The sequence below is a fragment of the Peromyscus eremicus genome, chromosome 23 (genome assembly GCF_949786415.1).
Source record: "Peromyscus eremicus chromosome 23, PerEre_H2_v1, whole genome shotgun sequence".
Classification (NCBI taxonomy): domain Eukaryota; kingdom Metazoa; phylum Chordata; class Mammalia; order Rodentia; family Cricetidae; genus Peromyscus; species Peromyscus eremicus.
In genome coordinates, this window is record NC_081438.1 from 19,276,794 (window position 1) to 19,347,470 (window position 70,677).

The window sequence follows — 70,677 nt, forward strand, 5'->3', positions numbered from 1 at the left end:
CCAGAATTTTTAGGAGACAGACCCTGGATTACAGGTGAACAGTATACATCTGGGGCCCCAGCTGTTGCCCACAATGCTAACCATAGGACATGAGCAGTGGCCACAGAATCCCCCCTCTGGAGGTGGCCTAAGGTGGAGCAGCACAGAGCGGCCTGTTAGCTAGCTGGTCATTGGGAAAAAGAGATCACTTTCTTTAACCTGAAACCAGCAGACAGGCTGGAAGGTGATGGGAGTTGGCAAAGGTTTCCAGTACAAGTTCACATTTATAAATCACATCCGGCCTTTATCATCCCACCAGCTATTGCAGCATGTAGAATTCATTCCTTAAGCAAGTGCTCTAACATTTGAAAATGCATCCTCACCTTTGGTGTATGTAAAGGGCATGGTCTAAAATTAATTCTTACAGCACAGGATCTCTCTTAACACAAGATTTCCTGCTTTGCCCTCAAATTAACCTTTGCGTTCAAAGGAGATGATGGGAGGTGGTGGTGGAGGGGCCGGTGTCTGCAGTGCGGGGGCAGCTATCCCCGTCTTGGGCATCAGGACCTTCTGCTGGAGCACTGTCATCCCAGAAGACAGGGAGAGGCCTCTCGGCCGAGCACTGCTCCAGGAGCAGCCACTGACTCTGCACAACTGCCAGCCACCGTGCTCTCCGCCCGCTGCCGCAGACCTGGGGCTGCTCCACTTGCCATCCAGCACCTTCTGTCCTTTGTCAGATGCTCTCCTCCACCCTTCCGTCTCAGCACATGGGTGGGGTCTGCTTTAGTCCAGTAGCCTGTGCTGATTCACTGATACTCGGATACGTCACCCAGATGGAGGGGCCTGCTGCTGCTCTCATACAGCACAATCTGAAGCAGTTTCCTCCAGACTGATTACCACCCGCTAATTAGGGTGGGGTTTTGTTAGTTTGTTTTATTTTTCAAAATTTCTCTGTGTAGCCCTGGAACTAGCTCTGTAGACTAGGCTGGCCTTGAACTCACAGATACCCGCTTGTCTCTGCCTCCCAAGTGCTGGGTAAAGGTGTGCACCACCCCACCCACTCACTAGGGGTTTCAACGTGTTACTGAGAGCACCCACACACATTCGGTCAGCAGCTCGCTTAGCTGCATGTCCTCTTATGTTTCCCTCTGTCTCTGTCCACTGCCCTTCCCATGGGTGTTAGAGTCCAGACCAGCGCTGCAGAAGGCCCACAGGCAGGATCATGGTGCTCATCCTTGGAAGGAACACCAAGTACTCTGGAGATGCATCCTTAGTGATGCTACACCTTGTCCCTCAGCTAGAGTTGCCTCTGCCTCCCTGAACAAACAAGTCACCTTCTAGGGGACCCTGGGAAAGCATGTGAACACTGTTCCAGCAGTCTTCTGCCATGTTAGTTGGTGATGGCAAGAATGGCTACTTTGTGGTCCTGTCTCTTCTTCTGTCATTAGCTGGCCCCTCCCTTGTTAGCACTGCTTTGGACATTGTTGACTGTACATTTTCCTATTACCTTATCCTGTCTGATTGTGACAGACTCCCAGAGCCTCCAAGCCAGTTGTCACATTGTTCTGACTCTGGCTGTGCTGTTCTTCAAACACAAGCCAGCTTCCCTGTACAAATGTCCAGGCTCTGCTGCCTGGCCTGCCCCAGCTCTGGGGCCCACCCTTTCTCTCTGTTACTCTTCCTTTCCATTTTATTTTTATTATTTGTGCATATGAGTGTTTTTATGCATGTATGTCTGTGCATCACGTGTGGTTGCCTGTGGAGGCCAGAAGAAAATTGAGGTTACAGACAGGTGTGAGCTGCCATGTGGGTGCTGCAAACGGAACCCAGGTCCTCTGGAAGAGCAGTCAGTGCTCTTAACCACTGACCCATCTCTCCAGCCCACCCCACTTCCTTTTAGTGAAGGTTTGGAAACCAGGATCTAAGCCTGCTGCACATTGTTAGTGAGATCCGGTAGACAGGGCTTGGCAATGCACACCTTTGGCCAGCCCTTCAGCACTCAGGTGGAGAAAGAAGAGTCAAGAGTTCAAGGTTATCCCCAGCTACATTAGTTCTTGAGACCCTCTCAAAAACAACACAACAAAATTGGCAAAGCATGAAAGCAAACAGCAGCATCAACACACGGCATGTGTGTGCATGGTGAATCGTGTTTCAGTAGAGTGCACAAGACGGCACCATAGTCACCAGGATGTCCTGCTTACTCTCCTGCACTAAGGAAGGAGTCAGTAGGAACGGCTTCTTGCCTTTGTGTTCCCTGTGTAGAGCACGGCATCTGGCCAAGCATCTGAAGTTAATGACTGAAGGTTCTCACCGTGTGTGAAGTGGTACTCATTCAAGGTGAACTTGGAAAATGTAGAGGATGTACGTTACAGTCCCCTCAACAACCAGGAAAACATAGCTGAAAAGCATGGGGGGGGGGGGGGGGGCTGGCAAGATCGCTCAGTGGGTAGAGGTTCCTGCTGCCAAGCCTGACATCCTGGGTTTATCTCTGAAACCCACATGGTGGAAAACAGAACTGACGCCCACAGTCTGTCCTCTGACCTCCACATGTGAGCCTTGGCACACATGCACACAAATGTGTGCACGTACACACAAAACAAGTAAATATAAATTTTTTTAATATTTATATGAGGTGAAGCCCAGGGGTCACTGGCAGACACCTCTAATTCCAGCACCCAGGAGGCAAAGGCAGCCTGGTCTCCATAGTTCTAGGACAGCCAGAGCTACATAATGAGACCCTGGCTCAAAAAAAAAAAAATATGTAAGTAAATGAACAAAAGCCAAGAGGCTATAAAACATTTAAAAACCCTTCATTCAAGAAAAAAAAGCTCAGGAAGAATAAGAAAACAAATGAGGGCAAGGGAAAGTTGATGGGTAAAATTTATGTGAAAAATTACTCTAAATGTAAGCGTGTCAGACAGATCTTGGACCTGTTTATAAAGTGGTTTGAGGGGACTTGGAGGCTTGGGCAGTGCTGGGGATGAACCCAAAGCCTCTCGAATGGCTAAACAAAGCACTCTACCATGGAGCTGTACCCCCCACCCTAAAGGAGACACTTTAGGGCCAGGGCTGTCTCTCTGAGGCAGGTGTTTTATCATCAGGATGTGATGTTCAAAATGTGTGCAAAATGGAACCATAACACTTCAGTCCTCGGAACAGAAACAGCAGCATAAAGTGCAGCAGACAGACAGACAGCAGAGACACAGCCACAGCTGGCAGCCCAAAGGCACACCTGCTTTTAAAATTGGCGCTCAACCCTGACCAGGACAGTCGTGCTCTGTGTCATAGCGTTATCCCTTACCACAGTACAGTGTGCCGCAGACCTGTATCAGTATGGGAAGCCCCAGGAAGTTGGTGGCATGCTTGCATGTCCCCTTGCTGAGAGAAGTTGTCATTGGAAGAGTCTGAAAGTGTGGCCTTTCTCCTGTGCAGGGGACCAGCTAGGAAGGAAGCCACTCTCCGTAATGTTCGCAGTATACTACAGAAGAGCAGATGTGTAGAAACAGGGTCCAGGTTATCTTAACAGTCTGGGGAAGAACAAATCAGAGGCAGTGCAGAAGCAGGAAGTGATCAAAGTGAGGTGAGGGGGACGTTTGCAAATAAACACAGCAGCCTAAGGAAGGAGACTGTGGAAAATGGTCAAAGAATTGGCCATTCTATGGTTAAATTAATCAGGCAGGAAAGGCCTGCAGACCTATAATGGATAATAAGGGAATTCTGACTCTCTGAGAGACGGACGGAGTCCCAGACTGACACAGGAGGACATCATTTGATCTGTTCCTTGTCTATTGGGAAAATCCAGTTTAGGAATTGGAATTTACAGTCTTAGGACCTGGCTTCCAGCTCCAGACCAGTTTTCCCTGTGAATCTAGAATGCAGGAATGATGAGGTAACCACTCAGGGACCTTCTCAGCAGGGAGAGGCAGCCACTTCCCACTCACCCCTAAGACCACGTGACTAATCCCTACGTCAGAAAGGATTCTGCACATTCGTGTTCACAGACCAGTACCCCGAGAAACATGAGCTGCACCTCAACCCTCTAGCAAACTGGACTGCCCATACCTGCTCTCCTCTGCAGTCTCTAGATCCAGCCCAACCCCAGCACACTTGCTAGGACTTCTGGGCAACTGGCAGACAAACTGAAACAATGGCAGTCAGAGAGGTAAGGTGGAAGAGTTTGACCTGGAGATACCCAGATCCTGGTAGACACCACAGTCAAGCTTTGCGGTAAAGCACTGAGCAGCATGCAGCATCCTTAAAGCCACACTGTGGCCTGACCTGTGGGTAGACCGCAGCACTGAGGCAGTCAACAGGAGCATCCTCTAGCGGAACCTGCTCAGCCCACTGGACCCTGGCATGAGAAAGAAGAACCTGCAGATGTTAGTTCTATTTCGGTCAGCTGTCGAAATGTAAGAGCCAGAACCAGAAAACAGAATGTGTGCCTGAGACTCCTTAAGATGTTTAAAAAACAAAACCAAAAAACCCTACTGTGTTGAGTAGACAGCCCTGTCAGTAAAGTACCTGCCACACAAACAGGAGAACCTGAGTTCCATCCCCTGGTGCCACACAGAAAAACAGATGTGTGGTACGTGCTTGTAATACCAGTATCAGGGAAACAGGCAGGCAGGCCTTGAACTCAGCAGGCAGAGTTCTACACAGTAAAAGACCCTGTCTCCAAAAAACCAAATGGATAGCAACTGAAGAAGGACGTCTGAGGTTGTCTTCCCACATGTGCGGACATACACACCCTCAAGAACACAAAAGAAGACCCTACCAATGGGAGGAAAGTGTAATAGTCAGTGTCATTAAAGTCAAAAGCCTGCTTCCAGAGGCAGTTACAAAACCAAGTGCTTGTTCTCCCAGTGAAAAAGACGCCCACAGTGCCTGTCTCTGAAGTCCATGTGAACATCGGAGGCCACCGACTTCACAGAGAACCACGTTAGCAGGGTTCACTCAGAAGGATGCTGAGCATTGGCAGTCAGGAGTAAGGGAGCCACAGCAGGTTTCCGCTGCCTGCTCACTGGCCTCACTTAGCATGGGCGGGCGAGGGTGCTCACCAGCCAGTCCTCCCAGCTGCAGGCCTGAGGCTGCCTCCTAAAAACAGCTTTAGTTTCTCACAAGGTTACAGTGCACCTGCTGGACTTCACAGCCGCTTTTCTCCCCAGAGTGCACTGGGGATGTTTAGGCCACAGAAGCAAGGAGGTGTGAGGTTAGCAGCTGCACGCAGGACAGTGCTACTGTTAGTGTAAGAGCATGTGGGACACACCCACGTTTACAGGTGACGTAGAAGCACTGCTGAGCCCCGCACAGTGGTGTGGGGCTTGGTTCCTCCAGAGCTGAGTGCGGAGGGTGAAATAGACTGAAGTACACCAAAGGGATGTTCCAGAACAACAGCCGCAGTGTTGTTTGGTCACTCAGCAACAGCACAGAGGACCCAGTTGCAAAGTGCACCTCAGCAGCTTCAGAAGAGAGCAAACTGCTTTCCTCCAGCAAAAGCTTGACTTCTTATGTGAGGTCAAACTGTTAAGATTAAATCAGGGCTTCTGAGATGGCTCAGCAAGGAAAGAGCTTTACTATGCAAGCCTGGCAGCCTGGATTTGATCGCCAGGACTTAGGAAAAGGTGGAAGAAGAGAGAACCATCTACAGAGTCATCCTCTGGCCTCCATACCTAGGCCTCTCTGGAGGGCAGAGGGCTGGGCCAGGTTGGGAAGGGCCTTTGTGTCTCTGTGAAAACCAGATGTCTTAGAGCTGGGTCCCTGGTGCCTGCACAAGAGAAGTGGGCGACGGTGACTTACCAGGGTTCCCATAAAATGGACACACTTAGAAAGATAGGGCCGAGCAGGGAGGCTGCCTGGTGGTGTCCTGCAGCCCAGAAGGGAGGAAAAAGCTCTAGGAGTCAATGGTAGATCTGCAGGGAGTAGATCTAAAAGAAGATACTGCATGTACCAAGTCTGTGTGTGTGTGTGTGTGTGTGTGTGTGTGTGTGTGTGTGTGTGTGTGCGCGCGCGCACACGCACACGCACCTGCCTACATCTGTACATGGTAGAAAGAGTAAGGCAATGCCAGAACCTTCAGAAGGAGTGGGACGGGGACTGGTGGCCTTGGCAGCCCTGTCCTGTGGTAGGAACAGGGCACTGGTCAGAGCTGAGCTCACTGTGTGCAGCAGACACATGCAGAGCAGGCCCAGGCTGCCTCCTCCTGAGTTATCATCAGATGAAGCGGGTATGTGCAGGATTTGGCTGATAATTTCCTATCTTTTGGCATGAATGAGAAAGCAGTATAGACTTTCCTACAGGGTGCCCTTGGTAGTTATCTTGGTATTTTCAATGCAAATAGATTGTTCATTGTACAGTAAATGCCAGACATTTCCCCAGGACTAAGCTTCCCCTATGGAGAGGCTTGCATCTGGATGGTTCTTTTAAAGCTCAGTACCCTGTGGATATACAGACTCTGTTGGCTGAAGGATTACAGCTGTCTAAGGCATGTACATGAGCTGGAAATATACTCAGTGGTAAAGTGCTTGCCTTGCACACACCAATCCTGGTGGTGCATCCTGTAATCCCAGAACTTGGAGATGCTACAGATGCTACAGAGCAAGTTCAAAGCCAGCCTGTACTATATGTCTCAAAAAGAACAAAAAAGCCCACGTGTGTGAAAGGGCCCTTGAAACAGACAAGTGCAGACTGCCCTCTTGTCACACTGCATGTGCCCTGACAAGAGCATTTCCCTTTCAGAAGTCCCCACGAGAAGAAGAAGAAGCGGCGATCACATTCTCGCACCAAGGCCAAGGCCCGGTCCCAGTCAACATCCCCGAGCAAGCAGGCAGCACAGCGTCCCTCAGCCCACTCGGTCCACTCGGCCAGCATCTCTCCTGTGGAGAGCCGAGGTTCTTCCCAGGAGCGTTCCAGGTAACCATGACCTCTGGGCGGCTCTCAGTGGGAAAAAAACAAGGCGGGGCAAGTGAGGCCTGGGCAGAACCCCCCACCATTGTTTCTCTGGGAATAGGGGACCACAAGTGACCTGAAGTGGGTGACCTCAGACAGGAACGTGTGGGAGCACCTCCTCCGAATCCATGCCTTCCCGGGCATTCAGATACCTTCTATGGGTAAAAGAGCTCCTGAGGCACCATGCAGAACTCAGTGGGTCTTGGTGACAAGCGGTCTCAGGAGGCTATCCCTGCTGGAAGTGCATCTAACAAACAATCAAGCCTTGAAGTCTGGGGAGTCGTGAGTCCAGAGCTGGCCATGCGGGGACAAAGTCTGCATTCTTTTTTTTTTTTTTTTTTTTTTTTTTTTAATTTTTTTTTTTTTTTTTTAAAGATTTATTTATTTATTATGTATACAGCATGTGTCCCTGTAGGCCAGAAGAGGGCACCAAATCTCATTACAGATGGTTGTGAGCCACCATGTGGTTGCTGGGAATTGAACTCAGGACCTCTGGAAGAGCAGTCAGTGCTCTTAACCTCTGAGCCATCTCTCCAGCCCCAAAGTCTGCATTCTTGATAGGAGCTTTTGTCAGCGTGAACAGGGCATACTCAGTTCCGACAGGTCCATGGCCACGCCGTGAGGGACACAGCTCACCTAAGAGCTCCACACCCTGAGGATGCCATCCCGAGTGAGTGTAGGAAGCCCCATCACTAGGACATGGGCAGCGTCCACATCTGCAGAAGGGCTGTAGTTCTGATCTTCCTGGCCTTCCTGATAGGTGCCTCCTTCATAGGCCTCGTCTTCCCAAGAGTTGCATAATGTCGATGTTAAAGTTCACTTTATAAAATGGGTATAAAAATGCACGTTCCTGGGATGGCAGGATGGCTCACTGGATAAAGTACGTATAGCACAAGCATGGGGACCTACAGTTGATCCTGCATCCATGTGAAGAGCAGGGCACAACATATGCACCTGCAGTTCCAGCAGGCTGAGGTGCAGACGGGAGGATCCAGTGCTGTCCAATCCATGAACAACAAGAGAATCCCTGCCTCAAAAAAGAGTGGAGAGCAGGAGAGGAAGACGCCCAACATCAACCTCTGCCCCACACGCACACACAACGCGTTTCTAAGCTTGTGGATATTTTAAAGTTAGGTCTGGAGTGTAGGGTGTGGGAACTAGCCTTCAGATTCGGGAGTGTGTCTGAACCTCCGCTTTTTCCTCTGCATTAGGGGGGTTTCTCAGGAAAAAGATGGCCAGATCTCCTCAGCAATCGTCTCCTCTGTGCAGAGCAAAATAACTCAGGTAAGATGGGAGTGCTCCTCTCCTCTTCATCTCTTACAATGGGGTCCCATTTTTGCTTTCTTTGTGCTAATTTTCCTTCTGCCCCTTGTTTCTCCAGTACTGACCCAGGTCAGAATCTTGGGCTGGTCACCTGTTGACTCAGGGGTTTGAGCCTTGCCACAACCAAGCAAAGCACTAAGTCAGAGCCCATGAGGCAGGGAAAGGGGAGGAATCACTTCCTGGGGAGCCTCGTCTTCCACAGGAAGTTCATGTCCTCCTGGGGTTACCATGCTGTGGACCCCGAGTCTTCCACAGGTGACTGACAGACACATCCTGGGCCCTGCATGTACCCGAAGGCCACCTGGGGTCCCAGCTGTGAGAGGTTTGTGACAAGACTAAGGGTTCCTATGGTCCCTGTGCAGCATGGATCGGGTCGACAGCGAGGCTGCTGGAGGCTGCTGGAGGCTGCCTCCTGTCCTCACCTTGTCTCCTTCCAAGACGGGTTAGCAGGAGGCTGAGATGTCCCTCTGTGTCTCCCCACAGGATCTCATGGCCAAAGTAAGAGCAATGCTCGCAGCTTCAAAAAACCTGCAAACCAGCGCGTCCTGAGATGGCAGCCGCGGAGCCCGCCCCAGGCAGAGCATCGTGCACGGCTGTGGCCACCGGTGCTGGGCTTCGGCTCAGAGAAACCACAGCCCAGGCAGAAGCTGAGCTTCAGGCTCTGTGCTGACTACGCACGCATGGCCGCCAGCTTCTCCAGCCCGACTCCCTGAGTCAGTCGGTGGCTTTTGTAAATTTTTGGTGACATTTTCCGTTTCAGATTTTTGACCAGCAGTCTCTTACCTGTATATTTGTAAATATATCATGTTTCTGTGAAAATGTATTATCAAATAAAACGGGAAGAAACACCTTTTCTAGCTAGCAGCTGGGGCGGCTTCTGCTTTTGATGTGTCTGCCACTTAATGTGGGGAAAATGGGACTTCCCTCCAGTGGTGGCTTCTCTCTCTCCAGCTGGGGAAGGGGAATGCTCTGAGGTAAACCACCTCTGTCCCCTGCGGGCCTCTGCCAGCACAGTCAGTCACGAGGTCGTCCGACGTTCTGGCTCTCAGCTGCCCCCAGGAAGATGCAGGTTTGTGCATCCCTCCCTTCAGGAGGCCTTTGCTCTCAAAGTACTCACATGCAAAGTACTCAGGGTCCCGACAGCGGAGATGAAGACCCTGCTGGCGGAGGCTGAGGTCAGAGCCCTGCTTCCTTCCTAACACCTGAATATCCCCGGGACTACTCTGTGTGGGTCGGACTTCCCTCGCAGGTCGTCCTGTGTGCCTGACAAGAAATGGGCTCCTTCCCTCCTTACAGTGGTCCTGGCTCTTCTGTCAGGACACTCACAGCCTCCAGAAGCTGGTGGCGTGGGCAGGGAAGGTGATGGGAGTTGGTGGCCCTAGAAAATGGGTGTCTGTGAGACATGGCCCCCAAGATGGCCCCGCAAGCGCTGCTGAGCAGGCAGGACCCCCACCTGCCTTCAAGGCACCTGCTGGGCTCCTCCATTCCATACCTGTGCCAAGTATGCCTTGTCGTCCTCACCGGGCTGGTGGCCATCTCTGTGCCTCCCTCGGGTAGGTGAGGTTATACCAGTGCCCGGACCCCTGTCTCCCTCCCCCCATGGCGTCAGCTACAAATAGTGACTTTTATAAACGTACGTGCTGAAGACATCCTTTGAGGGCTTTGTGACACTGAGCATGCCTGATCTGAGTCTCTGGTTCCCACGGGGCCACTCCTCCCTGGCCACAGCACAAACCCTGCCTGCCTGCCTGCCTGCCGGAACCACAAACCTCGCCTGCCTGCCTGCCTGCCTGCCGGAACCACAGAGTCCTGGGTAAGTCTGGAGAGTGAAAGGGCTGGCCGAGTGTGCCAGTCACTGCCACTGGTGATTCTAGACCCTTACAGTAAGTCAGGTGGATGCAAGGGGCTTGTTAGTTGTGCTTTGTGTGTGTGTTGGGAGTGGACAGGGTCTCACTACGTAGACAAGCTGGCCTTGAACTTTTTTAACTTTTTAAAGGATTTTATATGTGTGCAGAATTTTTCTTTATATTTACGTACTGTGTGTTTGGCCTCAAACTCACTATGTAGTCAAGGATGACTTTGAACTCCTCCTGATCCTCCTGCCCCCCACATTCCAAGCTGCCAGGTGTGCACCACCTTGCCAGGCTGAAAAGGGGCTCCTTTTCATTTCTTATGTTTTTAATGATCAATAAAATGAAGTGGCCAGCCTAGTCTACATAATTCCAGACCAGCCAGGGCTGCATAGTGAGAACCTGTCACAAAAAAAAAAAAGGGGGGTGGGGGTGGGGCTAGAGAGATGGTCCAATGGTTCAGAGCACTGGTAATTCTTCTGAAGGACCCAGGCTCGATTCCCAGCACCCACCTGGCAGCTCCCAGCTGTCTCTAATTCCAGTCTTAGGTCTTCTGGCCTCCACAGGCACCAGGCACACACATGGTACATATACATATACTTACACATATATGCAGACCAAACATTCAATGCACAAAAAGTAAAGTGATTTCTATGTTTTAAAAAACTGGAAGTGTTGGTGTCGCTCTCCCATGCACTACTTGCTGGCTGTTTCCTGCTCTGCAGTCTCTGTTGGTGTCAGGGTGGCGTCTCGGTGAGCAGGGCTGCTGCTCGGTGCCGGTCTGTGGTAGTCTGTGTCTTGTGCCTTGGTGTTCAAGTGCAGTCCCCTTTCACTGCTGTATCACTTTGCACTGCAGAAGTCCTGGGCTTGTGAATCGGGATTAATATGTCAGCAGGGAAGGTGTCATCTGGGAGTCCATGTCCAAAGGAGTGCGAATCTATCTCTCTAATGCACCTGTTCTGTCATGGGAGGGCACCGGTAGGTGGTGATGACTAGTGCTCTTCTTTTGGAACTCTGTGGGGGATTCTGTCAGCTCATAACGGAATGAGGAACTTCACAATATCTTTGTTTTGAGATACCCAAGAAGCCTAGGGTGATGCTTAGGTTCAAGCGCTCAGCGCTAAGGACCGTGTGGGTTGTGTTTGTAGAACTTGAGCAGGAGCCCAGTGGCCCCCTTTATAAACAGACTTCAAGCCAGGCAAAGCCCCTTGAGGACAAAGCTGTCCCCTGCCCACATCCCTCCTTTCTGTCCTTGTCTGTAAGGATCTGATCCAGGCTCTCGTGGCTGTAGGCTACCGACTATCCCCATGGTGAAGCCACCTCCCACTCCCCAAGAGAGTATACATATTGGTGGCCCTGCCAGACCCTGACAGCCAGTGATACCCGCCCTTTCAACTGATCAGGGTTCAAGTTCAGGGAACAGCTTTCCATGGGCGTAAACCAGCACCGCCATGTGTCCAGTGGGAATATTCAGCCTCAGAGGAAATGAGGTGTTGTTACCCAAGAAAATGCAAGGAGGCTAGGTACAGACACCCAGGGCTCACTGCACCCCAGAATAGGAGGTGCAGGGTCAAAGGGCCTGTGTCTCCAGCTCCCAACCCCGACACCCCCGTATCCACTGAGGTTTCAGTCATCTTAGACTGCAAAAGGTCTGCTGAAGGACAGCTTGCACCATTTCACTTCAGCAATATGAAAAGTTGCTTTAATTACAGGCTCATACGCTGTTCAGCGGGGGCAGTTTAGGGAAACATGAACATCAGAAAGCAGAAGATTTGAGAAAGCATTTGGAGGGCTCCCCACTCACCCACATCTCACACAGCCTGTGTCCTGCCCAGGACCGATCACATGGTGATGAGGCCCTCACCAACCTAGAAATGACCCCAGGTTCCTTCCCTTCTGTGTACAGCCGTCTTCCTAATTCAAAAATACATGCAAAACCAGAAACAAATGGAATAGCGGCTACGCTGTAAGCCACAGAACCCCTGGAGCCGTCCTCGGCTTCTGAGGATGCCTCCATTGTCTGCATGCAAATCTCCAGCTCCAAGAACACAACACCTGGCAGCCAAGGGCTCCGCATATCTAGAGGAGGCCCCACTGTACTGGCCATGGCCTCTGCTCAGTTTTAACACCACCAGCCAGGCACATCCTTCTCACAGAGATGCCTTAAGGGAGAGATGAAAAACACAGCAGCCTCGGATTTGTGCACGCCTCAGAGAACCCCAAGAGGCCAGTGGGAGGCCAGTGTCCAGTAAAGTCTATTGGCCGTCAAAGCATTCCAGAGGGATGTAGAGCAATGGGCAGGTCTCAGGAGTGAAGGGGCAGGGTAGGGGGTACGCACAAGTGACACGGGGCAGAGGTGAGGGAGGGAGAAAGCAGTGGTGGGGGTGAGGGGTAGTAGAACACCAGCTCTGAGCCCTCAGCGACATTAGCATCCAGTGCCCAGACTAGCCCCTGTGTCCATTTCCTAATGATGGGACTCCTTGAAGAACTGGCTAGCACCAGGGCTGGGCAGGTAGGGCATGGTGGAAGCCAGGCTCAGAAGTGCCCGGAGTGACTGACATCTCCGGTGGGTGGGGCTTACCAGAGGAGCCACCTGAAGAGCCCTCACAACCAGAACAACATAATTAACACCGCATTAGATTCCAGCGTGAGTCAATATCCGTGAATCCATGCTGGTGCCCATAAAAGACAGCAAAGTAAATGGGAAAGAGACAAACGGGGAGCACTCATCCTTCACGTGGACACCTACTGTCCTCAGGTCAGCTCACAGCCAGAGGGCAGCTGGCCCTCAAACCCAGTCGCATATCACTTAACAGCGGTGTGGGCTCAGTCATTTGTCACCATATGAACATTACTGAGCATGTTTAAGACAGCTACAGCATCACTAAGCAGCAGACTTGTGGGACCACTTGGGAACTGCTCTTGCACCCTCCCCCAGGCAGTGCCCTACCCCCCACCCACCCACCCATGGAGTATACAGCAACTCCTTCCTGAGGCATAGACCCAGATGAATAACATCACACTGCACAGACACAAACGCCCTGACCAGGTGATCAAGGCCACCGCCCTCCACGGTAAGTCACAAGACAGGGTTTCTCTGTGTAGCCCTGGCTGTCCTGGAACTCACTCTATAGACCAGGCTAGCCTCGAAATCAGAGATCCACCTGCCTCTGTCTTCCCAAATGCCTGGATTAAAGGGGTGTGCCACCACCGCCACCCTGCTACGTCACAGATTCTCGCCCAATGGAATATAGATTCTGCCATGATTCTTTTTCTGCAAACTCATAGACAGAAAAGCACAGAGTTGGTGGTGAGAATAATAGGAGCCAAGTCCCAGACAGTACCAGACTGTACCAGACTGTACCAGACAGTCCCCCAAAGTAAGTCACTAAACATCATGTCCTGCCTGGATGAAATCTTCGGACAGGTGACATTAGGGGAAACTTGGTTGCCGGAACCATTTGTTAAATCTTTTGATTTTCTTTGAGGCAAGGTCTCACATAGTTCAGGCTGATCTAAAATTTGCTATGTGGCTGAGGCTGGCCTCGAACTCCTGATCCACCTGCCTCTATTCCCCAAGTGCTGGGATTACAGGCATATACCACCATACCCACTATTGGTTAAATCTGATATAAGGGCCTTCAAGTGCCCATGAGCGGTGGCAGCGTAAGTGGCTGTGGTACAAGTTGGTGACAAAGCCTGGAACACGCTATTCTGTCTCCACAATATCTCTATGACTCTAAACACTCTAAATTTAGAATCTTATTGTAAAAAGCCAAAAAGCACACGAACACAAACTGCACATTCCAAGGCAGTTTCCAAGATGAGACGAGAGCACAGCCCCACACCTATCACCCACGTCATGGGCGTTCCAGAGTCACCCGACCTAGGCTACATGAGTGCATTGGGAAGGCTGGGGTCGTGGCTTGTCTGAGATACGTGGCCTCAGTTCCACGTGAATGAGGCAGCCGTGGCACTGTTGGCAATGTGCCTATTAGACATCGTTCTGCCTCAGGGCTCCCATGATTGGGCTTCAAAGCTGATTTCCAGAATGTCTTCTGATGGATATTTGGTTATTTCCTCTACAACAGATAGCTGTAGCTGGGGCGGGGGGAGGGGGAACACAGAACACTTGCAAAGGCAGTATTTATACGTTGACTTTAATAAAGTCGAGAGGGCAAGACACTTCCTTTCTCATTATTGTTTGGAATGAATAGGTCTAGAATAACATGTTAAGAGATGTACGAATGTGATGGCTACAGTTTTGGGTGGAGAGACCAGGTACCTGGGTGGTAGGGAAGGGAGGCAAGGCATTAGATTTAGCCAATGGGTTGGAAGGCCTGCAGCTTGCTTCTAACCAAGGGTGTCCAGGAAGCCTCTGAGAGATCAAGCTGAGGCCAGTGCTGGGACAGTGGGGACACACAGCAGCCAGGAGGATAGAGGAGGCAGAATGGGCCCCAGGACCAGAAACAAGGGGAGGACTTGCAGGATGCCCAAGGGTATAAGAAGCTGCCAAGGGGATAACGAAGAAAATGAAGGGGCATAATATGAACAGAAAGGGTAGATACAACCCATGTGTGCATCCTCAGCCATGTGGGTAAACGGGATATGGTCCATGTAGACAGTTGAAAACTATTCAGCCTTTTGTTTGGTTTGGTTTGGTTTTGCTTTGCTTTGTTTTTGTTTCTTGAGACAGCATTTTTCTGTGTGGCCCTGGCTGTCCTGGAACTTGCTCTGTAGATCAGGATAACCTCAAACTCAGAGCTCCACCTGCCTCTGCCTCCAATGTGCTGGGATTAAAGGCGTGCACCACCACCTGGCTTATTCAGTCTTAAAGAAAAAAAAAAAAAAAAGAGGAATCTTGACACTTGCCACAGTGTGGCTGGACCTTGACATACTCAGTGAGACAAGCCAGCCACAGAAGGACAGAACCTGTAGCATCTCAGTAACATGAGAACCCCAGAGCCAACAAGTCCATAGAGACAGGATGGCCGATGCCAGAAGCTGAGGAGTCGATTTTAAATCACTCAGTGAGGTGTTAAAAACCTTAGTTGGGAGACTGGAGAGATGGCTCAGTGGTTAAGAGCAGTTGCTTTTGCAGAGAACCTGGGTTTGATTCCCAGCACCCACAGGGTGACTCACAGCTATCCATAATTCTAATTCCAGGGGATTCTATGCTCTCTTCTGACCTCTTCAGGCACCAGGAACACAAATGATATGCAGACGTATGCAGGCAAAACACACATACACATAAAATATTTTTTTAAACCTTAGTTGGATGGGGGAATAGAGGAGTTTATGGCTAGGACTGATGCTGGGCCTCAGTGGGTTGACAGCATGGGCCAGGTTCAGTTCCCAGCACCCACACGTAACTCCAGAACCAAGGAGTCAGACGCCCTCTTGTGGCCTCCTCAGAGATCTGCATGCTGCTCCTGGCTCACATAATTTCATGCAGGATCTTACACATACACACATAAAATAAATATAAATCTTTTTTTAAAAAAAAGTGTCAGGCATGATGGCACACGCCTTTAATCTTCAGAGGCAGATCTCTGTGAGTTCAAGGTCAGCCTGGTCTAGAAAATCGAGTTCCAGGAAAGACAGCTGTTACATAGAGAAACCCTGTCTCAAGGAAAAAAAAAAAAATGTTGGGCCATCGAGAGCTCGGCAAGTGAAGGGACTTGCGCACAAGCCTGACAACCTGAGTTTAATTCCCCAGAACCCACACTTTGGAAGGAGAGAACTGACTCCCACAAGTTGTCTGCTTATTTACATACATGTGGGGCCCCAAAGAGTAGCCAGGGCAGAACCGCCAGGAAGCATGACTAGAAAGGCCAGGGAGAGTTCTGGGCTGCTGTGAAGCCTCCAGCGCCAAGGATTCCCAACACACAGGGCCTGAGCTCCGCAAAGTCAGCCACCAGGAAGCTGAAGTCTCAACCCCTTACTCACGAACCCTTGGAAACGGTGCCCGCTGCTCACTGCCGCTGGAAGCTGGTTACATCAGGTGCCAAGTGTCAAGACTGCTAGTGGTGAAAACCCAGAGCGATTAGCCTCCAAGCTGAGAAACTTGAGTCTCTGGCATCTAAAGCCTGGAGCAATAGGCCACCCGGCTCTCAGAAGCCGTAAGCCTCCCTCTGGGTCTGCCAGTCAAGAGCCTAAGCCTCGGGAACTCCAGGGCTCAGATCTGCCCGTACTGGGGCGGACTATCATGATTCCTGTCAGGGCAGAGGAGTGGCCAGCTGGGTGCTAACAATGGCATCACCAGGCTCCCACCTACATGTGCTGAGATGGGCAAAAGGGAACACTGGCTCCAGTGGGGTCCACTTGAAGGTAGAGGCTGCCTACTGAACCCATCCCCACTGTACCCAGAGCAGGACCTGGCGTTACCAAACTACTGAGCCCGATCGATATCTCTGCCCTCTGGGGCTGACGCCTCCGTGAGCCAGGCAGTGAACAGAGGAGGCCCAGACAGATGGCAGAGGGGGAGAGCTGTTGGGAGTGTGAATGAGGCAGCATTAAGTGAACGGGTGCCAGGGGCAAGGGATGCTTTTTAGAGATGAAGCAAGAATCATTTGCAGAGATCTGAGGCACAGAATCATAAGGGGAGACCACCCCACACAGAGAGCAGGCACAAAGGTCCTTCAGCAAAAATGCATCTGGAGAAGATCGGGCGGTGGTGGTGCACGCCTTTAATCCCAGCACTCAGGAGGCAGAGGCAGGTGGATCTCTGTGAGTTCGAGGCCAGCCTGGTCTCCAAAGTGAGTTCCAAGAAAGGTGCAAAGCGACACAGAGAAACCCTGTCTCCAAAAAAACAAATAAAAAATAAAGGTGTGTGCCAGCACCACTGCCTGGCTTTTAATACACTTTCAAAACTGTAGGCCAGGTTGGTCTGTTTACCATCCTCCTGCCTCTGCCTCCCCAAGGCCTGGGATTTCAAACCCCTGCTACCATGCCCAGCCTCCTCGGCTTTTATCAAAACACTCGACAGTGGATTGAGCTGGACAATCCCCGGTGAGCTCATCTCAAGGTCTTTAACTCAATTATACCTGCAAAGACCGCCCTATTCAAGGCATGCATGGGAGTGCACGCCTGAAATCCCAGCATTCAGGAGGCTGAGGCAGGACAGAGTCCTAAACAAAAAAGATTCCTGTCCAACTAAGAACATGTCGAGTGGACATTCGCCATACTGTAGGAGCCTTGGAAGAAACTCCCAGAGCGAGATAGGCAAAGGCACCAGATGGAGTTGGCAGCGTCCAGGACAGAGTCTGAAGCCAAGAGCCTCTAGAGCTACCCATGCCTGAAGCCATTTTCCCATTTGAGCTGCATTTCTCCGAGGTCATTCCCACACGGGGACATCATGTACATGCACGGGAGGGTCAGAGACCTCGATACAGACAAGAGACGAGGTTCGGAGCTTTGAAGCCGATCTCTCAAAGAGTAACTACAAATGTTACGTTCCCTCTTTTCTAGTCTACCAGGTGAGCACAAAGCTTCTCGAGAGGGACCGAGTTTTCTTCTAAAGCCATGTGATGTTAATGTCATGTGTTAATAATATTGTAAACTCGACAGGATCTAGAATCACCTTGGAAACAAGTCTCCCAGCACACCTGCGAGAGATTACCTAGATTAGGTTAGCCTCTGGGCTTGCCTTTAAGGGATTATCTCGATTAGGTTAATTGAGATAGGAAGACCCATTTTTAACTGTGGGCTGCACTGTTCCATGGGCTGAGAGGGAGTGGTATGGAGTCTGTCTGTTCCCCATAGCTTAGCACCCCAAGATGTTACTGTCTTGTTGCTGCATGGCTGGATGCCCTCTCTGGACCACCAGCCCTCCAGGGCTTTCTCACATCAAGGTCCTAAACCCTAACACACACACACAGAGACGCACACCACTCGAGCGCAAGTGTTTGTGCTGGAAAAGATGACCCATCTCCAGCTGTCACTACAGCTCTCCCAAAACCACCCAGATCCTGGGAGCAACAGGGACTGCATAGGCCACAGCTGGGACTTGGGGGCAGGAGCTTTCCCTGGAATGCAGGGAGCCACTCTCCCCTTGAGGGGCATCACCTGAGCCTCGGTTTCCCTGTGCAAACAACAAACTATAATCCTACCACCAACAGTTAAGAGAGACCGGTGAGAGAGAGGCTGGGGATCCAGGTGCACCTCAAGGTGATGAGAAGCTGAACTGAGGGTGGAGTGGGGGATTGAACTCTGTCCCCAACCCAGGCAGTTTCCAATCTGTCACTCTGCACATGGTCACTTGCTTAGGGGTTATTTTCTCTGGACCTCAGTTTCTTTGTGTACAAATTGAGAACTCTGGTTTCCACCTATTAAGAAAATTTTTTTTATGTAAAGTGCTGAGGGGGTGCCAGATCCCAGCTAATGGGAGCTATTCATAGCCTCCCATTCCGTCGCGGCTCAGGGAGATCTGAGAGCCGGTCCAGCTCTCCGGAAGCCTGGGGTTCACTCCCCGCAAATCAAAACACAAATTCTCCTTTCTCACACCTGAGACAGACACCCAGCAGCAGAGGCCAGGTGCTTCCCGGCGAACTAGGGAAACAAGATGCTCTGTGCTTAGTGCTCCGTGCAGGACTCAGGTGTGCTCCCGGCCTCAGCCCCTCCCATCCTACGCCCCCGCTCCCTCCTACGCTCGCTCGAATCACACTAACCCTTTCCCCCCCACCCCATCTCCGTTCCCTCCGCATCGGGGTGCTCACTCCCACTCGCCCCAGGACTCTGTGGCCCGCGGGCTCCCCCGTGCGCCCATCATGTGCGCTGCGGCGATCTCCAGGTCCTGAGTGACCTGGAACTGGACCGGGAGCTCTAGCAGGAGACCAGGGGGCGCTTCCAGAGGACAGCCGGGGATGTAGAACACTCGCACCCCAGTTCCTCCGCTCCCCCACCTGGAGCGGAGCCCCAGCCCTCCGAGAGGGCAAACCTTCAGTGCGGATTATCGGGTCCCGCCCGCGCGGGGGCCCCTTTAAGGGAGTGGGCGGGGTGGTGCCTTATTAGCATACATTAGCATGGCCCTGCCCCGGAGGCGGGCGGGCGCGCGGCTCAGTCCCGCGGAGCGGAGCGGGCGCGGAGCCGAGTGAGGCGCGGAGCCGGCTGCGGGCGGGCGCGGGGGGACCCTCGCCACCCCGCCTCGGAGAGCGGGATGGGACGCCGCCCGCGGGGACCCGGATCCCCCCGGGGACCTGGCCCTCCGAGCCCCGGGCCCAGGCTGCCGCCGCTGCTGCTTCTGCTCGCCTTGGCGGCCCACGGGGGCTGCGCAGCGCCCGCGCCCCGCGCAGAGGACCTCAGCCTCGGGGTGGTGAGTGTGCGACGCGGGCATGGGACTCCCGGAGCCGTGTCCCCCGGGCGCTCACGGGGTGCAGGGGAGAAGGGAGACTCTCCTTGGTTCCTCTAGGAGAGGTGCGCGAATCCTGGGCGCGGCGGATCCCTTTCCAAGGCAGGGAAACTGAGGTTGGGACTCGGTCTGAGCGGGGCGCACGCTTGCAGGTGGAGGAGGACACCGGTCCCTTTCCCGTTCCGTGCGATCTTGCGCCGCAGCCGCGGGCGCCCCGGGGAGGTGGTCGCCCAGCTGGAGCCGGGTCCCTGGTTCAAAGCAGCTCCACAGAGACCTCTGGCGGGGCGACAGTCGTCACAGCCGCCCGGAGCGGTGCGCCCCGCGAGCTTCGCGGCGGGAGTGGGAGGTCAGGGGCGCGCACCCCCAGCCGGGAACGCGCATGTGGGCGCCCGGAAAGCCTGGGGTTCCCGAGTTTGCTCCGCTGACGATGTTGGGAGAACCGCCTGCACGGCGTGCGTGGAGCGACCCCCCTCTCCATCCTCCTCCCCGGGAGCGGTCGGCCTTGTCCCGCTGGTGCGGGTGGCCACCTCTGTCGCGTCAAGCCCGCTGCTGTCCCCAGCCCGCCAACTCCCAAGACTGCTTGCTACCTTAAGCCCCGAGCTTAACGGGGCACCCTTGCTTGCGAGTCCCAGTGCCGGCTTCTTTGCACCCCTCGTCTGCTCTCCTGACCGAAGTCGGGTGAAAACCCGCAGGAGACCCGGAAGGTTTCGATCAGACTTTATGGCTCCGCAGGCCCGTGAAGCCTCTGCAAAGGCGCGCGCGGTGGATAAAGCCCGCTTTCGAGGAGGAGGAGGTGGAGGAGGAGGCCCCGGCCTGGGCGCCCTTGATCCTCTGAGATCCGGAGACCCAGTCAGGGGCGGCTTCCTGCCCAGCACAAGCTAGCAAATATCCTAATGGGGTCCTGGCAGAGTCCCCTCTCCACGGGTGCTTGGCAATGGGGACTCCTAAACCCTTAGGTCTAGGCAAGGTGCCGTGGAGATGTCATGCTGGAGGAGCGGGTGGGAGCAACCCCCTGTTTGGCAAGACTTGCCCCTGGATCTGAGTGAGAGGCTGACTCCACCACCCCCAGGCATCTGGGGTGGCAGCGGCCCCAAGCTTTCTCTGCCTACTTGCAGACAGACGCCTGAGGGTCCCCTAGGGGTGGCTTCCTCCCACCCCAGTGGCCTCTAAAATAGGGGTCCCTTGCACTCCTGTTCCTGGGTTTTCATAGCAGGCTCCCCCGCAGTCCCGAGCAGTCGGAAGTCTAGTCCCAGTTCTAGATGGGTGACAGAGCCCAGACCCCTCCTTGTTCCAGTTCTCAGGGACTAGTTAAGGGAGAGAGGACACCGAGGTGGAGTTGGGGGAGATGGAGCCCCTGGCCAGTCAAGTTCTTGATCAGGCCCAGTGCACTTAGGAAGTTTTGCAGCAGCCAGGCCTCAGAGGTTGGGGTGCAGCTGGCTCCTCCCTCTGGCACCTGTGGGCCTCATCCTACTTTTCCCCTCCCCTATTGAGTTCCCGAGCACCCCGGGGTCACCGGCCCACCCACACCCCGAAAGGTCTCACTGATCAGGGTGCGTGACTCCAGCCTTGTCAGAGGCAGCAGCACCCTGTCGTCCAGTTCTGGGTAAAGCGGGAGGGTGCAGCGTGCAGCCCCCCTGCCCAGGACAATACCCTCCCGGGTGTGGGAACCCGGTCCTTTGCCTGCTTCTTCTGTGGTGGTGGGGGGCGCCCTCTGGTGGCTCTTTAGGAGATGGCACCTGAGAGCTTGGGGCGCAGGGGCACCGAGCTGCAAAAGATGGGCGGGCTTTGGGTGGGAGCTTTCTGATGCCCCTCAGACCGCCCTCTGCGGGCTGTTGAACGTATTCAAGTCTGGATGCCTCTGAGGAGAAGGGCGCCTTTGTGTTTGTGATCAGCCGCTGCCAGACAGCGCTGCACCCACGGCTGGGCCGGGAGGGGCCAACGCCTGTGAATAAAGCCCAGAAGAGGCCCCAGGCCCCCTGGAAGGACACCGGGGATGTGCCTCCTCACGGCCTAGTGGGCCTTGTCTTGTTATTCCGCTTCTTGAATGGTTAATGCCCCGTAGCAAAGTGTGCAACCCCAGGGAAGGTTCTGGAGAGTGGCGGCGTCCTGATGGCCCTTTCAGTATCCAGCTGGGTAGCCATGGGGAAGTGGGCAATTTTCACACAGCCAGATCAGGCCCCCAGTTCTCACACCCTGCGGTTTTCACTCACCACGTGCCTCGGAGAATGTTGCATCCACTGCCGGGCTCTCACCCTCACGGTCCCCCCTCCACCCATATTTCATTCACAAATGTCGCAGCACTCAGCCAGGCCTGGCACCGTGGTGGATGCTGTGTGACCGTGTGTCTCGGCAGCACCAAGCAGTCGAGGGATCTGGTGGCCCATGGCTGCTTAGGGGTCTGCTTGAGAGCCCCCTTCATCCTGGCAGCTCAGCAAAGGATCCCGGGAAGTTTCTACTCCGCTTTTTCCTCTCGCAACAGTCTCTCCTGTTGCGCGCACCACACAGCAGGGCAGGTTGAGATTTTCATCGTAAATATGCCCACACCTGAAGGCTGGCGTGCTGGGACTGAGGGTGGCCATGGATAAGGAAAGACCTTGGGGGGCAGGGCCAATGGTGGCAGGTGAAAGCAGGGACATGGAGTGCAGGTTTTGCCTGTGTGTCCCCATCTTGGAGCCTAAACCTCCCCCTGTCCTGACCTTAGCTCTCATGGATACCTGCAATCTTTCTGGGCCCAGGAAGGAGTTATCCTTGTGCGCTGGGAACTATAGCCGTTCACTGTGGACCCAAACCAAGGTGGCCAGGCAACGGTTAAACATCGGCAGTGCCAGACCTGCTGTTACAGGCATTCTCCTGAGGCAGGAGAATGGTATTAAGGCCAGCATGGACTGTAGAGTGAGACTCTGTCTCCAAGTGCAAAGCTTAGTTGCTTGCCTAGCATCCACAGAGCACTGGCTTCCAGCCCCAGCGCCACCAAATAAACCAGGCATGTTGGCACATACCTGGGAAACACAGGGAAAAGGATACGGTGTTTAAGGTCATCTTTGGTTATATAGCAAGTTCAAGGCCAGCCTGAGCAACCTGAGAGTGTCTAAACCAAAACAAAAACACACACACAAAAAAAAGGGACCAGTGCTGGGCATTGTGTGCATCTTTAATTGTGTACTCTTAGCACTCAGGAGGCAGAGGCAGATCTTAGAGTTCAAGACCAGCCTGGTCTATATAGGGAGTTCCAGGCCATCCGGGGCTACCTAGTGAGACACTGTCTCAAGAAGATAAGAGGATGAACCTGGGTGTCAGTCTTGTACTGTCATCGTTACTTTTCTGTTTTTATGAGAAGTCCCCATGACCAAGGCCACTTAGAAATAGAAGTATTTAATTGGGCACAGTTCCAGAGGGGTAAGAGTTCATGACGGCAGGGGTGAAGCCGTGCTTGTAGGAAGAGCTGAGAGCTCACATCTCAGGTAGCAAAGAGCACACTGGGAATGGCAATTCTCTTGAAACCTCAAGCCAGGCCTCCAGTGACACACCTCCTAGTCGTCCCCACACATTTCCACCAACTGGGAACCAAGTGTTCACATATATGAGCTTGGGGGAGGGGGTCACTTTCATCCAAGCCACACTGCATGTAAGTCATTTGTCTAGCATGTGAAGGGCCCTGGGCAGCACGCATACACACACACACACACACACACACACACACACACACACACACACACGGAAACAAGTCCTAATGTCCACTACTTGGTGCTTTGTTTCTGTTTGAGACAGGGTCTATGTTGCCATGGCTGGCCTGGAACTCACAGAGATCTGCTTGCCTCTGCCTCCCGAATGCTGGGATCAAAGTTGTGCGCCACCACACCTGGCCACTCTGTGGATATCTAATGTGGGGAACTTTTCCCTGGATCTGGGCTGGGTCCCAAGCTCCTACTCACCTGCTCTGGGACCCAACAGATCATAGGGCCTCAGTTTTCTCTCTTGTCAAATGGGCCCATAGGGACAGGCTGTACTTCCGGGGAAGCTAGAGCACTTCAGAAGGCTTATGGGGCATTCTCCAGTGAGGACCCTGCCTGGGGACTTGCCAGGGTGTGTCAGCTACCTGTGGTGCTAAATACACTGTAAACATTAAGCTTCCGGTAACACTCGGCCTTGGATCTACGTACAGGCCAGGGCCGGCACATGAAGGATCAGACATACATGCTGGGCACCCGGCTCACAGCAAAGGTGGGATAGTCATGTGGTGGGCATACAGCCCAGCATCCCCTCTTAGCTCCAAGTCCCACTCTGTCCCTGTCCCCAGACCCATCACCCCTTGATGTCCATCTGCCTCCTAGGTGCTAATGCCTAGCCACTTCCTGCACCAAAGCCTTCACGCCTGCTCTTCTCACAATGAATACTCTCCCCAGGGCTCCTCACCGGGACAACCCCGTGTCTACCCAGAACAACTTCCGGGAGTGTCCATCTGACCATCCCCTCCTGTCACATCCCTCCCTTCCCTTGCAGCGGTTACAGGATAAACCCAGAAGCCTGACAGCTCCAGCCACAGCTCTGCACTCATGTGCTGTGTGACTAGGGCCGGTGTCCCGACCTCTCTGTGCTTCTCTTTCCTTATCTGTAAAATGGGGTCACAGCGGAACCCACTCTGTCCTGTTGACTGCAGAAGAAAAAAACCAGTGCCTACCATCCTCCCCACATCCTGGGGGCTGTGTGGAGTTTTGTAAGGATTTGCAAGTGTTCAGTGGCCCTTAGCTCAGGATCACTGGAACAGCCGCCATCAGGATGAAGGCGAATTGAGGCAATATGTGCATGGTCTCTGTTCATCATCCCCTCCATACTGTTCGCTTCTGTCCAGATCTGCCCTGGTCTACTTAGCACCCTTCACAGCCAGCCCCTTGGCACAGTCAGGAAAACGCGGGCATGGGATCCCTCCAGCTACCTGCTGGGATCTGTCTTTAAAAAAGGGCCATGCAGGGGCTGGAGAGAGGTTTACTTAAGTAAAATGCTTGCCATGCAAGCAGGAGGACCGGAGTTCAACCCCTAGAAGCCGCTAAAGAAAGCTGGTCATGGGGCTAGAGAGGTGGCCCAGCAGTTAAGAGCGTGTATGTAAGACCCGAGTTTGACTCCCAATACCTACATCAGGTGGTTCACAACTGCCCTGAACTCCAGCTCCAGGGGATCAGATGCCCTTGGCTTCCTTATGCTCCTGCACTCACAAGTACCCACCCACAGATATATATATTTAAAGCTTGGCTTGGAGGAGTGTACTTGGTTTTTTGGTTGGTTGGTTGGTTGGTTGGTTGATTGATTTCTCAAGACAGGGTTTCTCTGTGTAGCCCTGGCTGTCCTGGAACTCACTCTTTAGTCCAGGCTGGCCTCGAACTCAAAGATCCACCCACTTCTGCCCCCCAAGTGCTGGGATTAAAGGCATGCGCCACCACCACCCGCCTGTGGAACATATTCGTAATCCTGGCACTGGGGAGGCAGAAACAGGAGATTCTTGGAGATGCTGGCCAGACAGTCTTGCCTCTTTGGTGAACTTCAGGCCAGTGGGAGATGCTGTTGCACAGAAGCCGGACAGTGCTCCTCGAGGGTAACATGCAAACTTGACCTCTGACCTCCTCCACACGCATACATACTCATTAATAAATGAGTCATGTATCCCATGTGCTGTGTGAAACTGCACAGCTTCCTCAGCTCCTCTGGGGTCTCAGTTTCCTCTCCAGTCAGTCGGGGAAGAGGGGTCCCCACTGGTATTGCCCTTACCAGGGCCTGAGGGGTCTTATTTGGAAGGAAGATGGTAATCGCGAGGAGTGGCCAAATGTGGATTACAGCACCTACAGTTATCATATGTAATTATGAATGAGATATATTATTATCATAGATCAGGAGCGGGCCCTGCTCCTGACACTCGTTGGAAGGACAAGAGTCTGGATTCGGCTTCTGGGCCTTGGTTTCCCTGCCTGTGAGATGGGGCTGGCCGCTTCTGTTTGTCTCCCGCTGGTGGGTCCAGTTACAGAGGGGTGAGGGGTGGTCGGCAGCTTCATAATAGTCCAGGTGCCAGGCAAGCTTTGCAGGCTCCCGGGGCCACCGTGGCAGCTGACCAAGGCTGTGGGCAGAGCTGCCCAGGTTCCGTGACGACGGCTGGGTAAGTCAGCAACCGGGGTTGGGGCGGCGTCTGGACGCTCTATAAATCTGCCAAAAATCATCGAAAGGATTGTAACGCTGTACATATTACGCCTCGTTAAAGCTGTACAAGATACACATTGTGTCAAATGGTGATAAACGGGAAAGGGGAGGGGGCCAGCGCTAACGGACTGCGTGTTTACATCTGTGCAGGAATCCCCGACTGCCCAGCCAGCCTGACTACTGGTCTGCCGTAATGGTCCAGTTCCTGGACTGGGCTGGGAGGAAGAGGTGCCTGCCCTTGGGGGTGGGACTCCCTTTCTCCTGGCCCCACCCACCCCCCTCCCCAGCGGCCTTCTGGAAGGTTCACCCTGAGCCTCACAGCACCCGCCTGCTGCAGCCTCCGTTGCCCTGGAGACAGCGGTCTGTCTCCGTGGCGACAGTGGAAGGAGGACCAGGCAGGCGAGCAGGAAGCTGGCGGCCCAGGACAGGGTGTGTGGTCCCGGTTCTATAGGTATTAGGGGACAGGGGAGAGGAAGCGCGAAAGTCTTATCTCTGGCCACCCTGCGGCAGACATCCAGACATCGAGGTGGGGAGGGGCTTGTACACCTGCAGGGGTCAGAGCAGGTCAGGTGGGGTGACGAGGGCTGCCTCGGGGTTCGCTAGCTTGCAAGGTACCAGTCAAGGCTGCCTCTCCTGCAGAAATCTTGTCCTCTAGGTGGCTTTTGTCAGCCGAGGCAGCCTCCAAGTCCCCTAGGCTAAGTGCCATCTCGGTGGCCCGTTATCCTCATCTGACATTTATCAGCCACTAGTCCCAGACAATAAAGTGAAGCTCTTGAGTGTTTGGGGTTCACCCGCCTGGAGGTGGATGAGCTGGCTGCCTAAGGATTCCACACACGCATCCATACTCTGCTGACATATGGATTTGGTCAGTTGGCTGCCTCTTGTGTGTGTCCACCTGAGGCCAGCGCTGACAATCACCCACCTCGCCAAGCCAAAGCCCACGGTAGTCAGCGCTGGACTCAGCGCTGTGGAGAAGGGTCTTGGTTGGATACGGGGAGGGGGCTACCAGCATGCTGAGGCTTGAGCATTCTCTTGATGGGGGCAGGGCATCTGAGATTGCAGGTGCAATGCTGCCAACCCCAATTATGTCCTGCTCTAGACAGGCATAACTACCATCCCAGCTCAGGGGTCAGGGATGACCCCCACAGAGGACCTCAAACCTCCTGTTCCCCATTCATGTGCATACTCAGGAGTGGGACCCATTCTCCCTGAAGTGTTCCACGTATGGGCTGAGGAAGCTCCAGAGGACTTCCTGCAGGACAGAGAGGCAGCCATGGAGCCCTGTGTCTGAGCTATGAAAACTCTGTGTGTGTGTGTGTGTGTGTGTGTGTGTGTGTGTGTATGTGTGTGTGTGTGTTCTGACACTTGAAAACAATTAAAATGTTATAATAGGTTTTGAGAGGAGAGGTCAAAACAAGGTTTCACCAAGCTGGCCTCAAACAGAACCCCAAATGGGGCCTACACCAGGGGCATGACTCTCACTTCCCAGGATGCTTTGGGGATGTTGCCCTGTCCTTGAAGGTCTTGCTGTTCACTCTTAGAAGTGGGTCTCTGGCATCCCCATACACACTAACAGATTGCAGGGAGGTTTGGGGTGGGATGGATTTTGAAACAGAGAAACCCCAGCAAGGATACTGTTATCCAGAGAGGAGACCTAGCAGGCACACTGCCGATGTATGCAAATTACACCATCCAACCTGGACCTCTTAGCCTGGGTAGCTTACCCCTGATTGAGGCCCCAAGGAGTCCTGGGAGATGAAACCCAGTTCCAGCTACATCCACTGGGCTCCCGAGCAAACAGCCATCAGCAGCGGGAACTAGTCCAAGAGATGAGCCTGGGTGGCATCCTCGGGACCTGGAGGGCCAGGGAAGGACATGAATGGGGTGATGTTTTTTTTTAAGTGTCCATCAAAACGGAAGTAGGTTACTAGGCATGATGGCACACAACTGGGGAGGCAAAGAAAGGTGTATCTCTGTGAGTTCAGGGCCATCCTGGTCTACATAACAAATTCCAGAGCTACATGATGAAACACTGTCTCAAAAGGGGGCGTACAAGCTGATGGAATGATGGCTCAGTGGTTAAGAGCACTTGTTCCTATTGCAGAGGACCTGGGTTCAATTCCCAGTACCCACCTGGGGGGTTGCAACCACCCATAGCTCCAGTCCTGGGGATCTGATGCCATCTTCTGACCTCTGTGGGCAACAAGCATGCGTGTGGCTACATGTATACATTCAGGCGAAACACTGTCACACAAAATAAAATACACAATTCAAATTTAGAATAAATTCTCTAAAAAAAAAAAAAAAGAAAAGAAAGAGTCGTATTGTTCTGACAGAGGACCCTAGTTGGGCTCCCAGCACCCACACTGGGCAGCTCACAACTGTCTGTTAACTCCAGCTTCAAGGGGAATCTAGTGGTTCTGGTATCTGAGGTCACTGAATACATGTGCAGACACTCAAGCACATAGTTTAACTTTTTGGTTGTCTTTTTTTTTTTTTTTTTTTTTTTTTTTGGTCAGGGTCTCTCCATGTCACCCTGGCTGTCCTGGAACTCTGTGTAAACCAGGCTAGTCTCAGACTTTCAGAGATTTGTCTGCCTCTGCCTTCCAAGTGCTAGAATTAAAGGTGTGTGCCACCATAACTGGATCATTAAACATAAAAAAAAAAAAAAAGAAAAAATAGGTAGGGAGAGTGCTTGCCTATAATACACAAAGCCCTGGGCTCAATCCTTAGCACCACACAAAATAGGCATGGTAGTACCTGCCTGTAATCCCAGCCCTTGGGCAGTGGAAGCAGGAGGATCAGAAGTTCAAGGTCACCTTTGGCTGCAAGGTGAGTCTGAAGCCAGACTGAACTACATGAGACCCTGTCTTAAAAGAGAGGTGTAGCTGGGTGTGGTGGCAGGTGCATTTAACCCCAGCACTTGGAAGGCAGAAGCAGGTCGATCTCTGGGATTTTGAGACCAACCTGATCTACATAGCCAAGACTATACAGTAAGACCCTGTTTCAAAATTTGTGTGGTGTGTGTGTGTGTGTTGATGAAAGGGAAGGAAACTAGTCTGCAGGTTTGGACACCTTGTTTGAGCCCTTCTTGAAAAGGAGGGTGGTTTTGGCTCAGAGCATCCTGCCCTCTAGGACCTCTGAGTCAGCTGGAGCCAGCCAGGTGACCATGACCCTCAGGCAGGATCATGGTCACAATTGGCATGTGGACTGCAGCACCATCTAGCGGTTGCTGGTGGACATTGGTCCTGCACATGCTCACCCCCATCTCCGGCTTTACGTTTATTCACTGCTTATAGTTCGATTTAAGGACAAGGAATGGGAGGGGAGGGGAGCACTAAGAGGTGACCAGGGCTCAAGAGGCATTTCCCCTGCAACAGTCATGAGCTTGGCCAGCTCCTCCTCAGGTGGGCTCTAACCTAACAGCCTCTCACTCTACTCTGTGTCCCCAGGAGTGGCTGAGCAGGTTTGGCTACCTGCCTCCAGCAGACCCAGCAACAGGACAGCTGCAGACCCAGGAGGAACTGTCCAAGGCTATTACTGCCATGCAGCAGTTTGGCGGCCTGGAGACCACCGGCATCCTCGGTCAGTTTTCCGGGAGGTACCAGGAGGCTCCTTGGTTCCATCAGGGCTGTGCCAGCCTGGCCATACCCATCCTGGCTACTCAGGGCCCCACAATTAGCCACTGGGGACTCAGACTGGCCAGAGCCATGAACTTGAATGTTGCCTTAACCTGGTGGGGGATAGATGGGTGGGGCTTGAGCACACCTGGCCTGGAGGCCATTGGCCCTGAGGCGGGGTGGGGGTGGGGGAGTCTTGAGGTCTTCTCTGGGGAGGTGGAGACAGGTCTACCTGCTGATCTGTGTCTACCTTGCAGATGAGGCTACCCTGGCCCTGATGAAGACCCCTCGCTGCTCCCTTCCGGACCTGCCCCCTGGGGCCCAAGCAAGAAGGAAGCGACAGACTCCGCCACCAACCAAATGGAGCAAGAGGAACCTTTCTTGGAGGTGCGTGGCCAGGGTGGGGGCCTCCCCAGGATAGTGTCTCTCTGTCCTTCTGCCATCCCTGGGTCCAGACCAGTTCAGGGAGGATCCCACTAGGGTGTAGAGGGTGGAGCTGGAGCGAGCACTGAGATTCAGCCTGCCCATCTCACACACACACACACACACACACACACACACACACACACACACACGCAAAGCTGGCATTTGCGTATTACCCCTGGACTCATCTGCGGTCAGCTCCTGGGGACTAGGAAAAAGGCAGACAATAAGGGAACACACCTCACCCCAGAGGGAGGTCCAGGAAGGCCTCAGAAACAGCTGGCCTCCACTCTGACCCTAGGGTCCGGACATTCCCACGGGACTCACCCCTGGGCCGGGATACTGTGCGTGCGCTCATGTACTATGCCCTCAAAGTCTGGAGTGACATCACACCCTTGAACTTCCACGAGGTAGCGGGCAACACCGCTGACATCCAGATCGACTTCTCCAAGGCCGACCACAATGACGGCTACCCCTTCGATGGCCCCGGGGGCACAGTGGCCCATGCATTCTTCCCCGGTGACCACCACACGGCAGGGGACACCCACTTTGATGATGATGAGGCATGGACCTTCCGTTCCTCAGGTGGGTCGGGGGGGGGGGGGGGAGGGCGCTACAGACCCCATAACACCCTGAACCTATAAAAGATAGGTTACAGCTGTGGCCCCCAGAACAAGTCCGAGCATAGGCTTAAACAGTTCAGTCCTTCTGCACTCCTTAAGATAGCCACTGACTGAGACCTGTTGGCCATTCTTGTGGTACTGATCCACCAAGTGTCTGCAGCCAGCTTGGCAAACCAGCTAGTCCCCTGCCCAGCGCCCAGGAACCCAGACCTCTCGTGTAGGGTCTGGCGGTTGACAGCTACTAGTTAGTTGAACCTGGGAAATCCTGCCAATCCTGGGATGTCTCCACTCCGGTCTGGCACTCAAAGGGCTGACTTCCATCCCATGAAAGTGTAAGAGACCCCTGAGAAACCTCTTCCAGCCACACAGGGCCTCCATCGGAGCCCAGCATGGCCTCAGCAGACCTGCAGCACTCATGTGGCTAGTTGGGGCCCCGAACACAGCCAGGATGCAGGTACCCTCTGAGCACCGGCTCTCTATTCCAGCCCCATCATTAGTGAGGGGGTCCAGTCCTGTCCTGCTCATGAAGCTTCTGTGTCTTTAGATGCCCATGGGATGGACCTCTTTGCAGTGGCTGTCCATGAGTTCGGCCACGCCATCGGTCTGAGCCATGTTGCTGCCCCAAGCTCCATCATGCAGCCATACTACCAGGGCCCCGTGGGTGATCCGCTACGCTATGGGCTTCCCTATGAGGACAGGGTGCGTGTCTGGCAGTTATACGGTGAGTGTCCCCAAAGCCCAGTATGGACCACATGGAGGGTGGGGCTAGGAACAGATGCCCCAGGTAGTTGTAAGCTCTGCTCATGGCTGTGCCTTCTTAGTCTAGAGCCCCGTGGGCACCTGATGTCTGCTGGGAATGGAACAGTGGAGAGAGGAGAGGAGCCCAGGGCGTGGGACACAGGCCTCGGTCTTCTAGGCTGATCCTCCTGGTGCTTAGAGCTTAGACGTGGTGATTTCACATCTGTCCTTCAAAGGTTTGAAGAGTCTTGGCAGCAAGCAGTAAAGGTGGACCCAGGCCTACAAAGCACTGGGCATGTGCTAAATGAGTCATCTAATCATATGACTCTAAAGGAGAAACAGTAGTCCTGGAGTGGGACCAGGTCAGGCAGCTTGTCCTGGATAGCTCATAAGAATGAAGGAATAGCTGGGTGGTGGTGGCACATGCCTTTAATCCCAGCATTCGGGAGGCAGAGGCAGGCAGATCTCTGTGAGTTCGAGGCCAGCCTGGGCTACAGAGTAAGTTCCAAGAAAGGTGCAAAGCTACACAGAGAAACCATGTTCGGTATACAGAAACATTCTCCTCCCCCAGTAAAGCCAGCCTGCTCCCAGCCTCCAGCTTTCTACACTCCCCCAACCTGTTGCTCTGTGCCCCACCTCCCCACCCCATCTGTGTGGAGTTTGTGGTGGTGGTGATTTTATTTTTTCAGAATTTCCTTTTTGTATGTGTGCCTGGAGATATATATATATGCACCACATGCACACAGGTGCCCACAGAGGTCAGAAGGTGGCAAATAGATCCTCTGGAAACAGAGTTACAGGCAGTTTGTGAGCCCCTGTGTGGGTGCTGGGAACCAAACCCCTGTCCTCTGCAAGAGTAGCAAGCGCCCTTAACCACTGAGCTACCTCTCCAGCCCCGTGTGTTACTCCTTTTCATGTGTGAGAATTTCTTGCCTGCATGTATGTATGTGCACCACATGAGTGCCTGCTGCCCACGGATGACAGAAGAGGGCATTGGATCCCCTGGAACTAGAGTTAATGGACAGTCGTGAGATGCTGTGTGTGAGTGCTGGGAACCGAACCCAGGTCCTCTGCAAGTGCAGCTAGTTAGTGCTCCTAATGTCTGAGCCATCTGAGTGCTATTTCTAATGCAGTAAAATCCCTCATCTCCATGTTCACAACTCTCACTACCCTGAACTAACCCCCAAGGGGCTGTCTCTGAGGATTGCCTGAGGTGAGACACTTTGGAAGAAGGGGAGCCGTATAGAGTGAGGCCTTCTGGGGTTAGTGGGTCTTTCCCCAAGTACGGCGTCTTCAAGCTTTTTCCCTTACAGGAGTCAGGCCTGGTTCCTTTCCATGGCTGAATGACTCCAGCATTGAGCACTGGGTCACTTCCCTGTCAGCCTCTTGTGACCAGCACTGTGGATATTGGTGCAGAATTCTTATGGATCACCTGGCTTCCGTCTTTCGGGGGTGTCCACCCGGGAGCGTGGTTGTGAGGGGTATGCTGACGCACTTGACAAGCCCTTGGGGCATAGCATAGTTCACAGGCAAGCTGCAGTGGTCTGCCCCGCCTGGACACCCCTCAACTGAATGAGCGAAGTGGGGGTCCTCCAGCCTCATAGCCCAGGCTCCATGCCCAGGGCCCCAGGATAGGCTGGCATGACTGAAGTCCCGGTTGAACACAGTCTCTCTGTCTCCACAGGTGTGCGGGAGTCTGTGTCCCCTACTGCACAGCTCGATACTCCAGAGCCCGAGGAACCACCCCTCCTGCCGGAGCCCCCCAACAATCGATCTAGCACCCCGTAAGCCATGTCCCTTGTCACTAAACCTTGGCCAGCCTGTCCTAGTCCAAGGCTGTCTCTTCCAAGCATGCAGTGCTCAGTATAGCTCAGGATCCTGAGGAAGGTATTGCTGTATGTGCTGGCTGGGCCTGGGGGATACTTTCTTCTCTTAAACATCCCAGTAAGAAATAGAAAGAGGAAAGGACCCGTTACCCCACGGAGCTACAGTGAATCTCAAATATTTCCTCTCCTATAGCCTGGTTTGTGAAGCCCAGGACCTTGGGGACTAAGAGATCTTGTAAACAGCTGGCTTGTTTGGGGTATGGAGGACTCGGCATCTTATTTTTGTGTCAGTCTCTCTGCAGAGCTGAGAGCTGAGTTTACCCAGACAGTTCCCAGGGCTTGGGCTTTCAGTACCACAGCGGGTACTTAATAAAGGGACTGTGTTGAGAGTTACCACAGTGCACAAGCTTTGGTTACTCAGCCCGCCTCTTCTCCTGCCTGACACCCTTGCTGTGCCCACGTACATCTGGGTTTTTGGTTTTTGTCTCTGTGGTGGATGGTTCTACTCCTGGCTTAGCTGTATACTACGAACTGCTGTTGCAATCAAAATATTGCAAGGCTCGTTCTGGGTTTTTGTTTTGTTCGTTTTGTGGGTGGGGACAAGGTCTTTGTCTGTAGCCTTGAACTGTAATTTTTCTGACTCAGCCTCCAAGTGCTAGGATTATAGGTGTGATATGCTCAACTCACCATTTTTCCTATCTGTTGTGTGTGTTTCTTGTGTTGGAGCTTGAACCCAGGGCCTTGTGCCTGCAAGGCAAGTGTACCAAGCTATATCCCAAACCCTATATTATTTTGTTGATACTTTTTGGTTTGGTTTTTGAGATAGAGTCTCAAGATGGCTTCAAACCCTCTGTGTAGCTAAGGATGAGGACAACCTTGAACCTCTCCTCTGTTTTCCAAGTTCGGGGATTACAGGCATGTACCGCTAGCCCAGGTTTATGCAGTGCTGGGAATCGAATCTTGGACCTTGAGCATGCTAGGCAAATACTCTACCACCTGAGCTACATCCCCAGCCTGTGTTGGCTGTGTGTGTGTGTGTGTGTGTGTGTATGCATGCATGTGCACAAGCGCACACGCACACACACACATATGTATGTCTATTTGGTGTGGGCACAGTGAGTGTAGAAGTCAGAGGACAACTTGTGGGAACAGGCTCTCTCCTTCCACCATAATGATTCAGAGATTGAACTCTGGTAATCAGCCTTGACAGCAAGTACTTTTAATGAACTGAGCCACCTCACTGACCCCATGTTGATTCTTTTCAAATAGGGTCTTTCAATGTAACCCTGGCTGGCCTGGAACTTGCTATATAGCATAGGCCAGCCTCAAGCTCACGAACATCCTGCCTCTGCCTCCTGAGTGCTGGCATTCAGGCATGAGCTGAAACAAAGCCACACACTTGGCTTTGCTTTGTTGTTTTTTTTTCCAAGAGAGAATTGAACCCGGGACATTCTATAACTGAGCTATATCCTTGCAAGAATCATTTTCCTCCTACCAACCCCTTCCACTCAGGTCTCCTGCCAGAGACTTCCGCCTTATGACAAAGGGTGAGTGTCCTCGTGCATATGCCCACTGGTGTGTGGGGCCCCGGCAGGTGGTATGCTGGGAAACCCACTGCAGCAGACCCCGAGGACTGGCTGCCTTTCAGCAAATGTACCACACTGTCCTCAGGTCTCCATCACACTCTGCTGTCACTGACCACTGGCTCTTACACACAGCTCTGCTCTCAATCCCCTTTGTGTAGGGGGAGTGCTCTGGGGGTCCCATGCCTGTACAGTAAGCACTGTGGTGGACAGGACCCACATTCAGTCTCTAGAGTGTGACGCTGGCGAACACTCACACCCCAACTCCTACCGGTGGGGCTGTACATGCTGAGACCCTTATCTCCCTGGGAAGCTAAGAAGCTGTTCTTTTCCATCCGTTTTCAAGACTTTTAAAAATGATGTGTCTGTGTATGGATATGTGCATGGTCCTGGAGTGCCTACAGAGGCCAGAGTCATTGGATCCCCCTGGAGCTGGAGTTACAGGCAGTTCTGAGCTACCTGACGTGAGTGCTAGGAACTGACCTGGGTCTTAACCACTGAGGTGTTTCTCCAGCTCCTTTCTAATTAGAGACAAGGTCTTACTGAGGAGCTGCATCAGCCAATTGGAGAGTCTCCTCTCCCCCAGCAGTCTTATATAACTTTAGGAAGGGGCCTGTGAATCTTGTAAGTTTCAGGACCTTCCTGAGACTTAGGGGTTGTGTTTCCCTCCTAAATCGTTAGGATTATCCCTCCTGGGAATGTTTTTCATTCCTAGGCAATTGAAACCCAACACCTAAGTTGACCAGAAAATGGTGATCCTCCTGCCTCCGCCTCCTGAGTACAGGATTGTAGGCTGTGGTGTGGCCACAAACCTGACTCAAGCTCACATTTTTGTTTTTGTTATTTTTTGTCATTAGCTTGTTTTGGGGCGCTACAGTTGTCTGGTGTTTTAGGTTTGGGGGAGTTGGCTTTGGTGTTTTGAGCCAGTCTTAGAGCCTAGGCTAGCCTCAGACTCACGATGTAGCCTCAGACTCACGATGTAGCTAACTGACCTTTCTTGCCTGGTGGGCTCTGCCTACCATGTGGACACTGGGGTGTTGAGGGTCCTTCCAGGAGGCCCACCCCCATGATCCTGGCAGGAGTAGCTCGCCCAGCTGCTTCTCAGCCCGTCTGGCATCCTGCCTTGCAGGTCCCAGAAGGACGTGCCTCACAGGTGCACTGCGCACTTCGATGCCGTGGCCCAGATCCGAGGTGAAGCGTTCTTCTTCAAAGGTAACCAACCCTGGGGCCCTGTGGAACGGAAGGACAGATCCCCATAGCCACACCAGGCTCCAGCAGCCACCTTCCTTTTCATCATCACCCAGGCAAGTACTTCTGGCGACTGACCCGGGACCGGCACTTGGTGTCCCTGCAGCCCGCTCAAATGCATCGCTTCTGGCGGGGCCTGCCGCTGCACCTGGACAGCGTGGATGCCGTGTATGAACGTACCAGCGACCACAAGATTGTCTTCTTCAAAGGTGAGTGAACTTCTCCCCGTGGGCCACGGCTTGCCCTGGCCTCCCTCTCTGCCTCAGCCTCCCCTGTACCCTGCCGACCTTGGCTGTAACCTTGCGCCTCCAGCCTGGTTGGACGGTTTGCTCCACCGGTCTGAAAGAGCAGCTCTACTCTTTGGATGTGTATTGAGGCCTACTGCCGGCTCATCCTGTAGGGGGCGCTGCAGATACACACAGTAAGCAAAAAAAAAAATCTCTGGCCGGGGCCGGTGGAGAGCTGAGGTTGGGGGTGTGGTGGGGGTGTGAAAAGCTCCTACACAGAGGAGGGAGTTTATTCAAAGCAGCATTCCAGGTGATGGGAGAGAACAGACCATGGCATGCAAAGTCTGTCTAGGGACCTGCCATTGAGCAGAAACCCCAGGAACAGGGTCCGGGCCAGGTTTGCAGCCAGTGTGAAGACCCCCCAAGGCAGAAACAGTCCCTCTGAGTGCAGAGAAATAAGAGTGTGGCTGGGGCCTCAGAGAGGCCATGAAGTGCAAGAGAATATGAAGCCAGAGCCCCTAGCAGCAGCCTCTGTCTACGCCACCCTACCGTGTCCTTAACTCTGAAGAAAGGCTCCTAGCCTTCACTGCTGGCCTTAGACAGGGTGTGTCTCTTACATCCACATCTGTCCCACGGGAAGAGAAAAGGGACCCAGGCCAGGAAGGTAGCACACTCCTATCATCTCAGCACTCAGGAAACTGAGGCAGGAGGATTGCTGCAAATTCCCAGCCAGCCTGGGTTACATACTGAGACTGTCTCCCAAAAAATCAGGTGGCTGGGGGACCGTGGATATCATTTCACTGGTTAAATACTTGTTGAATGTGCACAAAGCCCTGGGTGTGGGCCCCAGCATTGCATGTACCGGGTGTATTAATCCCAACACTTGGGGAGTTAGAGGCAGGAGGATTGTAAATTCAAGGTCATCCTTAGCCGTGCAGCAAGTTGGAGGCCAGCCTAAGTTATGAAGGAGGAAGCTAGAGAGGGGAGGTGAGCATGTATGAAGTGTGAGCCTCCCGGGCCCCACACAGGTAGGAATGGAATTCTTCCCATCTTAACTATGGGATAGACACCTAGGATTAGGGTGGGCACACGGCCCGCCCTCAGCTCAGAAAGTGTCACCATCCTTAATTAGGTCACCTGCCCAGCTCAGGTCCCTATGAGGACACTGAGCCTCTGGCCTCATGTATTAGTCACGTGACTCAATGCTGTGGCATTCCGTCCATCATGCCAGAGAAGAAATGGCGGCTGGAGGATGAGCTGGTCACGTGGTACCCCTTAGTCGGGGAAGATGGATGCTGGCGCTCAGCTCACTTTCTCCTGTTTATTTGGTGTGAGATCCCCACCCCTGAGACCGAGCTGCCCACATTCCAGGCAGGAGGGTTGATTCTGTGTGCTGTCCAGTTGACAATGTTAATCATTGTGCCTTTTCTTTTTCCCTGGACAGGGTCTCGCTGTGTAGCTCTGGCTGGCCTAGAACTCACTATATCCCCAGGGTGGTCAGGTTTTTTTCCTCTGGGACTTTCTCAGTTGTTTCTAAGCACTGGCTCCTGAGCCAATGAGGCCACAGTGACGGTACCTTCATCTAGTCCATAGACACCCTCTCCTGCATCACCAGGGTCCCAGCCAGGATCTCCCTTGCATGGTGGTGTCTTTGGTCTCCAATCTAGAACATTCCCTCGGACCTTCTCAGTATCTACCACCCCAGGTTTCACCCCTCGTGTGTCCTGTATTTCCCATGGATCAGGTGTCCGACCCATCCCGTTTGGTGGTCTGGACATACCATCTCCCCACCCCACCCTGTAGTTACGAGGAAGCCCTGGAAATGGCCCAGAGCCACCTGAGCATCTTGCCCTGGTGGTGTTCACCCCACACATGAGTACCCCTGGATGGAGCCTCTCTGGTCCCAGTCAGCATATTTATCCTTGTTCCAATGGTTCTTCTGTGTCTTGGTTCATAAAGTCTCACAGAGAGACCTGCATCTCACTTGCAATTAAGCCCGAGACTGAATGCCCTCTTGCTATTCCCTGCCATAAGATGGCCATACCTGGCTTGGGGATGTGGCTCAGTTGTTAAGGCACCTGCTGAGTATGTATGAAAGCCTGCGTTCAATCCCTAGGACTCCCTAAACAAGGCATGGTGGTACATGCCTTTAATCCTAGCATTCAGGTAACGGAAGCAGGTGGACCAGAAGTTAAAGGTCATCCCTTGGGTTACACAGTGAGTTTGAGATCAGCCCAGGCCATAGGTCTCAAAAAGGGGGAGGGGATGTTCCGACCCCTCACACATAGTAGTCACGGAGCAGGGTTCCACGTCTCTGAGTGACTGCCAGAATAGGATCTGAGTCTCCGACCCACACCAAGCATATAGTAGGTGCTCAGTAAATTCAGACAGGGCTCCTCCTCGACTTGTTGACATGGGGTAACTACGTTGTACTGCCACGTGGGTGGAGATGGGGGGACCCTGGGAAAAGTCGAGACCAGAGCCTTTGCCGCAGCCCATGGCTCTTTCTCTCGCCACCAGGAGACAGATACTGGGTGTTTAAGGACAACAACGTAGAGGAAGGGTACCCGCGACCCGTCTCCGACTTCAGCCTGCCGCCTGGAGGCATCGATGCTGTCTTCTCCTGGGCCCACAATGACAGGACTTATTTCTTTAAGGACCAGCTGTACTGGCGCTACGATGACCACACACGGCGCATGGACCCGGGCTACCCTGCCCAGGGCCCCCTGTGGAGGGGGGTCCCCAGCGTGCTGGATGACGCCATGCGCTGGTCTGACGGTGAGCGCCGGGCACGGGACAGTGCTGTCCGGCATGTTTCCTGGACTGTAGATCAGGGATTGTGATGGGGTGCGGGGGCGGGGTTTCCTGCACCACCGTATACCCCCCCCCCCCCACTTAGCCTGTCTGTGAGCTCTGAGTGGTCCAGGACCTCCCCTCTCTCCTCAGCCCCCTTGCTGGCTCTCCTCCCTTCTGCCACCCACCCTGTCCTCCTGCTTTTTCACTTCCCACACACACAGGACTTCCAGCCCTTGTACATGTTCCTCAGAGTACCTATACCCCACTTGTGGCCTCCCCCCACCACCCCAATACCAAAAGAGATGCACAGAGAACCGATGCTGGGTCAACTCCAGCAAGGAAGAATGGAGGTTGACGGACCACTCCTGTGTCCCAGAGCCTCCTTCAGCTGCCCAAGTCAGGCTCATGCTTCTGACAGGCATGGCCCAGACCTATTTGTCTAAAATGTCCCACCCGCCTCCCTCCCCCACTTCCAGCTCTGTACTCAACCACACTGTTCTATGCAGAGCCTCCCCATGGTTGAGACACCAGCTCAGCCACCTTCCTCCCCCTCTACAGGTGCATCCTATTTCTTCCGAGGCCAGGAGTACTGGAAGGTGCTGGATGGCGAGCTGGAGGCAGCACCTGGGTACCCACAGTCTACAGCCCGGGACTGGCTGGTATGCGGTGAGCCGCTGGCAGATGCAGAGGATGTAGGGCCCGGACCCCAGGGCCGCAGCGGGGCACAGGACAGCCTGGCAGTATGCTCCTGCACTTCAGAGGCACCCACGTCTACACTGTCGTCTCGACTGCTGTTGCCGCCGCTGCTGTGGGGCCTGTGGACCTCAGTCTCCGCCAGGGCATCCTGAGGGCGGTGCTGGCCTTTGCGGATCAAGGAGCCGAGGAGGGCAGGGACACACTGGCCAGTAGTCAGCAGGACTTGTGTTCTTCCTTCCTTTCACCAAACCCCGGGGGTGCTGTGGCCCTCTGCTGGAGTGGCTTCCTACCGGGACGGGATTGTCCCGCCAACGGCATCCACGCACCCTCCCCACCCGGAGCAGCCATAGGCTGTGCTCCGTCCTCTTCTGTACACCACGCTGCTTCATCGCACCTTACTGGGCTGCTCAAGCCTGGCCGTCACAACCCGGGGATGCCTTGTCTGCACCTGAGCAGTTCTTATGACGTCTGCACGTGGGCTGGTGGGGACAGCGGGAGGGTCCTCAGAGTGTATCGGGCCACTGTCCCTGTCTCACAAGTGAGAGAGTTGATGGCCCAATGGGGAACATGGCGGGGAAGGGGTGCCTACCCTGCAGTCGGATCCACTGCCATTTGCAGCAGCTAGCGCCGTATCTGCTGGTACAGAGGACCAGTCACACTCAGGATCTACCCCACAGGTATCCAGATGCTGGCCAGGGGCCTTGCTCCAACAGTCAGGGGCACTCACCTCTCCTCAACTCAGACGAGCTATTCGGAAGTGGAGGCTACGTCCTGTTATCTCTCTGCGGCCAGGAGAGAATTGTGGGTCTCCCCAGGGTGCTGTGGCTTGGGGGGGTGTACCTTCAGAGACATCTCTCATCTGTCAGTGCCCTTGCTCCAGCAAGATGCCCCGTACGGTTCTGGGCTGACACCTTGAAGCTTAGACTCATAGCTGTCCCCTCCCCAGCTGTGGAGGGGCTTCTAACACCTGGAATAAAAGTGGGGGTTCAGTTAAGGAAGGGTGGTTGAATTATCCCAGGCCCTGAGTAGGGAAATGGTAATGTTTGACATGTGGAGCGCAGGGTGACTGTGAAGGGGCAGCTGCAGGGATGCTCAGCATGGCCTGGTTAATAGTAGCATCCTTCGGGGCCATGATGATGTCACCTCCTGGCCCACCCTGGACTTGGAGAAGCTGAGGAAGAATTGCTGCTCTGAGGGACAGACCTTCATGGTCCAGAAAGAGCCTCTGAGCTAGGACCAGGGAGTGATCAGCTACCAGGAGCGGAAGGTTCTGGGACGGGATGGGCCTGAGGGATAGAAAATACCCTAGGGCAGAGCTCCCCGTGTAGGCTTGGATGTATAGTAGGCAGCTTCTGTCATTGGACATATGATCACACACCCCTCCCCGACTGGTCCCATCTCAGATAAGAAAGGCTTCTGCACACCCCAGGTCACACTTCACATACATGGCGCTGGTGCCACTCCCTCCCGGCCCAGGTTCGAGCGTTGTCAGGATGAGCGAGCAGCCCAGGCCAGCACCCAGCCAGGCGCCCTGTCCCACACCACCCACCCGTCAAGCTACACAGAACAGAGTAGGGGTCTGAGGTATCATGGGGGCCACCCCCACTCTGCCCTATATCAAAGCACGTTCCTATGATGTTCCATGTTGTCCACCAGCCTGCAGGACACAGCTGTCCAGTCCAGTAGCAAGGAGAGCCCTAAGAGTCTTCGTCACAGCACCCAAAAGCCCGGCCTGCAGGCTGGAGCTGTCTAGATGCTGGTGTCTCACTCATTTTAAAAACCCAAACTCTTAATAAATTTTTTCTACACTGGACAGGTGACAGCTCAGTGGTGGAGCACTTGGATAGCGTGCACAAGGCTTTGGGCTTGATCTCCAATAGAAAAAAGCAACTTGTTTATACCTCTGGTCTTGAGCGAAACAATCAATGGGCATAGAGTTCTCTGAACCGCCCCTGCCTGCCTCCCTCTACTGCTGCAGCCAATGCATCGGCTCCTGTGCGGTGTGCTGCAGCTGGACCCCTGTGTTTTATGATTTGATGCACACCCCTATACAGAGGCTGGGGGGAGAAAATAAGATCATCTACTCCACCCCCAGGTTGCTGGATGTGATGCTGCCTCTAGGCTCTCACTGTTCTTATAGAACATGATGACTCCTGAGGGCCATCAAACTTTGAGACTCCCTCGCTGTTTCCATGGGCCCCAATCACACCCTCTCCGGGCAAGGAGCCATCCCAGTTTCCCACTCAGTTGACGCCCAACCAGGCACTGTACCTGGTACCTGACCCCTATATGTCCCAGTCAACCTGCCTGAGCTTCCTAAGGCCACATCCAGCTCTTGTCCCGCAGCAACATTCGGCATGATACCACATGGCATCCTCTTCTAGACGAATCGCTGTTAAAACAAAACCACACATTTCACTTGTAATTCTGATTTGTGTGGTCTGTGAGTCCCGGGCTGAACTGACCCTCTGCACTCAAGCGGATGGCCAGCCTGTGACCACGTGACCCTGGAAGGTCTGAGGACTCTTACCACCCAATGAGGGCCCTGTCCCCAACAAGGGTAGTCATGGACTTTGAGCCTTCTTTGGTCTGATGAGCAAACATCAGCTCTGTGCATGGGAAGAAGGTCAAGGCACCCCCGTGTGACTTCAAGGGCCAGCTCACAGCCAATCCAACTCCCATTTTACAATCAGACAAGGTGTAAGCAACTTTCTCTGCCCTGGCTGTTCCCTGTTGCTCCTGCTTGGGAGCCCAGGCAGGGCCACCTCACTGATGCGTCCACTCATGGCCGAGAAGAGTTACTGTGAGCCCTTCAATACACCACCCAGGGCTGGCAAGATGGTTCAGTGTGTAAAGGTGTCTGCCACCAAGGCTGAGGACTTGAGTTCAGAACCCACATGGTAGAAGGAGAGAACAAACTCCCCCCATGCTGACCTGAGACCTTCATATGTGCCCCATGGTGCACATGGACTGCACCCACACATGATGACATGTAATTTTTTTGTCAAAATGTACCATCTTGCAGGGCACAGTGGTGCATGCTCAGCACTTAGAAACAGAGGCAGGTGGGTTCTGGGCCAGCATTGTCTACAAAGTTCCAGGCCTGCTGGGTCTACATAGTAAGATCTTGCCTTTTTTTTTTTTCCCAATAGCACCACCCTGGGGCCATGTTTCACTAAACATTCCCAGCATTACCACCCTGGGTTAGTATACCAACCTGAATTTGGGAGGGCACAATTTAAATTTAGTAAATTAAATTTAGTTAATTAAATTAAATTCCCTTAAAATACCGGGTCTGGGCAGTGGTGGTGCATGCCTTTAATCCTAGCACTCAGGAGGCAGAGGCAGGCGGATCTCTGTGTGTTCAAGGCCAGCCTGGTCTACAGAGCGAGTTCCAGGAAAGGCGCAAAGCTACACAGAGAAACCCTGCCTCGGAAAACCAAAAAAAAAAAAAAAAAAAAAAAAAAACGGAAGGTGGGCCATGGTGCCAAGCAAATGAATCGGGTAACACCAGAGCCATACTGTCTGGGTCACCCTCCAAAACAGCCACAGTTACAGCTTACACACTTAGACACTGTCCAGTCTCACTCACCAGAATCCTGGAACAACCCTGGAGAGAGTAAAGGCAGCTACTTCCTATTCCAGATGAGAGAACCAAGGGGTAGGAAGTTTGTAAGCCTGGGTGTACAGTGGATAACAGCCGGAAGCCTGACCTGCAGCCCAGGGCCACGCTGACACTCTCTCCCTGCTGCCCAGGCCCCAGGCAGGTGAGATCTTGAGAAAAAAAACACCATGCTGGGCTCCCGAGGCCACGTTTGTACCAAATTACAGGCTTTCTGAGGGACAGGCAGGGAAGTGCTCGCCCTCGGGCCTGGGTGAAATTGTTCCAAGATCATCAGAGTTGATCAACTTCATCAGACTCATAGTGCTTCTTTCCAAGGCTGGTGACGGCTGTCTGGAGCTCAGGTGTTTGCACAGTGGGCCCAGTAGCCAGGAACAGCTGGTTGCTATGAGGGCAGTGTGGTCAGTGCCCATTAGGGACCTCTGCTAAGCACCAGGACAGGGCTTGTTAGTGTCTATTGTGAGAATTTGCTAAGTTACAACTGCCCACACTCCTTTTAAGATCCCAACAACAAACCCAAGCTTGTTTCCTTCAAAGATCCCCCCTTGGGAACCAATAAGTCTATTAGGCTTATTTATAGAACATAGGTGAGGGGTTGTGGGTAGGAGGATGAGTGACCCCAAAACAGCTCTTCTGGAAGGTCCATGCCCAATATGGATTTAACCCCCGGCTCCTAGTCTTCGCTAGCCTACGTACTCTAGCCCTTCCCTGAGACACAGAAGCTACATGAAATTAGGGCAGAACTGTATACAAACAGATAGGAAGAATGGCTGGATACTCCAGCAAGGCTCCAATGACCCTCCCCACCCACTCTGTTTAGGAGGGCATGTTAACAGTCCACACAGCCAGCTGGGATGGTCTTTTGCAAGCAGACCCAGCTGGTCTTAAGACGGAGGTTCTGTTCAGAGGAGAGCACTGTACAGTGTCTGCTCTGACAGTTTGTTGGATTGAGGGGATAGGGTTCATGTTCTCTCTCTCTCTCTCTCTCTCTCTCTCTCTCTCTCTCTCTCTCTCTCTCTCTCTCTCTCTCCTCTGAAAAAAAATGTCCCTAGACTGGGCAAGGAGATTGCTGTGGGATGACAGAGCCTGGAGAGAGAACACATTTCCCTTCTGTCCAACACTGACCAAGAAGACTTGAAACAACTTTTGCTAAGTCTTTTTTAGAATGATTAAAGACAGCTACTAAAAAGATTTCCTTTGTCATCCAGATATTAGATATTAGAAAAAAGTTACAAAGGCTAAAAAAAAAAAAAAATTAAAGGTATAAGTAGTCCCAGTTGCCGGAGGTAGCTCAAAAGGCATTTAATAGAGAACTGATTGAGAGATAAGACCTTTTTCATAAACTGAAAGCTACTGTCACCTTCTCTGATGATGAGACACAGTTAGACTTAAGATACCCAGCAAAATTTTGCCCTCTGTCAGAAGAATATCTCTTAGCTGAAAATCCTGTCCCCAATCAAAAGATGCAGTTGGATTACCTCTCAGATTAACAACCAAGATTACTGGGGGTATAGGCAGAAACCAAGCCCCCAAGACTGGCCCAACCCCAAGTTCCTAGAGTTATTCAGCTAACCATTTCAGCTACCTCCATCCAGATTAAATGATACCCAATGACCCTGGGGGGGAAAAAAGGGAAATTACAGTCCAGATTGCCTGGCTTAGAGAGACAGGCATCCTGGTGCCCTGGAATACACCTCTCCTGTCTGTGAAGAAGCCTGGGACCTCTGAGTATCATGAATCTGATTCTTCCAGAGAAACAGGTGTACACTGTCACCGACCTGAAAGATGTGTTCTTCAGTCTCCCACTGACAGTGAGTCCACATGTCTTTGCTTTTAAATGGATAGATCCAGGGGGAATTTGCAGCAGGCAATTTATACAGACCAGGTTGCCCCAAGGATTTAAAAATTCTCCAACACTGTTTGATGAGACACTAAATGCTGACCTCCTGCTCTTCTGTTGGAGGTTTCCCAATACCATACTCTTAAAATATGTAAATAACCTCCTTCTAGCCTCCAAACCTAAAATAAATTATAAAGGGGCCACTTGGGGACTGCTGCAAGAGTTACAGGCCTTGGGCTACACAATATTGGCTAAGAAAGCCCAACTTTGTACATCGGAGGCTACCTATCTTGGCTACCAGCTGAGGGGAGGTAAAAGGAGCCTTCCTCAGAGTAAGATTGCTGCCATCCTTCTGATCCCAACTCCAAAGACTGGGAGGCAGTCGTTACTTTAACTGGAATGATTTGGGCCCAAGCCAGGGACCTCAGCCCAGACAGCAAAGCTAATCAATCTGACCCGGGCTCTCAGATAGGGATAAGGAAAGTCTACCACCATATACATCAACAGTCGCTGTCCTTTTATTACCATCCATGTCCAATGGTTATGATCTATAGAGAAAGAGGGCTTCTCATAACTGAGGAAAAGGATATTATCTTGGCCACCATAAAGGATACGTTGGTTCCCCTATGACTTGCTCTCCTCCACCACCAAAGACATCCAAAAGATGACTCCCCTGAATAAGAGGTAAGGGGGCCACTGACCTGGCCTGCCAGTGAGTCCTATTGATATTCTGATGACATACCCTGACCTGGTGCTGACCGAGACTCCATGGTACAGCCAAGAAGAAATAGAGGACATAAAAAGAAGGAATGGACAGCTCGAACCCACGGATTAGTGGAGGATACCAGAAGGGAAGATCATCCTCCCAGAAACAACTGTCAGGACTCGGGTAACTGACCTTTACCAGGCTATTCATCTGGGGTCCACAAAACCTTCCGAGGTTCTCAGACCAAGGTATGCTGTCCCTGGACTGGACAGACTGGCATGGGATGTCTCAGCTAGTTGCCGGGTTTGTGCTCAAGTAAATCCAAAACCCCCCTTACCCAGGAAGGGGGTTCCAAATGAGAGATAACACCCAGGCAAACTCTGGGAAAACGGACTTCACTGAGGTCTAGCCTGCCAGGGGGAGGATAGAAATACTTGCTAACTTTTATAGATACCTTTTCCAGGTGGGTAGAAACATTCCCCACCCAGACTGAAACTGCTCAAATAATAGCTTAGACGATCTTCCAGGATCTGGTCCCCTGATGTGGCCTCCCCTAGCAACAGGGTCTTGCAATGGCCCAGATTTCATAACCAAAACCTCTCAATTAATAATAGAATCTTTAGGGATAGATTGGGAACTTCATTGTGCATATAGACTTCAGAGTTCTGAGCAGGCAAAAAAATAAACAAAACAAAAAAAAAACTGACATTAAAAGAAACCATAACAAAATTCTCCCCAGGGTACAGGGATGGGTAGACAGACCTCCTCCCTTTGCTTTGGGCCTGTTGCACCCCATACAGGGAGGGATTTTACCCCCCTGTGAGATTATGTTCTGAAGACTTCCTCCACAGCTTCACCAGCTCAGAGACCCTCAGTTGACAAAACTGTCTAACCATTCCATTCTCAAGTCACTGCAGACCCTACAGCCCTCCATAAAGTCTATTCATCAGACTGTATGAGAGACCCAACTGACCGCCGAGTGTCCAAGTCCAGTGATACTGTCTGGATCAAGCAGGTGGCCAAAGAGGCACTGAAGCCAACTTGGAAAGAACCCTATATAGTGATTACAGCTGTGAAGGCAGCTGGAATTATACCACGGATCCATACACCCAGGTCAAGATACTGGAAGCCATGAATGGTAATGCCAACTGACTATCTCCAGACTATGGACCCATTAACATTTCATCCAGCCCCAGGCCCTTTCACTTTCAGCCCCTGTACCTCCTCCTAAATCTTACATTTGGGATGAATATAGTGTCATGGTCCAACCCCCACTACCCTCAGGTATAGACCTGGGAACTGAGGAAAACAGATGCAGGGAAGCTCGTGTGGTTACAGACCAGTATTCCACACTCATCTTGACCTTTGCTCACTGATGCCCACTTTAAACATCTTGGAGAAAGGAAAGATGTGGGAGTTTATCTTTCCAGCAAGGAATACGGAGTTTACAATTCTATGTACTTGGCCCCCTAAGTTGCCAAAAACAAGGGAGTTTCCATTGTAAAAACTGAGATTGTAAAACAGGCTTCCTGAAAACACACAGATAAATATAGAGGAAGCCCCTCCCAAGAAATACAGAATAGGAAAATTAAAAATTTGGAAATTCACTAAGAAAGATTCCAGCTTTTAGAAAACAGGGGAAACCTGGGATATCAGACCCCATGCCACAGGAAGGGACCCTGGGGATAGAGTTAACCATGCCCAGCCAGAAATCAGCATGCTTAGCCAGAATCAGTTATGCTTAGGCACCTCTCCCCTCCCCCGCCACCGCCACCATACTACATAGGAATAGGAGCTAACTAGACTGTCAGCCCATTGACTGACAAAACTCATTGTCATTGGGAGCAGCCCAGATTAACATTAGAGGACTTACTCAGGGGCTGGAACTTGTCTAACATCCAAAATCTTTATCCTAGGCACTCCCCTTTATTCTGATGTCTGCCGTTCTGCCTTATGGGTTAATTCATCTGGATAACAGCAATATTACCAGAGCCCCTGAGACTACATGCAAGTAAATCCCTCCCTGTATGTAGTGGGCCTGTTCTAATGTTTTTGACCAAATGTGCCTCTTCTGATGCTTTCCATACTAAGTAGACTGGTCGATCAGGACCTAGAGGTATTAAAAGTTTCAATTTTCGAATTAAAACAACAGAGTCTCTTGCAGAAATGGTCTACAAAATTGGAGAGGCTTTTGCTTACTTCTCATGAGATAAAGGGAGCTATGTATGGCTTTAGGAAAAACCTGTTGTTTCTGTGCGAATTGATCAGGAGTAATTGGAGAAAAATCTTGCCGTGGTTGGGGAAAACCTCAAAAAGAGAAATAAATCAAAGAATTGATACCAGTCTCTGCCTGCCCGCCCGCCCCCCCCCACACACACACAATTGGCTAACTACTCTGCTATCAGCACTGGCTGGATCTCTAATTCTCATTCTGATTAGAACAGCGGGGCCCTGCATCTTAAACTATATGGCCAGTTATGCATCAGCTCAGTAAAATTAATGGTCCTTAGGACCAACTACATATCTTTGGAGCAGGATGAGTCCATGACTTGACTCATTCACTAAGACCAGTGGAGAATGTAACAGGGCCCCAGAACTTAGTAGGCTCCAAGACCTTAGCACAAGGGACTCCATGATGGAAGTGCCATCCAGGTCATACACTCAGCATGTAGACAGCACCACCTACAAAAACAAAAACAAAGACCTAATCCATCGAAGTCCATCGTTCTGGGACAGTCTCTAAATGACTAACCTTGCTTTCTGACTTCTATAGTTCCTTTTCTGGCTAACTGTTCTTGTTGACTAAAGTATATCAGCCCAGGACATGTTTGTTTTTTGTTTGTTTGGTTGGTTGGGTTTTGTTTTTGTTTTTGTTTTTGTTTTTGTTTTGTTTTGGTTTTTTGTGCTTAAAACTCACTCCGAGAAAGGCTCAATGCTATACTGGGATCCTAAATACCTAATGTAGTCACCAGTCAGCTAAATAAAGACTTTCTATAGGCTTAAATCTGTGTCTGAGCAGTCTTCTCTGATGGATACCCCACAACATATCCGTCTGGTGTCTTCTCAGTGCCTTCTAATACAGACCCATAGGCTGTGTTTGAAAAGCACCCAATTCAGCCGGCCCCATACTCCCCAAATCCTAGCAAGCCAACATCATGCTATCTCTGCTCCAGAGGCTGAGTCCCTGCAGGGCTGGCTGAGGCTCTGCTATGCCCTTGTCACAGCAGTCAAAGGGCATGTGAACATCTGAACCCCATCCCACCAAGGTAGAGAAGAGCCTGAGAGGGGACCCTAGGAGCCAGAGCCTGGAAGCCATAGATACTATTGCTTCTGACCACACGTAGCTCCAGCCTTTGAGGAACAGGCAGCATTGGCCACAGACACTTAGGTTGGAAAGCTGGGGAAGGCCTACAGCTGTGGGTGTGCTCTATGGATGAGGAAAACATTTCAACGAGGAGGACAGTTACCATTGTTGGACAGGAAGCAGGGGCTGCTCTGGGTGACTCCCACCGAGGATGAAGGTCACAAAAGGTGACCAGGCCATACCCAATGTCCTGATGCACACAGGTGTGGCTGATATGACTGCCCTGGGTGTTCTAAGCATGATACAAGACAGGGGACTTAGGCTGGAGAGATGGCTCAGAGGTTAAGAGCACTGACTGCTCTTCCAGAGGTCCTGAGTTCAATTCCCAGCAACCACATGGTGGCTCACAACCATCTGTAATGACATCTGGTGCCCTCTTCTGGCCTGCAGTCATACATGCTGTATACATAATAAATAAATAAATCTTAAAAAAAAAAAAAAAGACAGGGGACTATATGCTCTTGTCCCCAGAGACTGGAATCAGCCCCCTCTCCCCCAGACTCTTATTAATTCATAGCTTCCATCCCAGGCACAGTGCATCCTCAGGGAATTGTATTTATGTTTTGTTTTGTGTTGGTGTTTTAGAGGGGTCTCACTTTGTAGCCCAGGCTGGCCAGATGACCTTGATCTACCTATCTTCCTTCCGCTAACCCCTAAGTCAGCAGTTCTCAACCTATGGGTTGCGACCCCTTTGGGGTCAAATGACACATCCATAGTGGTCACCTAAGACCATTGGAAAACAGATATCTACATTACACTTCATAACCGTAGCAAAATTATAGTTATGAAGTAGCAATGGAAATAACTGTATGGTTGGGGGTCACCACACCATAAGGAACTGTATTAAAGGGTTGCAGCATTAGAAAGTTGAGAACCACTGGTCTAAGTGATAGGATCTCTGATGTACATTACCATGCCCTGTTTATGCTGTGCTGGGGATGGAGCCCAGGGCTTCACGACTATTAGCAAGCACCATTCCAATTGAACTACACCCCCAGCCTTTCAGAGTTACTTTCTACTGGAGGCGGGGTCTGAACGCTACAAATCACTGACTGACCACTGCTGGTAAAGAGCGAGGTCAGTAAAGATGGGGGCCAGGAGAGCCTCATTGTGAGCCCAGTTGGGGACTTTGGGGGTTATCATTCTGATCTGGTCCTGAATTCTGGGAAGGTCAAGTCCCTACCTGTCTCAGCCTGCTGACTCCTCTTTGATCTTGATCATGTTCTGTACCGGAGCTTGGTGCAAGGCAGCAGCGGCCCCAGCCTTTTGTCGTGGGACAGTTTGGGGAATCGAAAGGACTCTGACTGCAGAGCTGTGGGTATGCTTTCTCCCACGGTGTGGTGGCACACACCTGTAATCCCAGTATTTGGGAGTGAGAGGCAGGAGGATCAAGTGTTTAAGGCCAGGGACTAGAGAGATGGCTCAGTCATTGAAGAGAACATATTGCTCTTGCAGAGGACCAGAGTTCAGTTCCTAGCAGGCAGAAGTGGATCCACAGACACTCGCTGCCAAAGCCGCATCCCATCAGCACCCGTTAAAGAGAACTGAGACACAGTCCACTCTTTTCTTGTTGGCGGTTTTTAACAGTGCTGGGGATTAAACACAGGGCCTGGCCTGTTAGATCAGGATTGATGTGGAAATAAAAGAGGAAACCGACCCCTACAAGATCAGATGGTCCTTTAATCAGAACAATTGAAGGATGCCATTCTCTCGGCAGGAACGGAGAAAGGAGACAGGCGCGCCCAGGCACAGGGAGCTGGGGTCTTCATAGAGCGGGAGCGTCTCCGGGGGAGGAAGGTTTTTCTCAGCAGATGTATTCTTTATAGTTTCAAGGACGAATGAGGTCAGCAGATGTTCTCACTCCTGTGTTGGCTTTCTTGAAAGGCAGGTGTTCTTATTATGCTGAGTTGGGAGTTCCTCAGATCCTCAGAGGCTCCCTGTTTTAGGTCATTAACCCTTCATGGCCCATGCTAGGAAAGCCTTTCATTGCTGAGCTACATCCCAGCTCTAAACTACACTCCTGCTGCCTTGGAGATGCTTTTCTTTTCTTTCTTTCTTTTTTTTTTTTTTTTTTAAGTTGGAGTCTCACTAAGTGGTCCCACTTAGCCTGGAATGCTCTATGTAGACCAGGCTAGCCCGAGCACTGCTGTGTTCTTCCTCCTGAGTACTTGCATCACAGGTTTAAACCACCATGCCTGGCTGCATGCACGCTGCCTTAACTTTTTTCTCTTTTTAATTTTCTATCATGCGTTTTTATGTGTCTGTGTATGGATGTCTGTGCACCACTTATGTGCCTAGTGCCCAGGGAAGCCAGAGAAGTAGTTGGATCCCCTGGAAGTCAGTTACAGACAGTTGTGAGCCACCCTGTGGATACTGGAGCTCGAACCCAGGTCCTCTGGAAGAGCAGCCAGTGCTCTCAACCACTGAGTCATCTCTCCAGCCCCCACTACCACCCCCTTTTCTGGCGTCCATGGGCACTAGGCACATATGTGGTGTACAGACATACATGCACAGACATATAAAGACGCATGATAGAAAATTAAAAAGAAAAAAAAGTTAAGGCAGGGTGCATGCAGCCAGGCATGGTGGTGTAAACCTGTAATTCTAGCACTCAGGAGGCAGAGCAGGAGGAAGAACACAGCAGTGCTCAGGCTAGCCTGGTCTACATAGAGCATTCCAGGCCAAATGGGGCCACTAAGTGAGATTCCAGCTTTAGGCGGGGGGGGGGGGGGGGGAGCATCTCCAAGGCAGCTGGGGTGTAGTTTACACCATGCCTGCAGGATGTGACTGTTCTTCCCATCAGCTGGAGATGGCTTGTACATAGGTCAGGCTGAGTCCATCAGAAGGATCACAGGCCAGTGACACCCGTGACAGCTGCAAGCTCACGGGCCAGCTTTGGGCCCACAGAGGAGCTGCTGATGTCCATAGATGGCAGTCTCTTGGGACCAGAAGATACAGGCAGTGCTGGCACCCCTGAAACCCTCTCCCAGTCTCCCTCCAGGCCACAACGTGCAGCACCCTTGGGTGGGAAGCTGCTCGCAGAGCACTCTCTTCCACTTGGCTGGTCAGAACTCCCATCCTGCTGGACTGCTGCTCAATGTAAGCTTTGCTAGAAGATTCCTAAGTCCCTTCTCGGTCTGAATGCCATGCTATCTGATGGAGGTGAATTTAGGTGAGGGAAAGTAAGCGAGTCAGACCATGGCAGAGTACTGGACCAACCACTCTCTCCAGTTCCCAAGCATCCCATTACTCCCAGGAAACCCATGACCACTTCTCTTGTCTCCAACTAGTGGTAGATCACAGAGGCTGTACAGATCTAGTAGTAGATCACAGAGGGGATTAACCACACCTTACATTATATCCAGTACCTTTCTATAATCTGCCAATCTAACATATGTCTGTCCCGAGACCAGACAGGTCAATATAATTAACTTCCAAAATTCTTGCCTTATATCCTATGTAGTACCTCTACTAATTGTGCTGGCTAGTTTTGTGTGAACTTGACACAAGCTAGAGTCGATGGAGAGGAGGGAGCCTCAACTGAGAAACTGCCTCCATAAGATCTGGCTGTAGGCAAGCCTAGAGGGCATTTTCTTAATTAGTGATCAATGGGGGAGGACCCAGCCCATGCTGGGTGGTGCCATCCCCTGGGCTGGTGGTCCTGGATGCTATAAGAAGCAGGCTGAGCAAGTCACAAGGAGCGAAGAAGTGAGCAGCTCCCCTCCATGGCCTCTACATCAGCTCCTGCCTCCAGGTTCCTGCCTCCAGAGTTCCTACCCTGACTCCCTTCAATGATGGACAGTAATGGGAAGTGTAAGCCCAATAAAAATAACCCCTTTTCTCCCCAAGGTGCTTCTGGTCATGGTGTTTCGTCACAGCAATAGAAACCCTAACTAATACACCAATCTTCTAAACTTAGAGTCCTCTGCCTTCTAAGCCCAGACAACCCTATCTAAACTCAGTTCTCAGATATCCCTCACCCTCTGAAGTCTCTAACTATAAAGGATTTCCTCTGCTCTGGCTACTGTTAGATCTCCTAGCCCAGCTTTACACACATACCCGCCAACCACCACCACTGTGAGTGGCTGTTATTATTAAAGGATCCGATTGCCCAAAATCCATCTCCGTGCATGTCTACAGAACCTTATCTTTGTTGTTTAAAATTGTCAGGTCCTTTTCTCTCTCTAGGAATCATGCACAAGATCCGACATCATCCGAGCACTGTAAGAGGCGTGTTCTTGGCCAGAACACCAGAAGCAGCACATGGGCTCACAAAAATTCTTTGCTTGTGTTTTTTTTTTGTTTGTTTTTGTTTTTGTTTTGTTGGTTTTTTCTTTTCTTTCTTTTCTTTCTTTTTTTTTTTTTTTTTTTTTTAAGGCAGGGTATCATATCACTCTTAGAGCTTAGGCTGGCCAAGAACTCACCATAAAGTCCTGAGTAACCTTGAACTGCAGCAATCCTTCTACCTCAGCCTCCCTAGTACTTTTGGTGGTCATTCATTTTAAGGCAGGATCTCACTGTCTGGAACTCGCAATCTGTTCTTCCGCCTCAACCTCCAGACTCCTGGGACTACAGGTATGTGCCACCATGCCCAGCTCATAAAACTCGGTGACCCCAGAGAGTCAGGAAGTTATAGATATACAATTTAAAAAGTGTCAGGCGGTGGTGGCACATGCCTTTAATCCCAGCACTCGGGAGGCAGAGGCAGGCGGATCTCTGTGAGTTCAAGGCCAGCCTGGTCTACAGAGAGAGATCCAGGACAGGCACCAAAGCTACACAGAGAAACCCTGTCTCGAAAAAACAAAACAACAACAAAAAATAAAATAAAATAAAGTAAGTGGGAAGTTTGGGGATGGTGAGCCACACCTGAAATCCCAAAACTCTGGAGGCAAGTGGATTGCTAAGAGTTCAAGGCCACATGGGGTCCATAGTGAGACCTTGTCTCAAAACACAAACTAGGCAGTTAGGGAGATGGCTCCGTGGTGCAAAGGCCACACACCATTTCCAGTTTGTTCTCTCTGCCTCACGCGTGCTGTTCAAGATGGGAGCTCTCAGCTGTTCCTGCTGACATGCCTGATGTTTGCTGCCATGCCTCCACTCACTCCAGCATCACTGATTCCAACCGTCTGGAAATGTCAGCCAGGGTAAGCTTGTTCTTGCATAAGCTGGCTTGGCCAGAGTGCTTTATATCACAGCAAGAGAAGAGTAATTAATACGATGTGGAAATGTGACGTCATGATGCTCAGTTGTCACATCACAGTGCGGCCTTCTGCCATGGCTATAGTATGGGTCCTCACAAAGATCCATTATGCCATCACAGTAGTCCATTGTGACATCAGACTACTGTATTGTGATGTCACAGTACACGCTTGTATCATAACAGTATGAATTATGATATTACAGCGTTCAGTTTTGATATCACAATGTCCCATTCTGACATCATAATTCTCCACTGTGCCACTGCAAACACCTAAGATGACATCGAAGTGCCCCCATTGTGTCGTTGACAGTCCTCCATTGTGACGTAGCCATGCTCTATTGTGTGTGACGTCACAAAGAACAATTTTGATAATTCAATGCTCTATTATTGAATCACAATGCTCCAATGTGCCATCACGTTGATTTGTGACATATTACTCGTGCCATCAGAACATGAATTATGACATTACAATGCTCTACTTTTATATCAATTGTGATATCACAGTGCTCCATGGTCACATCACAGTGCTTCATGGTCACATCACAATGCTCCATTGGGTCATCACAATGCATTTGTGACATCACAGTGCTCCATGGTTACATCACAATGCTCCATTGTTACATCACAATGCTCCATTGTTACATCACAATGCATTTGTGACATCACAATGCACCATTGTGACATCATAATACTTCATTATACCAACACAATGTGGCATATTAAGAGATACTAAAATGCTCTTTTGTGACATAATCCCATTGTGACATTACAATTCTCTGTGATGACACCATAACATCAGTGTGACATCACAAGCCCAATTATGTCCTCCCAGTGCCTCATTGTGATAGCATAATGATCAATGCTAACATCCCAGTTTTCATTGTGATATCACAGTTCTCTATTTTCTCATCTCAGTGCTCACTGTAACATCACAATGATCAGTTCTGATATGAAAAAGATGAATGGTTATTACTATTGCTGTGATGAAACACCATGACCAAAAGTAATTTGATGAGGAAAGGGCTTATTTGCCTTACACTTCCAAATCACTGTTCATCATAAAAGGAAGTCAGGACAGGAACTCAAACATATCAATGGACTCAATTCACCTATAAAAAGACACAGGATAACAGAATGGATATGAAAACAGGATCCATTTTTCTGCTGCATACAAGAAACACACCTCAACTTCAAAGTCAGATATTACTTTAGAATAAAAGGTTGGGGAAAGATTTTCCAATCAAATGGACCTAGGAAACACGCTGGTGTAGCTATCCTAATATCTAACAAAACAGACTTCAAACTAAAATTAATCGAAAGAGATAGAGAAGGACATTTCATATTCATCACAGGAAAAATCCATCAAGATGAAGTCTCAATTCTGAACATTTATGCCCCAAATACAAGGGCACCTACATTTGTAAAAGAAACATTGCTATAGCTTAAATCACACATCAAACCCCACACACTAATAGTGGGAGACTTCAACACCCTACTCTCACCACTGGACAGGTCTGCCAGACAGAAACTTAATAGAGAAATAAGGGAACTAACAGATGTTATAACTCAAATGGACTTAACATATATCGACAGAACATTTCACCCAAACACAAAAGAATATATCTTCTTTTCAGCATCTCATAGAACCTTCTCTAAAATTGACCACATACTCGATCACAAAGCAAATCTTAACAGATACAAAAAAATTGGAATAACCACCTGTATTTTATCAGATCACCATGGCTTAAAGTTAGAATTCAACAACAACACAAACTACAGAAAGCTTACAAACTCATGCAAACTGAACAATGCTCAACTGAATCACCACTAGGTCAAGGAAGAAATAAAGAAATTAAAGATTTCCTAGAATTCAATGAAAACGAATGTACAACATACCCAAACTTATGGACACTATGAAAGCAGTGCTAAGAGGAAAGTTCATAGCACTAAGTGCCCACATAAAGAAGATGGAGAAATCTCACACTAGTGACTTAACAGCACACCTGAAAGCTCTAGAACAAAAAGAAGCAAACTCACCCAGGAGGAATCGACACCAAGAAATAATCAAACTGAGGGCTGAAATCAATAAAATAGAAACAAAGAGAATACAAAGAATCAATGAAACAAAGAGTTGGTTCTTCAGAAAATCAACAAGATAGACAAACACAGTTTGGGATAAATATCAATACTTGGAGGGCTTTTTTTTGGGCGGGGGAGGGCAGTCTTTAAAGGGCTTCCATTGTTCTCTCCAGCCATCTGCTTCAGGATGGTGGGAAATATGGTTGAGAGAAACAGGTTCTATGACCATGCCAGTTGACTGTGCACACAAAACCATGTGTAAACCAAACCCCCTCCCTCTCTTCCTCTATCATCTGGGCATGAAGAATTCACAAGACCCACGGACTCTAGACTGACAGCTGGGGAGCCTGCATGGGACCGACCTAAGCCCTCTGCATGTGGGTGACAGTTGCGTAGCTTGGTCTGTTTGTGGGGCCCCTAGCAGTGGGACCAGGATCTGTCCCTGGCACATGAGCTGGCTTTTTGGAACCTATTCCCTATGGTGGGATGCCTCACTCAGCCTTGATACAGGGGGAAGAGCTTGGTCCTGCCTCAACTTGATGTGCCATGCTTTGTTGACTCCCGTGGGAGGCCTGCCCCCTTCTGAGGAGTGGATGGGAGGGGGATAGAAAAGAGTTGGGGGGAGAGGATGGAAAGAGAGGAGGAAGGGGAGACTGTGGTTGGTATGTAAAATAAATAAAAAAATTTAATTAAAAAAAATAAAAAGCCATCCCAGCATTCTGAATTTGAGGCCACACTGATCCGCAGAGCCATATGGGATCACAACCCACCATTTAAGACCAAGTGTCACTCACGCAATCAGCATATCTCACCTGAATGACAAAAAACAAAAACTGCTCTCAAAATGATCTTTCTCGATCCAAACAGAGAGGGAGAACAAGAAAAGAGATACCATGATAAATGAAGACCCCATGGGAATAGGAAGAAGCAAAGTGCTAGAGAAGTCCCCAGAAATCCACAAAGATACCTCCACAATAGACTACTGGCAATGGTCAAGAGAAAGCCCGAACTGACCTACTCTGGTGATAGGATGGCCAAACACCCTAACTGTCATGGTAGAAATCTCATCCAATGACTGATGGAAGCGGATACAAAGATCCATGGCCAGGCCCCAGGTGGAGCTCCAGGAATCCAATCGGCGAGAAAGAGGAGGGATCGTATGAGTGAGATTTGTTGAGACCAAGATTGGAAAAAGCACAGAGACAAATAGCCAAACTAGTGGAAACACATGAACTATGAACCAATAGCTGAGGAGCCCCCAACTGGATCAGGCCCTCTGGATAAGTGAGACAGTTGATTAGCTTGAACTGTTTGGGAGGCACCCAGGCAGTGGGACCAGGACCTGTCCTTAGTGTGTGAGCTGGCTGTTTGGAACCTGGGGCCTATGCAGGGACACTTTGTTCAGCCTGGGAGGAGGGGACTGGACCTGCCTGGACTGAATCTACCAGGTTGAGCTGAATCCCCAGGGGAGTCCTTACCCTGGAGGAGATAGGAATGGGGGGTGGGCTGGGGAGAGGGGGGGCGGGAGGAGGGAGGACAGGGGAATCCATGGCTGATATGCAAAATTAAATCAAATTATGAAATTAAAAAAAGATCTTTCTCTAATTCCAGTTGCTTGAAAAGGGACAGGGGAAGTGGCAGGAACTTGGGCTCAAAGTCAGCCTGAGAAATTTGGGGACACCTTGTCTAGCTTTTTTGGGTGGGTGGGGTTCAAGACAGGGTTTCTCCGTGTAGCCCTGGCTGTCCTGGAACTCGCTCTGTAGACCAGGCTGGCTTCAAACTCAGATCCGCCTGCCTCTGCCTTCTCAGCGCTGGGATCAAAGGTGTGCGCCACAGCTGCTCAGTGAGACCTTATCTTAACAACAACAACAACATTTAACTGCAACCTGAATATCTTTCTGAAAGACTGAGTTATTTCTAATGCTCAACGCTCTTTCTGTCTTCAGAGGCATGGGCTTCTTCCGGTCAGTTCACAATGCATCTCGTACATGTTATCTCCCCACTGGTATCTTTCAGCAACTCCTCCCCCATCTTCCCCAATTCCTGATCCAAGCTCTCCTCTTCCTGGGCCTGCTCCTGGCTTCCTCCCATTTATCTTTCAGGTCTGAGTTTCTGGACAGCCAGCACTACACAGAGAAACTCTGTCTGGGAAGGGGAAAAAAAAAAAAAAGCAGTCTTTTAAAATCCAAAGCCTTTTAAAATTCAAAGTCTCTTAACTGTAGGCTCCTGTCAAATCAAAAATAAATTAAATACTTCCTTACTTCAAGAGGGAAGGGACCACAGCATAGTCATAATCAAAAGCAAACCCAGAAAGTGTAAATAACAATATTCAGTGTCTGGGGTTCACTCACCATCTTCTGGGCTCCTCCAAGGGGCTCTGGTCACTTCTCCGGCTCTGCCCTCTGCGGCACACACAGCTTGTCCTCTAGGCTCAGGCAGGCTCCACTCCATACCTGTTGCTGTTCTGGGTGGTCATCCCATGGTGCTGGCATCTTCAAAATGCTGGGGTCTCTGCTGCAGCTGGGCTGCACTTTCACCAATAGCCTCTCGTGGGCTCTCTTCATGGTGCCAAGCCTCAACCTCTCTGCACTGACCCCTTCAGTCCTGGGCCTTCAACCGCCACGGAGGCTGCACCTTCACCAATGGCCTCTCCTGGCCTCTCACAGTGCCGAGCCACAGCTGCTCTCCACGACCCCGTCATGCCTTCAAAACCAGCACCACCTGGGTGACTCTTAGACATTACCAAGTTCAGCTGCCCGAGTGAGGCACAACCTTGGCCGCCTCTGGAACACAGCTTCTGTGTGCCAATCCTCAGGAAACACTTTCCAGAAGATTTCACTTCAATGATACTCTTCTTAATCACTGCCAGTTTCTCAGCCCCAGCTGACCAGCATCAATTACCCCAGTAAAACAAATGTTTTTACTTTAGTGGTTCTGGTCTCTTGTTTATCACAGCCGATTCTTCAGCTCCAGCTGACCAGACACCACAGATTCTTCACATAAATGGCCCAGGAGAACCTTCACTTCCCTCTGAAACTTCACAAGCCAGGCCTCCATCCTCTGCACTGCTCTCAACATTTTTATCTTCCAAGATCCTACAGAACAGCTCACCGTTGAACACTCAGTGGCTTTTTTAGTCCAGAGTTCCAAAGCTCTCCCACAGTTCTCCCCAAAACAACATGGTTGGGTCTGTCACAGCAATACCCAACTGGTACCAACTTGTCACAGTTAGGGTTTCTGTTGCTGTGATGAAACACCATGAGCAAAAAGCAAGTTGGGGAGGAAAGGGTTTATTGACTTACATTTTATATTGCTGTTTATCATTAAAGGAAGTCAGGACAGGAACTTAAGAAGGGCAGGAATCTGGAGGCAGGAGCTGATGCGGAGGCCACAGAGAGGTGCTGCTTATTAGCTTGCTTCTCACAGATTGCTCAGCCTGCTTTCTTATAGAACCTAGGACCACCAGCCCAGGATGGCATCACCCACAATGCACTAGCCCCTCCCCAATCAATCACTAATTAAGAAAATGCCCTGCAGGCCTGCCTATAGCCCAATCTTATTGAGGCATTTTCTCAAAAAAGGCTCCCTCCTCTCCAGCGACTCTAGTTTGTGTCAAGTTGATATAAAACTAGCCAGCACAGTGGTCATACATAAAATGCTACATTATTCTACCACAATACTCCATCATGTCATCACTATGCTCCAGTATATCGATGCTCCATTATATCAGTGCTCCATTGTGACACCACAATACACCATCATGATAACACACTATTGCACTGTGTCCTGGCTGCTTTTACGTCAATCGACACAAGCTAAAACCATCAGAGAGGAGGAAGCCTCAATTGAGAGTCTGCCTCTGCATCAGCTCCTGCCTCCTGGTTCCTGCTGTTTGAGTTCCTGTCCTGACTTCCTTTGATGATGACCTGTGATGTGGAAGCAGAAGCAGAATAAACCCTTTCCTCCCTAAAGTTGCTTTGGTCATGGTGTTTCATCACAGCAATGGTAACCTTAACTAAGACACACCGGGACCCTCCAGGGATCAATTATGCTATCCCCATGCTCCATTTCGCCACCACAATGCTGTTTATGATGTCACACTGATGGACTTCGACATCCCTTAGCTGTAGTGTCCTTAATAATGTTCCATTATGCCACGAGAGTATTCCTTGGCCATCACAATACTCCCTTGTGTTGTGATAATGCTGAACTGTGACATCAAAAGGCTTCATTATGTCATCTTAGCGCTAAATGATTCCAGATCAATGCCCCTTTGTGCTAATACTTAATAGTGACATGATACTGTTCCACTGTTCCATCACAGTGCTGAATTTTGACATGATAATCCTATATTATGTCTTCACAAACCCGAATTTAGGCATCTGAGCTGCAGCCTACACTATTTCTGCCATTCGTCATCACCAGGCTGCAACGTTAAATTGTTCAAAGCTCCATTGTGACATCCCAGGGCTGAATTTTGACACCGCAATAGTCAGTTGTGCTAACCTGATGCGGAATTGTGGCTTCACAATGCCACAGTGTGCCATCACGGTGCTCTGCTGAGCCGGTTCAATGCTGAATTTCGATGACACGATGTTGAATTGTAAATGTCACGCTGCTGGATTTGATCACGATGCCTCGCTGCGCCATGGAAATGCCCTTTGTGCCATCATATAGCTAGCTCACTTGTGAGAGAACAAGAACACAACTTAAGAGGGACCCCCCACACCAGCCAGAACAGCACCCCATCTCTGGTAAACTCCATTGCGGCTTGAACGCCATCCCCTTACTGTGGCTAACCATTTCAACGTCCCAAAGTTAATTTCCTTAAGTCAACACTGCTAATACCATCCCTGCACATCCTATTGAATTATTAACACTGCCTGGCTGACCTGGACCTCAACCCTTTTGACAACCTTCTCCCCAGCCCTGATAAAAACCCCAGCCTGAAAGAGAAGGGTGTGCTCTCACATCTGATGAGAACGCTTCTCACGTTTCCAAAGCAAACCTGTGTTCAAGGCCAGCGGCCTTTCCTCCTCCACTTTGTGCTCTCACAATGCTGTTTTGTGATGTAACACTGAAGTACTCCGCTGTGACGTACCTGCTGCCTCAGGGCAGACATAACGATGCTGCATGGTAACATCATCGTTCCGAATTGTGGCTTCACATTGCTCTATTTTATCATGAAAAAACATTGAAATTTGACACACAGTGTTGCTGGACTGTGACATTACACTATTCCATTGTGCCATTACTAGAGTTTATGTTTCCGTAATAAAGCTGAATCGTGTCGTCATAATGTTCCACTTTTGTCATGACAATACTGAACTCTAACAAAAATTCTGAATTGTGACACCACGATGATGCAGTGTGCCGTCACAAAGACTCCTTGTGACACTACAATGTTCCCCTGCAACATCACCATGTTGACTTATAACCTCACAGTGTTGCATTGTGGCAGGACAATTTTCCATTGTGATATCAAATTTTCCACTGGAATATGCTGAGCTCTGGCATCACAATGCTCCATTGGTGGTGTGACATAATGCCAGATTTTAATATCACAGTGCTCCTCTTTGGCATGACAACTCTCTTTGTGACGTCACAGAATTGAAATGGGGAACAATACTCTACCGTGCATGAGAAAGCTCCATTATGTCATTACAATGCACCGATGTCAGATTGCCATGCTCAGTTGGCGCCACCTTGTTGCTATGAAGAAGCCAATTGCAGTTGTTTTCTGTTCTAGCTTTGGTTTTGTCTTTATTTGTTTTGTTTTGTTGGATTAGAAAAGTAGTTGAACGCTCTATGAAGAACCTACTAACTGTCTTAGCAGGAGCCTGGGAGACAGAAGTACTAAGAATAATGCAGCCAGTGGAGACCCAGCCCGTGACATTGCAGGGGAAACAAGGACTCTAATAAACAGTTGGGCTGGCGGCCATTTGTATGACATCTTGGCAAAGAATCTGACCACTCTGTCCTGGCCCTGATAATCCGTGAGGCCACATTAGAGAGGAATGGCCTAATTCCTTTTGCAGAGGAAATTTCAAGACAATATGCTGAGGAGTCTGTGGTATGGTCATTACTGATTACTCTTATGCAAATCTTCGGTGAAAAAGAGCAAGGGGGGGGGGCAAAGTAAACACAAAATGTGCTGCCGGGCGGTGGTGGCGCACGCCTTTAATCCCAGCACTTGGGAGGCAGAGGCAGGTGGATCTCTGTGAGTTCGAGGCCAGCCTGAGCTACAGAGTGAGTTCCAGGACAGGCTCCAATGCTACACAGAGAAACCCTGTCTCGAAAAACAAAACAAAACAAAACAAAATGTGCAGCTTGGATAGGAAAGAGGAAGGAGGGAGCTTTAGAATATAGTGAAGCCATCTGCTGAAAGAGGCAGCAATTGTTCAGGAGATGTAGTACTTTGAATGAAAATGTCCCCCATAGGCTCATAGGGAATGGCACTATCAAGGTATGTGTCCTTGTTGGAGTAGGTGTGGCCTTGTTGGAGGAAGTGTGTCACTGGGGGGTGGGCTTTGAGGTTTCAGAAGCTCAAGCCAGGCCCAGTGGCTCACTGTCTCTTCCTGCTGCCTGTGGATCCAGATGCAGAACTCTCAGCTCCTTCTCCAGCACCATGTCTGCCTGCATGCCGCCATGCTTCCCCCCATGATGACAATGGACTAAACCTCTGAACTGTAAGCCACCCCCAATTAACTGTTTTCCTTTATGAGTTGCCATGGTCATGGTGTCTCTTCACAGCAATAAAACACAAAAATGGGACATTAGGACCATTAGCGAGAAATGGCCTGCTCTGCATCAGACAGATAGGAAGAGGACCCTCAGGGATACCACTTAATCTGTGAAAGGGAAGGACCCAAGGAGTTTTCTGACCCTAGAGACCATAGAAAAGCTGCTGCACTTGTAGTCAAAATGGTGAAGAGTCCATCCCAAGCTAATGGATGAAGCTTTTGGAGACTGGCGATGCAATATTCAGAAAATATCTCTTACATCCTTAAAGACTGGCACTTTTTCTGGACCTCACAGTCAGAGTTAATAATACACCTTGAAGTCACTCAAGACAGCGAGCCTCCTGTGCACTCAAACTGTTTGTTCAACCTGCCTTAAAGAGAAAAATGTAACAATCAACCCTACTTGCCTTGGATTTCCCATATAATCAACTGTTACAATACAAGCTAAATGCATAGCTGTAATTTTAAGTGATGTACTTTTCAAAGCCCCTGACACAGATGATGCATGTGTATCATTTGCCGAAAGCAGCAAACAGTAATAGAAAGCAGCTTCCTAGAATCTACCAGAAAGGTTGAGAGCAATCATTTATGCAGATTGGTGGAACTCAATGAAGGCACTGATGCCGAGGCCATGGAGGGGAGCTGCTTACTGGCTTGTATCCCCCATGACTTGCTCAGCCTGCTTTCTTTTTTGGGTTTTGTTATTGTTGTTGTTTTTCAAGACAAGGTTTCTCTGTGCAGCCCTGACTGTCCTGGAACTCTCTCTGTAGACCAGGCTAGCCTCGAACTCAACCTGCATTCTTATAGCATCCAGGACCACCATCCCAGGGGTGGCGCTGCCCAATGTGCTAGCTCCTCCCACATCAATCATCAATCAAGAAAACATACACAGGCCAATCTGGTTGGGGGCATTTTCTAAACTGAGGTTCCCTCTCCCCAGGTGACTCTAGCTTGCACCAAGTTGACATAGACTAGTCAACACAACTCGAATCCTTCAACTGTTCTTAAAGCTTCTCCAGACCCCCAGGGAGGATGCCGCCCACCTGGCGAGTACCACTCCATACCACCTACAAGAAGACTGCCATCCTGGAATTCCCCCCACTGACAGCTACTGCCTGGGTGTCTCACCTTGGTTACGTGTCTCACCACCCTCAGCATCATCCATCTCCCACCACTACCCCCACAGCCCTGTAGAGGCAAACCACCATGCCAAAATTTTCTCTACACACACACACACACACACACACACTTCACTTTGGTTGTCTCACTCTTCCTATGAGGCACAACACATTACTCTTCCCAAAAGCATCCTTGAATTTTGTTGTATTCTGCCAGCTACACCAAGCATTGCTAAAATTCCTTCCCAGAGGGAGGATGTAAACATCTATCTCGTCCCATAAAGTCCCAAAAACAATAAGAGGTATTGTTCCGTCCAAGGTCACTCTGGAGAACCAGAGTTTATTGGGCTTACTTACAGAGAATAGGTAAGGGGTTATTTATGGCATGGGTTTCTCCCTACCCAAAAGGCTGTGCCAGAAAGTCTTTACCCAGAAGTTACGATAGCTTTCCCACAGCAACACAGATGAAGTTCCTCCTCCATTCTTCCTTGGTCTATATGCTCACGGCCTTCCCCGAGGCCACATGTAATTAGGGCAAAACTGCATGCAACAGATGGTATGGAGTGCTGTAAAGTCAGAGGGTCCCATGAGCACCCCTCTCCTGTGAGGGATCAGTCAACAACCCCAGCTGCGATGATCCTTTGCAAGCAGGCACAGCTGAACTCCTGAAGTTCTGGTTGTTGGCTCAGAAGACAGTCACAACCAACAAATGGTCACAGAAACAAAGTCATAAACTTCAATTCATATGTCTTTTATGACTAAGAGAAGTAGAACCAGGAAGTAGCTATTCTAAACAAAGAAGCATGAAGTGTTTAAATAAGTTCCATTTAGATAAAATGGACTTTATTCTCACCCACCCACTCCCCAAAACACAAGGTGTCTACCTTGCCATAAATGATCAACTCCCTTAAAATTATTTTTGGTTTCTATAATTTCCTTTTTTGTTTTTTTTGTTTTTTTTTTTCCGAGACAGGGTTTCTCTGTGTAGCTTTGTGCCTTTCCTGGAACTCGCTTTGGAGACCAGGCTGGCCTCGAACTCACAGAGATCCGCCTGCCTCTGCCTCCCAAGTGCTGGGATTAAAGGCGTGCGCCACCACCGCCCGGCTATAATTTCCTTTTATTCTTAATTATTATCCATGAACATACAGTATTTCTGTAGTCTTACTCCTAACAACTCCTTATTTGTATGTTGCAGTCAACACAAATGAATACCAACATTTCTGTGTTCTTTGTATAACTAAGGGGTGATACGTGGATAAAAAGCATATGACAAAAAAATTATAAATAGCTTAATATTCAGAAAGCTAGAACAATTTATTATACTTTCACATCCCTCATAATTTCTGGGTAAGTGAAAAAAGGATGGATTAAAATATTATATACAAATAAATCTTCAAATCTATTTGAAGGATAAGGACACTGAGAACAAGAATTATCAGTCATACACCTTTCGCAGCCCTGGTGCAGGGAGGAGGGGCTTAGACCTGCCTCAACTGAATGTACCAGGCTCTGCTGACTCCCCATGGGAGGCCTTGCCTTGGAGGAGGTGGGAGGGGAGGTGGGTTGTGGGGGCAAGGCTGGGGGGCAGGAGGAAGGAGGAGAGGGGGATCCATGGTTGGTATGTAAAATGAATAGAAAATTTAATAAAATAAAAAAAAAAGAATTAGCAGTCATTCACTATTCCTCAACAAAATATTACTAAGACCTATTATGTACATAACAGTAAGATCAATAAGATCTTACTGTACATAAGAGTAGATCAATATGGTGATCTACTCTCTGTAACAAATTAACATGTCAAGCAATACATATCAGAGACAACAAGAACCATCCACTCCATGTATGTACTAAAATAAAGTTTATACATAATATACAGTTTTTCAAAATCCATTCTATGCTATCTGGAGAAAACAGTTTAAAACTTCTCAGAACACAGCCTTATTCTTCTACTAAAATGGCACGAGGCTGAGCCTTGTGCAGTTTTTAACAGTGAAGTTATTTAGTATATTTGAATGTATAACAAATTCCATCTTTTTGGAGATGAGTTCAAATAACTCTTGACACCTATGATGCATTTCTTTCTACTTCATTAATGATAAGCAGAAGTTCAAAATTACGCTACATAGCCATAAGATTTCTGTTCTGTGCTAATTCTTTATGTACATCAAGATTTATTGAGGTATGGGCTGTCTTTAAAAAAAGATTTGAGGTATTAGTGAAAGCTTTGTTAAATTTGTTATTTTATGAGGGGATTTGTGGTATAGTATTAGACTCTTCTGAGGGTTACACATAGGACAGTGCTCTTTCCAACAAGAATTTGTTACTGTCCAATAAGGAAGAGCTGTGGTCAAGGGCCAAGCCACATTAGCATATCTGTAAGCTGTTCTCCACCGTGGACTGTTTAGTATGGAATAACCGCTCCACACCTGTTAAAGGTTTCCTCACACTTCTCACACTTGTGTCTCCCTCATGTAGGAGCCTTTTGGTGTGAACTAAAGTTTCAGCAGTTGTTAAAGTCTTGGACTGCATGTCCAGGGTTTTTCTCCTTTATGAAATACCTAGTGACAAATAGGTTACTACTGAGGCTTTGCCAAATTCTACACACTGCTGGGTTTCACCAGCATATGAGTTTCCTGGTGCCGCTTCAGGCTGGAAGAAGAAATGAAGGCTTTGCCACACTCTTTACACTGGTAGGGTTGCTCTCTGGTATGAATTCTCTGGTGCTGATTAAGCTGTGAGGAAAAGTAATAGGCTTTGTCACACTCCTTACATTTGTAAAACTTATCTCCAGTATGAATTCTCTGGTGTTTTTTAAGGTATGAAGGACAGCTAAAAGCTTTGCCACACTCTTTGCATACATAGGGCTTTTCTACAATATGGATTTGCAGATGCTTATTAAGATACGAAGAACAGTTGAAGGCTTTGCCACATTCTTTACATATGTAGGGTTTCTCTCCGGTATGAATTCTCTGATGTCGGTTAAGCTGTGAAGAAAAGTAATAGGCTTTGCCACATTCCTTACATTTATAGAGTCTGTCTCCAATATGAATTCTCTGATGTTTAGAAAGATAGGAAGAACAGTTAAAGGCTTTGCCACACTCTTTACATACGTAGGGTTTCTCTCCAGTATGGATTCTCTGATGCTTAGTAAGGTATGAAGTACAGTTGAAGGCTTTGCCACATTCCTTACATATGAAGGGTTTCTCTCCACTGTGGATCCTCTGGTGCCGAATCAGCTGTGAAGAACATTTAAAGGGTTTACCACACTCTTTGCATCTATAGGGCATCTCTTCGAAATGGATTTTCATATGCTGGATCAAATAGGAGGAACAGTAAAAGGCTCGGCCGCACTCCTGACATGTGTAGGGTCTCTCTCCCGTGTGCATGATCAGGTGTCGAGCGAGGGTCGAGCTATTGTTGAAGGCTTTGCCACACTCTTCACACTGGTAAGGCTTTGCTCCAGTGTGAAGTATTTGGTGTCGAGTCAGGTTTGAGTGGTATTTGAAGGTTCTGCCACACTCTTTACATATGTAGGGTTCCTCTCCAGTGTGGATCCTCTGGTGCCGAATCAGCTGTGAGGAGAGTCTAAAGGGTTTACCACACTCTTTGCATCTATAGGGCATCTCTTCAAAATGGATTTTCATATGCTGGATCAAGAACGAGGAACAGTAAAAGGCTCTGGCGCACTCCTGACATTTGTAAGGCTTCTCTCCCGTGTGAATGATCTGGTGTCGACTAAGAGTTGAGCTATTGTTGAAGGCTTTGCCACACTCTTCGCACTTGTAGGGCTTTGCCCCAGTGTGAACAACCTGGTGTCGCGTCAGGGTTGACTGATATCTGAAGGCTCTCCCACACTCTTTACACTGATAGGGTTTCTCTCCCGTGTGAATTACTTGGTGTTGAGTAAGAGATGACTGTTTCCTAAAGGCCTTGCCACACTCTTTACACTTGTGTGGTTTCTCTCCTTTATGAATTATCTGGTGTTGACTCAGGGAGTGACTTCTCTTGAAGGCTTTGCCACATTCCTGACATCTGTAGGGTTTTGCTTCAGTATGAATGACCTCGTGCTGAGTCAGGGAGGAATTATATTTAAAGGCTTTCCCACAGTCTTTACATTTGTAGGGGTTCTCTCCAGTGTGAACTATTTGGTGTTGAGTAAGCACAGCATGTGTAGCAAAGGCTTTGCCACACTCTTTACATTTGTAGGGTTTCTCTCTCTTATGAGTCATCTGGTGTTGTGTGAGGTTTCTACTTCTCTTGAAGGCTTTCCCACACTCTTGGCATTTATAGGGTCTTGCAGCAGTATGGATTATGCGGTGTTGGTGGAGGATTGAGCGGTATTTAAAGGCTTTGTCGCAATCTTTACATTTATAGGGCAAATCTCCTTTATGCACCCTGTGACGCCCGTCGGAAGCCGAATCATCAATCAATGCTTTACCGCATTCTTCCTGTTTGTATGGCTTCTCTTCACTATGCACACACTGATGGATGGTAAGTTTTGTGTGTTGATCAAAGGCTTTTGCAGAGTCATTACAGTCACAGAGATTTTCTGGGGAGAAAAGAAGACATACAATTTTAACCATGGCTAAAGCTATGAATTTCATTACACTAACAACATTTTCTCTCCAATATGTTATTTCCCAACCTCGTTAACGATCTTCCTATTGTCAATACACATATACTAGAGTCTCTAAGTATCTGTATCTGGATTTGGACGTAGAAAAGAATTGACGGGTGGTTAACTCACACCTGTAAGCTCAGCATGCAGGAGGGTGAAACAGAAAGATCATGGTAAGTTCAAAGTGAGCATGGGCTCCATACCAAGTGCCAAGATAGCCTGGGCTACACAGTGAAGCCTTGTCTCAAAATAAACAAACAACAACAAACCACCAACAACAACAAATTACTACATTCATTAAAGCTGTGTATTTTGGTGCAGAGAAAACAAATTTGCCGGGGACAAAATAATGAGTCCTCCTAAAAGACAATCACACTTTAAAATGTGTTCTTCATTCTTAAGTCTCTTTTCTAGGGGAATATTTGGTTCAAAGTTCGGTCCAGCTACATTTCAATTGTTCAGGTTCTTTTTTTTTTTTTTTAAAGATTTATTTATTTATTATGTATACAGTATGTATGACTGCAGGCCAGAAGAGGGCATCAGATCTTGTTACAGATGGTTGTGAGCCACCATGTGGTTGCTGAGAATTGAGCTCAGGACCTCTGGAAGAGCAGTCAGTGCTCTTAACCTCTGAGCCATCTCTCCAGCCCCTCAGGTTCTTAATTAAAGCATGGAACAGGTGCATTTTAAGAATTCCCCAAATTTCATTTCAGAGGAACACTGTTTCCAACCATGATGTGGACGTTTAATCAATCACACAGTTTCTTAACAGTGATTTTTTTTTTTCTAAGATGCTGTAGGTCATTGATCTCAGTTGGCAATGGGTTTTCTGTTGTGCACAGTTGCCACAGACTGACTGTAAAATGCTTTCCAGCCTTCACATTCACTGATATTTGTAGAGCTTCTCTCCTATATGAACTCTGGTGTCAATTAAGAGTTGAACTATTATTGAAGACTTTGCCACATTTTTTGGCATTTGGAGGGGTTGGCTCTAGTGTGAAAAATTTGGTGTCAAGTAGGGTTAGTTGATATTTGAAGGCTTGCTACATTCCCATCTTACTTTAATGCAAATTGTCAAGGTCATAATTTCTGCATCTTCTCCCTATCATATTTTGTAATAACTGGGTTTTTTTTTCCCTGCTCTTGTGAAGAGTCTAGGGTATAATGAGAAGAAACACCTGCAAGAAATCAAAATAACAGATCACCTCAGGAACTGCACTAAGGTGAATTATTTCTGAATCTAACCTCAATACCAAGCCAAACAGACACGTCCTCCAGACAGCAGAACAGCAAACAGAAAAAACTCTCCATTTCCCCACAGGTATACACTGAAAAGCCTGTTACTTTCCTCGTCAATCACAGCTCTTCTTTTCTGAAAACAGCACTCTCCCGACACCCCAAGACAAAAACAACTTCCCACATCATTCTGCTCTTTTGGAGAGAAAAAGAAAAGAACAAATGAATACATTTTTCAAGTGTCTGAAGGTTCCCTGATAGGTCATTTCAGCATATCCTGCTCCACAGTGCGGAAGATAACAGGTATACTTTGTACAGTATGTCAGAATGGGAAGACTATACCTAACCCTGATAATCATTACAGTATCCACAAGATGCTATTACTTCAGACAGTCAACCAGAGAAGAGACAATAGAATCTTTTTTTAAAGATTTTTTTTAATGTATGCATGTGTTTGTGTAAAGGTATGTGCAAATTGAGTGTAGTGCCTGCAAAGGCCAGAAGGGGGCAACGGACCCCTGGATTATGGGAAGTTATGAGCCACCCAACCTGAAAATCGGGAACTAAATTTGGGTCCTCTGCGAAAGTAGGACTTGCTCTCAACCAGACTTCCCTCCAGCCCAAGCCCAAGGAGTCCAAAACAGAAATAAGAGCAAGTGTTTCTAACAGAAAAGATAAAAAATAAAACCCTACAGAGAACATAAAACAAAAATCTATTTGAATGACTCTGGTGGACTCTACA

At 50.1% G+C, this 70,677-nt stretch overlaps 3 protein-coding genes across 9 annotated transcripts in view; 2 read left to right on the forward strand and 1 right to left on the reverse strand.

The window, feature by feature from the left end:
* The window catches only part of Sfswap (splicing factor SWAP), a 78,721-nt gene extending 69,610 nt beyond the window's left edge, over positions 1-9,111 (forward strand). For all 7 annotated transcript variants that reach the window (XM_059249580.1, XM_059249582.1, XM_059249581.1 and 4 more), the window contains 3 exons: positions 6,715-6,888; positions 8,136-8,208; positions 8,731-9,111. In XM_059249580.1, the coding sequence (XP_059105563.1) occupies positions 6,715-6,888; positions 8,136-8,208; positions 8,731-8,796 (313 nt within the window). In that variant the 3' untranslated portion in view covers positions 8,797-9,111. The remainder of the gene's footprint in view (positions 1-6,714; positions 6,889-8,135; positions 8,209-8,730) is intronic.
* A 19,974-nt stretch (positions 9,112-29,085) lies between these two features.
* Mmp17 (matrix metallopeptidase 17) lies at positions 29,086-41,237 on the forward strand. Its single transcript, XM_059249099.1, has 9 exons — positions 29,086-29,214; positions 29,507-29,636; positions 29,974-30,257; positions 30,840-31,016; positions 32,718-32,817; positions 35,572-35,654; positions 35,747-35,899; positions 38,438-38,695; positions 39,272-41,237. The coding sequence occupies exons 1-9, from the start codon at positions 29,175-29,177 to the stop codon at positions 39,559-39,561; spliced, it is 1,515 nt and encodes a 504-aa protein (XP_059105082.1). The 5' UTR covers positions 29,086-29,174; the 3' UTR covers positions 39,562-41,237.
* Positions 41,238-66,304: 25,067 nt separating this feature from the next.
* On the reverse strand, positions 66,305-68,664 carry LOC131898587 (zinc finger protein 11). Its single transcript, XM_059249775.1, has one exon. The coding sequence runs from the start codon at positions 68,662-68,664 to the stop codon at positions 66,679-66,681; it is 1,986 nt and encodes a 661-aa protein (XP_059105758.1). The 3' UTR covers positions 66,305-66,678.
* Between the last annotated feature and the right edge of the window lie 2,013 nt (positions 68,665-70,677).

Excerpts from the sequence above, each read along its gene's own strand:
- Mmp17 (XM_059249099.1), top strand. The coding sequence starts at position 29,175 with ATGCAGCAGTTTGGCGGCCTGGAGACCACCGGCATCCTCG. Across the intron at positions 29,215-29,506 it reads GGAGACCACCGGCATCCTCG|ATGAGGCTACCCTGGCCCTG; the intron begins GTCAGTTTTCCG and ends TCTACCTTGCAG. Across the intron at positions 35,655-35,746 it reads TGAAGCGTTCTTCTTCAAAG|GCAAGTACTTCTGGCGACTG; the intron begins GTAACCAACCCT and ends ATCATCACCCAG.
- LOC131898587 (XM_059249775.1), bottom strand. The coding sequence starts at position 68,664 with ATGGTTAAAATTGTATGTCTTCTTTTCTCCCCAGAAAATCTCTGTGAC.